The sequence below is a fragment of the Oncorhynchus tshawytscha genome, linkage group LG08 (genome assembly GCF_018296145.1).
Source record: "Oncorhynchus tshawytscha isolate Ot180627B linkage group LG08, Otsh_v2.0, whole genome shotgun sequence".
Lineage (NCBI taxonomy): Eukaryota > Metazoa > Chordata > Actinopteri > Salmoniformes > Salmonidae > Oncorhynchus > Oncorhynchus tshawytscha.
In genome coordinates this window covers 77,930,736-77,992,970 of record NC_056436.1, presented here as the reverse complement: position 1 = coordinate 77,992,970, position 62,235 = coordinate 77,930,736, and the positions used below count along the sequence as shown (strand labels likewise).

Here is a 62,235-nt window from a genome sequence, read left to right as displayed (position 1 = left end):
CTGCCAGACTCTCTTTTATGATAACAGCCATCGACTCCATCGCCCCCCACCCTCTCAACAGACATAAACGGATAGCTCCCAGCATGGGGGAGCTGTGCTCTGCATAACTTGTAACTGTAGGTAGGAGATTGACAAACACAGGAGTAGCACGATGTAGAAAGATGGGAGAGCTACATGGAATGATACAGTAGTTAGAATATCAAAAGTGGGAAGTAGTGCTTTTGATTTTCTGTTTGTGAATCTACACTGTTGAGTAGCTAGGCACATACACTTAAAAGGCAAAACAGGCTTTTCAACCCATTAACAGAGACACACCAGCTTTTTACACTTACAAAGGCAAAATGGCACCTTATTGCCGAGTGCATGGGGCTCTGGCCAGAAGTCGTGTAGGGAATAGGGTCCTCTCATTTCTGAGGAGACACCACCCCCTTGTGGCGATGAATAGCTATGGTTAAATATACTAAAATTGTTTATTTTCAAACAACGCAAACTGCTTACATAGATCACATCACTCATGTTGAGTTGGTTTACTTTTATTCAAAAAAAGTGACTGTCTCCAGGCAAGTAGAAATCTGAGAGGGAGTGGTAATAGGATAGGGAACAAACAGAGCGGAAGTGTGTGTGTGTTTGTATATTATATATATATATATGAGAAAATTCAACACATACATAAAATGGCCAAAAAGAAAAAACACAAATGAAAATAAAGCTTGATGTTTGTTTTATATACAGGAAGGCTCAAATAAAGGACTATACCAATGTAGTGGTAGTAAGTGACAAAACAAAAGCCACAGTCATTTTTACTCCAAAATATTTACTTACATATAATAATAATAATAATAATAATAATAATAATTAGGTAAAACACACAGGCTGCCTGTATCTACTTCATTGACATCACATCTGGACCATCTGTTTTCTGTCGTTATAACAACCCCAATAATCACCTTTCATGGCTACCTCTGACACGGAAGAGGATTAGTAAGAGAAAACGATTTAGGACCTGTCCAGAAACAACCCCTAGCACCCTAAACTCTAGTCTCACGAGGACATCCTTCTAAATGTCATCTACAGAAGATTTCCGAGGCTACCCCGTCCCTAACCCCTAGGCTTTCCGAGGCTAGCCCGGCCCTAACCCCTAGGATTTCCGAGGCTACCCCGTCCCTAACCCCTAGGCTTTCCGAGGCTAGCCCGGCCCTAACCCCTAGGCTTTCCGAGGCTACCCCAGCCCTAACCCCTAGGCTTTCCGAGGCTACCCCAGCCCTAACCCCTAGGCTTTCCAAGGCTACCCCAGCCCTAACCCCTAGGCTTTCCGAGGCTACCCCAGCCCTAACCCCTAGGCTTTCCGAGGCTACCCCAGCCCTAACCCCTAGGCTTTCCGAGGCTACCCCAGCCCTAACCCCTAGGCTTTCCGAGGCTACCCCAGCCCTAACCCCTAGGCTTTCCGAGGCTACCCCAGCCCTAACCCAAAGGTGCTAGTGTAAATCTGCAGTGATTTGATGGGTAGTAGTATCACCTTCTCCCCGATAAAACTAGTTGGGATGAAGCCAAATTGGATACACCTTACTTATCCATTCCTATCAGATATCCACAGGTGCCTAGGGGTAGAGGCATAGAATTACTAGAGTGGGGGATCTACACTTAAACCAGAGCAATTATATTCTAGCAATACTGTTTCTATGGGGCTAGGGGCAGTTTATTAGACAGGGCAGTTGATTTCCTTCCACTACTGCATGTTTAAGGCCCAGGCATGGAATGATTACCAAGTAGATAGATTTACCTCAGTAGACAAAACATTTCATTAAAACTTATGGATGACATAATAGTTCATGTCACATGTAAGCTTTGTCTAGCTGCCAGAGTGCTGCTGCTGTTGAGAACTGTCCCAAATGGCACCCTATTCCCTAAACAGTGCACTACTTTTGACCAGGTCCCATAGGGAATATTTGGCCTGGTGAGGGCACCAGGGTGCCATTTGGGATGAAAACAACAACCTTTCTATAGGAGTATAATGACTGGCTTTAAGTTCTCTATACAGTTTTATATGGTGGCGTTTCGTAACAGGACATTATTATTACTTATGTTGATGGTGAAAACCTTAAAGCTGATATTTCACAAGTCACATTTATTTCTTTCATAATGAGTCTTATCCAAACTAATTTACACGTAGGAAAAACAAGAGGTAAAAACCCCAAAACATTAAGACAAAGAAAAACAAAAATACAAATGTAAAAATCTTCCTCGCCGCATGACGACACATGCTTTCCATTTTAAAACAGTTTTACACATTTATGAAACCTTAACTTATGTTGAACATTTTAATTTAAAAAAGCACAGTTATAAAATCAGCACCGATTCATATATAACTTTATTTAAAATTTAGAGATAGCCATTTCAACACTAAATATGCTGGATTTTCTGTCTATTAACATGCTGCTTCCTTGTCTCTGAGTCAGCACAGTGGTGGTACTACCAGAGAGAAGATCACCTCGCTGTCCGTCGGGAGAGTAGTCTCTTCAGATAGGGAGAAGGATCCAAATCTTTGGGTAAGCTTCAGGACTTGTGCGGCAGCCTAGTTCCTTGTTAAATACTGGGTCTTTGTCCCAAATGGCACCCTATTCCCTATATAGTGCACTACTTTAGACCAGAGCCCTATTCCCTATATAGTGCACTACTTTAGACCAGAGCCCTATTCCCTATATAGTGCACTACTTTTGAGACACACCCTGGGCCTCTTCACAGCAACTACCGGGGTCCTCAGACTATTCAACCACCACGGAATAGAAACACTACCCACACACACATATGACGGACAGACCCTCTGGTCCAAACGTTGCAAGAAACTATACTGAAGGATGTACAACAGTGTGGCGTTATTTCTACTCCTTTCGCATAAAGGACTTGGAAAACGGTTGGATGTGTGTTGCTACATCCATGACTCTTACAGCTGATCTATTCAACAGGTCACCAACAACCACCAGCAGCCGTCGTCATCACAACCACAGAACCAACAGATTCTACTGACAGTCCAACATGGGGGAAAAAACTGAAACTAGCATAAAGACCATGTCCATCCACTTCTACCACAGCTAGCTACATTTCCTACTAACAATCTGTGTCTAAATGACTACACCGGGTTACTCACTATACTAGCATAGAGAGGGTTAGAGGACATCTTACAACTCATTCCATCTCCATTTGGAAGAAAAAAATAAAATGTTGTATTTATAGAATTATAGAACTTCCTTCAGACTGAAGCATCTGGAGGATTCTTCTAGGTTTGGAACTGGTTGGCCACTAACTGAAAGGTGAAAGCTTACCCAAGGATTATAAAAAGTATTTTGTTTTCATTCAGTCCCCTCTGAGCGAGCAACACTGTGCGTTAGACCATGGAGGATAAACCAGAGAAGACTTCTGATCTGCAGCTTAATGTCTCCATGAATACAGTACGCCTCTCCTCTTCGTGGACAAATAGCAGTTTAAAACATGGACACTCCAAGGACCTGCAGAGAGAAAAGGTGTCATTACACATCTGTAAAAGCACTTGGCAACAACATGTCTTAGGTTTTACTAGCGAGGCTGAACTGCCCTTCCAGATCTCACCTTGACTATTGGAAGTCTGGAGAACTTCAGTATAGGACTGTGTTTGAATGTAGCGCTAGGTGTTATGCTTGTATTTGATTTGATCCGAGTAGAAATTAAGCATTTGATTGGCTCTGGGGGAAATTGTTTACCCAAGAGAGGCATTTCCTTGATTTAGCTTTTTGTTTTCCTACCAGTAGCCTATGCCGCGTTAGTTTGTATCTTATGCATGCTGACTGCGTCACTAGACCCCACCCCCTTTCATCATCTTCCTGTGGAGAACTTCCCAGGCTTTCCAACTGAAAAAGGCGAAAGGAATGTATTCAACCGAATCAGTATTCCGCGTTTAACCCAACACCTCAAATCAGAGAGATGCTGCCTTAATTGACATCATTAGGCGCCTGGGGAGCAGTTAATGGGGGATATGCCTTACTCAAGAGAACGGCAGATTTAACCACATTTAGGGCAACAAATTACCACCAATCATGCAGTGTGGCTAGAGCAGCTTGCAATGGGGGCAAGCTGTAGCTCAGTGAGTTGTTTACGTGCGTGATGGAAAGATAACTGTCGGGTGCTAGATGCAACTGAAATTTTGAGGGTGAGGAGAGAGAGAGAGGGTGGAGGAAGAGGCTTGAAGTGTTGAGAATCTTGTCATGACCTGCATTATCTGAATTAGGCCCACAGAGAAGCGGATGAATGTCTTTGAAATTCTGAGAGTTGGCTTAACGTTGGACCAGAACTAGCTAGCTAGCTAACAAGCTTGGTTGCAAAAACATGTCTTACCTTACTGTCGTTAATAAATCCAATGTGAACCGTGATAAAGGCACTATAGTTAACTAGCACTGAAAAAATGATCCATTACTCTAATTAAAACATTTCTGAACCATGCTGGTAACTTCAGTAGCCAGTGCTTAGGAGGGGGGAGGGGCAGGTAGCCTAGCCTACGGAAGGGGGAGGGGCAGGTAGCCTAGCCTACGGAAGGGGGAGGGGGCAGGTAGCCTACGGAAGGGGGAGGGGGCAGGTAGCCTACGCCGGAAGGGGGCGGAAGGGGGGCAGGTAGCCTACGCTTCGGAAGGGGGGCAGGTAGTCCCTGGCATGCAGACACTGGAAGAAGTTTGAGTGACAGTGAGTTATCAACCGGTTCTCATGCTTTTAAAAATAGCGGTTCTGTTCCAGAACAGTATAGTTCACATTCGTTCCCGGTTCTGATTCTTGAAAATTTATTTTATTTTCCGTGGGGTTCTCTGTTCACTGAGTCAGTTCTAAACCCTGCTATAAAGTAGCGTGTTGTATGGCCAGGGCTGTAAAGTGCTACAAAATATTTAGCTGTGCAACCAGAATGTTTTCAATTGATACATCCACACTGTTCTGTTGTTTCTGAATGCCCCAGAGAAACAAGCGAGTGCAGATTCGTGGGCCGTTCTGAAACTATTTGTGCTCGTTATGTATTTGTTTACTCTTTGTTCAGTCATGTAACCTCATTAGTTAGCTAACCATCTGATAGGGCATCCCTACCGGCCAAGGGCATCCCTAACCCGGACGACGCTAGGCCAATTGTGCGTCGCCCCATGGACCTCCCGGTCGCGGCCGGTTACGACAGAGCCTGGGCGCGAACCCAGAGTCTCTGACGGCAGAGACAGCGCCCTTAACCACTGAGCCACCCGGGAGGCCCACCCCCATCTGGTAACTAACAGTATATCCAAACATTTTGGGTCACAGAAAGGAAAAGGGATGGCTTCTCAGGAGATCTATGATCATAGCAATGAATGACAGATCTCTTCTTGTATGTCGTCATCACTAACAGGACATTTTTAAAGAGACAGCGTACAATTATCAATAAGAAAATGGTGCTTTTACAAAATGTAGAAATCTAATATTCCACAAATGACTTTGTAATTTCAATGACAGATATTCGTGTCAACATTATAGCTTTTATGTCTTAACAATAATACATAGGTTTAGTGTTATTCAAAATATATTTTTTTAGCTTTGGGCATTCCCAGGCTGTCTCCCGTCCCAGTACTAACCAGAAATGTTCAGGGTGGTATGGCCACAAGAGTATATCTGTTCTGTGAATTAGGTCCCTTGACTCCTCAATGGGCCCAGGAGAGGCGAAGGTCATGCATCCTCCGAAACATGATTCGCCTGACCGCCTACTACTTATCACACTGCTCGCTACACCTGGAGGTCAGCCGTACCAATGAGTCGGAGGAAACCCTGTTCAACTGACGACCGGAGTCAGTAGAGTACGATGAGGAAACCCTGTTCAACTGACGACCGGAGTCAGTAGAGTACGATGAGGAAACCCTGTTCAACTGACGACCGGAGTCAGTAGAGTACGATGAGGAAACCCCGTTCAACTGACGACCGGAGTCAGTAGAGTACGATGAGGAAACCGTTCAACTGACGACCGGAGTCAGTAGAGTACGATGAGGAAACCCCGTTCAACTGACGACCGGAGTCAGTAGAGTACGATGAGGAAACCCCGTTCAACTGACGACCGGAGTCAGTAGAGTACGATGAGGAAACCCCGTTCAACTGACGACCGGAGTCAGTAGAGTACGATGAGGAAACCCCGTTCAAACCCGGAGTCAGTAGAGTCGATGAGGAAACCCCGTTCAACTGACGACCGGAGTCAGTAGAGTACGATGAGGAAACCCTGTTCAACTGAAACCGGAGTCAGTAGAGTCGATGAGGAAACCCTGTTCAACTGACGACCGGAGTCAGTAGAGTACGATGAGGAAACCCTGTTCAACTGACGACCGGAGTCAGTAGAGTACGATGAGGAAACCCTGTTCAACTGACGACCGGAGTCAGTAGAGTACGATGAGGAAACCCTGTTCAACTGACGACCGGAGTCAGTTTGCAGGTTTCCCAGCCCTGTCACAAGGAGTCAGTAGAGCACGATAAGGAAAACCCCAGCAACCAAACCCCTTAACCCGGACAACATCAATTGTGCGCCGACCTATGTGGCTCCCGGTCACGGCTGCTTGTGACACAGTCTAGGATTGAACATGCTGTAGTAGTGCCTCAGCACTGCGGGGCAGTGGTCTGACCGCTGCGCCACCCAGGTGCTCATTACATATTAGTTTCTAGGGCACAGTATGCGCTTTAGAAGTCATATAGGCTGTATCTCAATCAAGTTAAAAAAATAATCTTATTTTCTGGTGCTCCTAACTTTAAGTTGGGGGCACCAGTATTACCAATGAAAACATTTAATTTAGACCACTGTGTATGTATAAGGAAGAGTATTACTATAAAGTAATGGTTTATGAGTATAAGAGAAGAGAGTTACTTACAGACTCATCCATGATGGAACCAGGGTCAAAGTAGTCTGGTTTCAGCTCTGATCTCTCTCTCCTGTTCTTAGAGGGGGGCTGGAGAAAGGAGAGATAATGATAGACTGAACAAAAATATAAAACTCAACATGCAACCATTTTAAATATTTTACTGAGCTAGTTCATATAAGAAAATCTGTCAATTGAAATAAATTATTTTGCATGACTGAATAGATGCGTATCTGTTGGTCACAGATCCCATTAAAAACAGTTTGGGCGTGGATCAGAAAACCAGTCAGTATGTGGTGTGACCACCATTAGCCTCATGCAGCGAGACATCTTCACATTGAGTTGAACAGGCTGTTGATTGTGGAATGTTGTCCCACTCCTATTCAATGGCAATGCGAAGTTGATGGATATTGGCGGAAACTGGATCACACTGTCGTACATGTCAATGCAGTGGATCCCAAACATGCTCAATGGGTGACACGTCTGGTGAGTGTGCAGGCCATGGAAGAACTGGGTCATTGTCAGATTCCAGGAACTGTGTACAGATCCTTGCGACATGGGGCTGTGCATTATCATACTGAAACATGAGGTGGTGGTGGATGAATGGCACAACAATGGGCCTCAGGATCTCGTCACAGTATGTCGGTGCATTCAAATTGCCATTGATAAAACGCAAATTGTGTTTGTGGCCATAGCTTATGCCTGCCCACACCATTGCCCCATGGTGGCGGTGGGGTTCTCTGTTCATAACGTTGACATCAGGAAACTGCTCACCCACACGATGCCATATACGCTGTCTGCAATCTGCCCGGTACAGGTGAAACCGGGATTCGTGCGTGACGAACACACTTCAACATGCCAGTGGCCATCGAAGGTGAGCATTTGCCTACTGAAGTCAATTACGACTTCCAAAATCTCTAAAGCCAGGTGTACACTACACCATTTTGGCCTGTTTTAGCTGTTTCAGGCAAGTTTGTGATCAGAGAAAAAATCCCCATGAGGTTGCCTACACAGGTCACACGGCCATCACCGACACTCGTTAAATGTGAGCGGGTCAGAGACGCAATCTGAGGGCTACCGATCTGGTCTTTGAGCAAGTTGAGAACGATGATCAGCAATAGACAATGAGAGTGCGCCAGAGAAGAAGAAGAAACAGACAACAGCAATGTTTCGCGTCACCCAGAATGTGTCGACTCCTGAGAAGGAGCACCGAGTTCTACTAGTATGCGTTTGTAATTGCCTTTAATCTAAGCGTCAAATTGTTTCAGGTCTGAAGTTCACAAGCAACGTTAATCGATTCAAAAATGTTGGCAAGATAGTGTGTCAAGCCACAGCTCCTTGTAGCTACGTTAAATCTAACCACATTACATTGTTTTTGCGTGACAGTATGGTATCGACAATCCTCTCGTAATGTGTGACCCCAGTCGGTACCACATTGTTTAATGTGCGCACCACTAAGTTGGCGAGACCAAATACACAACAGGAAAGATGGTCCTTTAATGTGAGAGGTTTAGCAATGTTAAGATTGTGAAAGTCGTTTGTAGTGTACACCCGGCTTAAAAATGACATTGGAGGCGGCTTATGGTAGATAAATTAGCATTCAATTATCTGGCAACAGCTCTGGTGGACATTCCTGCAGTCAGCATGCCAATAGCACACTCCCTCAAAACCTGAGACATTGTGTTGACAAAACTGCACATTTTTTGATGGCCTTTTACTGGCCCCAGCACAAGGTGCATCTGTAATGATCACACCATTTAATCAGCTTCTTGAAATGCCACATCTGTCAGGTGGATGGATTATCTTGGCAAAGGAGAAATGTTCTCTAACAGGGATGTAAACCAAATTCTGCACAACTTTTAAGAGAAATACGCTTTCGGAGTATATGGAAAATATCTGGAATGTTTTATTTCAGCTCATGAAACATGGGACCAACACTTGACATGTGTTTATATTCAGTGTTTCTTGACAGAGATCTTAGTGGATCCCCACATAATTCTCTGGAAAAGTTTTTAAAAAAAAATGAAAGCCATATATGTAGTAGAAGGTCAAAGGTCTCACCAGGTCGATGTCCATGGTGTCAAAGTCCATGCCCTCGTTGAGGTCTTCCATACGACCCTCTGATGACATCATCACGTCCTCTACGATAGGCTCCTCATCCTCCTCCATCAGCCCTGTACCACGCCGACTACACACACACCATAATTAGCACAGTCAAACAACCATCAATATAGAGAACCCTAAATCCACAACTAGTTAGTCCACAAACAGATATGAAAAGGAAGTAGCTCTTACATGGCCTGTTGCAGGTTGGTCCTGGGTTCGGGGTTAGGGAGAGATGGGGGTGTGTGAGAGTGTGTGTGTGTGTCCTTACATGGCCTGTTGCAGGTTTGTCCTGAGCTTGGCGTAGTTCATGGCCCTCTCCTGCTGCTGACGAACCTCCTCCTGCTGCCTCTGAGCCAGCATCCACGTCACCTGGGTACTAAAAACCGTTCAGACAACCGGTCAGACAACCATACTGGTGGTTCAGGTAGGTACATCTCAAAATTGAGAGATGAAAAGAGTGAGACTTACTTGTAGTCGATGGGTGTCTGGTGGAGTTGAGGTGTTTGGGGGAGTGTGTGAGGGTGTGGCTGCTGCTGGGAGTCTGAAGGGAGGGCGTACACGCCTATGTAGCTGTCGTCTCTCCCCCGTTTGGCCTCCCCCCTCATGTCCCCTGGTCCTCTCATCATGGTAGAGGTGAGGTGGGGGGAGGGCATCATCACTGGAGTCTGCATGCTCTGGTGCTGCCACGACATATCTGTACTGCTGCTACTGCTCTCCTCCGCTAGAGAACACACACACAACTCTGAAAGGGTTGGATGACTTTAAGAGATGCAGTGAGCACGTCCCAACCAGGCTAGGTGATTTCAGCCATGGAGACTACACCATCTACCAACCAGGGGTAAGTGTTTACAGTAAGAGTTGACCTCAGTCCGGGACAGTCCTCTCTAACATGGCCATGTAGTGACCAGTCTGACTTCTAGACCCTGGTTCTGTAGCTACCTTCAGGAAGTCTCCTCTTGGCTGCAGCGACGGCAGTAGTGGGAGTAGCAGCCTTGGTCTTCTTGGATCTGACCGACGACCCTCTGGAGGAGTAGCCGGAGACAACAGACATGGTGTCATCGTCCCCGCCAGCTTGCAGGGAGTTCCTGTAGGAGATAAGCGGTAGCCAGCAGTCGTCTCTCTGGAGGGCCATCTGGAAGGTCATGAACCTCTCCAGATACATGTGACTACAGCGGAGAGAGGAGAGATGTCAAACTCAGTCATCTGGAAGGTCCTTAAGGTTATGTGTCTGGGAGGGGACACAGTCCTCTTGTCCTCCTTCATGATATCATACGACATAGACTAGTCATTACTTACACAGCCATCAGCTATGACACACACAGGGACATGTGTCTGATTAGGAGGCAGAGGTGTGTACTCACACAGTCCTCTTGTCCTGCCTCATTAGTTTGGAGGAAAACTCAGAGAGGATGTCTAGGAAGGCCAGGTGAAGAGGAGGGTTTCCTTCTCCCTGGGGACTGGGCTCCTTAAACGCGAACTCTATACCATCCCTGGAGAGGGACAAGAGGGAGAGAGGGGTGGGAGAGACCATTTTTGTTCAGAAAAATTAGGTATCTAGCAGCACATGTAGATGCATACATTAACTAGTACAGCTCACGTACAGCTCACATCCATCATATGCTAATCATGTTGAAAAGCTATGAGAAAGAGAGATCAGAAGAGGAGACTGACTTGTGCAGCATGGCGATAGCATCTCGTGTTTTCACCTGGTCCAGACCAAAGGTGAGAGAGAAACGTCTGGCCAGCTCCTTGATCCCACAGAACGCTGAGGACGAGCGGTCAAATCCTGTCCCCAACTCTGACATCATCTCATGGAACAACTGGAGGAGACGGGGGAGAGAGGGATGGGGGAATACATGTGTGGAATAAAGACATGGTTCTTTCATTGGGATTTGTTCCAGAAAGGCTGGAATGCGGAGATCTGAAAGTTAAAACCAAGATCTAGCTAGACAAAAACAGTGTGTGTGTGTGTGTGTGTGTGTGTGACTAACCTGCTGTAAACTGAGGATGAGGGTTGGTTGTGTGTGGTACCTGTTGTAGACTGAGGATGAGGGGTGTGTGTGTGTGTGTGTGTGGTACCTGTTGTAAACTGAGGATGAGGGTTGGTTGTGTGTGGTACCTGTTGTAGACTGAGGATGAGGGGTGTGTGTGTGTGTGTGTGGTACCTGTTGTAAACTGAGGATGAGGGTTGGTTTGTGTGTGGTACCTGTTGTAGACTGAGGATGAGGTGAGTGTGTGTGTGGTACCTGTTGTAGACTGAGGATGAGGGGTGTGTGTGTGTGTGGTACCTGTTGTAGACTGAGGATGAGGGGTGTGTGTGGTACCTGTTGTAGACTGAGGATGAGGGGTGTGTGTGGTACCTGTTGTAGACTGAGGATGAGTGTCTTGGCACATTGGATCTTGTCTATCTGTCTGGTCTTAGACATGGTCTCCTTGATGATGTCACCATAGTCATTATAATACTAGAGAGAGGAAGACAGTTCAGCCACAAGTCAGTCTCCTTCAGGAGAAAACAGGACTTCAGATACAGATGCAACCAAGCAGTACCTGGAATGACTCCGGTAATGATATGGTGTTGAGGTTAAATGAGTGTCACAGGCACGAAGAGGTGATAACCATAGAATCTATTCAACGGGCATCCCCGTTCCAGTCAGCGATGGGATAACGTGTGGACTGACAACCATTACGAGTGTACCCATGACTTTAGCAGTCAAATTACCAGGTTTAGAGATCAAGTATTTTCTATAGATTATATTTCTATGGTCATAACTGTGTAAAGACAGGTGACTGTTTATTCTTACCCTCATGTACTGTTTAAAGATGTCAGTGTAACAGACAGGTATTTACAGGTCATTCTTACCCTCATGTACTGTTTAAAGATGTCAGTGTAACAGACAGGTATTTACAGGTCATTCTTATCAGACTGCTTAAAGATGTCAGTGTAACAGCCAGGATTTACAGGTCATTCTTACCCTCATGTACTGCTTAAAGATGTCAGTGTAACAGACAGGTATTTACAGGTCATTCTTACCCTCATGTACTGCTTAAAGATGTCATCTGTAGGTATTTACAGGTCATTCTTACCCTCATGTACTGCTTAAAGATGTCAGTGTAACAGACAGGTATTTACAGGTCATTCTTACCCTCATGTACTGTTTAAAGATGTCAGTGTAACAGACAGGTATTTACAGGTCATTCTTACCCTCATGTACTGTTTAAAGATGTCAGTGTAACAGACAGGTATTTACAGGTCATTCTTACCCTCATGTACTGTTTAAAGATGTCAGTGTAACAGACAGGTATTTACAGGTCATTCTTACCCTCATGTACTGCTTAAAGATGTCAGTGTAACAGACAGGTATTTACAGGTCATTCTTACCCTCATGTACTGTTTAAAGATGTCAGTGTAACAGACAGGTATTTACAGGTCATTCTTACCCTCATGTACTGCTTAAAGATGTCAGTGTAACAGACAGGTATTTACAGGTCATTCTTACCCTCATGTACTGTTTAAAGATGTCAGTGTAACAGACAGGTATTTACAGGTCATTCTTACCCTCATGTACTGTTTAAAGATGTCAGTGTAACAGACAGGTATTTACAGGTCATTCTTACCCTCATGTACTGCTTAAAGATGTCAGCTCCAGTGTTCATCTCTACTACGTTATAGATGATAAGTTTACAGTAGGCAGCCAGGAGGTTACGTCTCTTGTGAAGAGCTTCTATCTTCGCTGCCTCGTCATCCTGCTGGCCATCTGTAGATACAACAGATCGTTAGTGGCTGTGTAACAGAGCTCTTATGGGGAGCATCTATCTTGCTGACCATTTAAATAGAGGTAGAACCAGGGACACAAAGCCCGCGACCACGCAGCCCGCGACCACGCAGCCCGCGACACGCAGCCAGCGACACGCAGCCCACGACACGCAGCATCGACACGCAGCCCACGACACGCAGCCCTTAACACGCAGTTGGTTACACGCAGCCCAAACACGCAGCCCACGACACGCAATAAGACACGCAGCCTACTGACAGAAGTTTGCACGCAGGTGTGTGGCAGCCCAGACACGCAGCCCACGACACGCAGCCCACGCAGCAGTCATCACACCTGGTCTATAAACACATGGACACACAGTATGACACACAGTAGTTCTGTCTGACACACAGCCCAGACATCAGCCCTGTACACACAGCCCACGACACACCCACGACACACAGCCCACGACACACAGCACGACACACTGCCACAGCCCCGACACACAGCCCATCACAGACTAAAGACAGCAACACATCACACAGGACACACAGCCCACGAGACACACAGCAGATGGAATTTGGTTAACAGGGTCTTGTCTGGTTCCTGATGACCAAACAAGCTAAAGTGCAAATAAGAAAAAGCAATCCTACTGGAGAAGTTTGGACTGTGTGGTTATCAGTGGTCTGCCTACCTGAGACCAGTTGTCATCATCCTGGTCTATAAACACACAGGATGGTATGAAGGACAGTAGTTCTGTCTGGAACGAGTCATCAGGACTGTAGACCAGCGGTTCCAGTGGTCTGCCTGCCTCCTGAGACCATATGATGACTAAAGACCAGCAACACATCACACAGGATGGTGAACGCCTGGTGGAGAGAGGAGATGGACTGTTGGTTATCAGTGGTCTGTCTCCTTGACCACGTCTTCCTCATCTCAATGGGGTTCCATGAGGATTCTGAGAATTTCATTTAAATCACTAGGATGTGATTAGCTGCTACAGGACAGTACCTGTTCCTTGACGGTTGTGTTGACGTTGGTGAGGTAACGTTGACACATCAGACAGAACATCCGCATCTGTTTCCTCAGGCTCACCATGTCCTCCTACAAAAACAATATTACATGATCAAAACACACACGCCCTCCCCTACAAAACAATATTACATGATCAAAACACACACGCCCTCCCCTACAAAACAATATTATATGATCAAAACACACACGCCCTCCCCTACAAAACAATATTATATGATCAAAACACACACGCCCTCCCCTACAAAACAATATTATATGATCAAAACACACACGCCCTCCCCTACTAAACAATATTATATGATCAAAACACACACACCCTCCTACAAAACAATATTACATGATCAAAACACACATCCTCCTAGATTACATACACATGAGTGAACCATCATAAGACTTGCTGTATAAACCATTGACTAACTCCCCAACCCTAATGCCATTTTCCTAGATAGTAAATAACAGTGAAATGAATGAGAAGGTTCTGAGCTGCCAGTCAGTTGAGAAGTGAGTTGCATACCTTTCTGTGGCTGCCCTCTGAGACCTTGGCCAAGTACCACAGGACAACGTAGTGGGTACACTGTAGAGCATGGACCACTATCTGCTCTGGCATGTCTCCGTTCTCAATGCCCGTGTTGAGCAACTTGAAGTTACTGCTGAACAGATCCCACTGGGACAGGTCATGGGCACTGGGGGAGAGAGAGGAGGGGAGGTTAGAGAGAGGAGGGGAGGTTAGAGAGAGGAGGGGAGGTTAGAGAGAGGAGGGGAGGTTAGAGAGAGGAGGGGAGGTTAGAGAGAGGAGGGGAGGTTAGAGAGAGGAGGGGGGAGAAACAAGAGGAAGAGAGAAAGAAGAGGGAGGGCCTTACTTGTGGAAGGCCGTGATTCTCTTGAGAGTAGACAGGACCTGGTAGGCATCATCATCATCAGGCTCTTCACCCTGAACACAGAGACAGATCAGTATCACCTACACACAAACTGGTCCACTCAGCCCAATAGATTAAACGTAGACTGGAGGTCCTCCCTCTGAGCTCTCTCCTCCCCCTCGCTCACCCGTTGTATGAAGTCCTTTAACAATCTGTTGAATTTGTCCACCAGTTCATTCTTGTTTTCCTCCCTCCCTCATCCCTTCCCCTCACCTCTTGTAAGAAGTCTTCCAGCAGTCTGTTGAATTTGTCCACCAGTTCATTCTCGTTTTCCTCCCTCCCTCATCCCTTCCCCTCACCTCTTGTAAGAAGTCTTCCAGCAGTCTGTTGAATTTGTCCACCAGTTCATCGAGCAGCTGTGACCTGGCGATGTCCACTCTGTTAAAGATGGTGAACTCCTCGTTGCAGAGAGCGTGGTAGGTCTTCGAGCACGCCTCCAGAACCTCTGTGTCCGTGTGTTTCTCCACGATCTCCCTGATCTGACGCAGCAATGCCTCCAAGTGCTAGAAGAAGAGGGAGGGAGTTGGGAAATATGTTTTAGAGATATCAAATGCATAACACTGCCAGACATGTCACAACATTTTGTCAAGTTGAACAGTGCTTTGAAATAGACTCCAGTGTAGGGTCAGGGGTTAGAGTTTGAATTAGACTAGTGTAGGGTCAGGGGTTAGAGTTTGAATTAGACTAGTGTAGGGTCAGGGGTTAGAGTTTGAATTAGACTAGTGTAGGGTCAGGGGTTAGAGTTTGAATTAGACTAGTGTAGGGTCAGGGGTTAGAGTTTGAATTAGACTAGTGTAGGGTCAGGGGTTAGAGTTTGAATTAGACCAGTGTAGGGTCGGGGTTAGAGTTTGAATTAGACCAGTGTAGGGTCGGGGGTTAGAGTTTGAATTAGACCAGTGTAGGGTCGGGGTTAGAGTTTGAATTAGACCAGTGTAGGGTCGGGGGTTAGAGTTTGAATTAGACCAGTGTAGGGTCGGGGTTAGAGTTTGAATTAGACCAGTCCCGGGGTTAGAGTTTGAATTAGACCAGTGTAGGGTCGGGGGTTAGAGTTTGAATTAGACTAGTGTAGGGTCAGGGGTTAGAGTTTGAATTAGACTAGTGTAGGGTCAGGGGTTAGAGTTTGAATTAGACTAGTGTAGGGTCAGGGGTTAGAGTTTGAATTAGACTAGTGTAGGGTCGGGGGTTAGAGTTTGAATTAGACTAGTGTAGGGTCGGGGGTTAGAGTTTGAATTAGACTAGTGTAGGGTCAGGGGTTAGAGTTTGAATTAGACTAGTGTAGGGTCGGGGTTAGAGTTTGAATTAGACTAGTGTAGGGTTGTTAGAGTTTGAATTAGACTAGTGTACCGGGGGTTAGAGTTTGAATTAGACTAGTGTAGGGTCGGGGGTTAGAGTTTGAATTAGACTAGTGTAGGGTCGGGGGTTAGAGTTTGAATTAGACTAGTGTAGGGTCGGGGTTAGAGTTTGAATTAGACTATAGTGTAGGGTCGGGGGTTAGAGTTTGAATTAGACTATAGTGTAGGGTCGGGGGTTAGAGTTTGAATTAGACTATAGTGTAGGGTCGGGGGTTAGAGTTTGAATTAGACTAGTGTAGGGTCGGGTTAGAGTTTGAATTAGACCAGTGTAGGGTCGGGGTTAGAGTTTGAATTAGACCAGTGTAGGGTCGGGGGTTAGAGTTTGAATTAGACCAGTGTAGGGTCGGGGTTAGAGTTTGAATTAGACCAGTGTAGGGTCGGGGTTAGAGTTTGAATTAGACCAGTGTAGGGTCGGGGTTAGAGTTTGAATTAGACCAGTGTAGGGTCAGAGTTTGAATTAGACCAGTGTAGGGTCGGGGTTAGAGTTTGAATTAGACCAGTGTAGGGTCGGGGGTTAGAGTTTGAATTAGACTAGTGTAGGGAGGGGTTAGAGTTTGAATTAGACTAGTGTAGGGTCGGGGTTAGAGTTTGAATTAGACTAGTGTAGGGTCGGGGTTAGAGTTTGAATTAGACTATAGTGTAGGGTCAGGGGTTAGAGTTTGAATTAGACTATAGTGTAGGGTCAGTTAGAGTTTGAATTAGACTAGTGTAGGGTCGGGGTTAGAGTTTGAATTAGACTAGTGTAGGGTCGGGGTTAGAGTTTGAATTAGACTAGTGTAGGGTCGGGGTTAGAGTTTGAATTAGACTAGTGTAGGGTCGGGGGTTAGAGTTTGAATTAGACTAGTGTAGGGTCGGGGGTTAGAGTTTGAATTAGACTATAGTGTAGGGTCGGGGGTTAGAGTTTGAATTAGACTATAGTGTAGGGTCGGGGTTAGAGTTTGAATTAGACTATAGTGTAGGGTCGGGGTTAGAGTTTGAATTAGACTAGTGTAGGGTCGGGGTTAGAGTTTGAATTAGACCAGTGTAGGGTCGGGGGTTAGAGTTTGAATTAGACCAGTGTAGGGTCGGGGGTTAGAGTTTGAATTAGACCAGTGTAGGGTCGGGGTTAGAGTTTGAATTAGACCAGTGTAGGGTCGGGGGTTAGAGTTTGAATTAGACCAGTGTAGGGTCGGGGGTTAGAGTTTGAATTAGACCAGTGTAGGGTCGGGGGTTAGAGTTTGAATTAGACCAGTGTAGGGTCGGGGGTTAGAGTTTGAATTAGACTAGTGTAGGGTCGGGGGTTAGAGTTTGAATTAGACTAGTGTAGGGTCGGGAGTTAGAGTTTGAATTAGACTAGTGTAGGGTCGGGGGTTAGAGTTTGAATTAGACTAGTGTAGGGTCGGGGGTTAGAGTTTGAATTAGACTAGTGTAGGGTCGGGGTTAGAGTTTGAATTAGACTAGTGTAGGGTCGGGGTTAGAGTTTGAATTAGACTAGTGTAGGGTCGGGGTTAGAGTTTGAATTAGACTAGTGTAGGGTCGGGGGTTAGAGTTTGAATTAGACTAGTGTAGGGTCAGGGGTTAGAGTTTGAATTAGACTAGTGTAGGGTCGGGGTTAGAGTTTGAATTAGACTAGTGTAGGGTCGGGGTTAGAGTTTGAATTAGACTAGTGTAGGGTCGGGGTTAGAGTTTGAATTAGACCAGTGTAGGGTCGGGGGTTAGAGTTTGAATTAGACTAGTGTAGGGTCGGGGGTTAGAGTTTGAATTAGACTAGTGTAGGGTCGGGGGTTAGACCTTCTCTAGTCGTCCTGTGGTGTAGATATCCAGGTCAAAGAACTGAGGGAGCTGCAGCAGGTTGGTCACCTTTTCTGAATCTATGGAGTACTGAAACAAAGAGAGGCAGCACACTCACACACAGTACTGCAGGCAGGGGAAACAGACTAGAACACAGGTTTATTACAGAGGGTAGTGGGGGTGAAGGTGTAGTGTCCTACTTTGGCCAGCAGAGGAGGCAATGTCACAGCAAACAGCTCTGTCATCCTGGTCCTGTCATCTAGCTGGGTCTTCTTCTCCTTCGCTGTCATCACCTGGGGGGTAGGGGGGAGAAATAGTTGCCGTTTCTCTTTTGCTAAGTGGAAGGCAAGAAAAATAAGAAGAGAATGTTGATGCCCAGTCTCAAGTCTCTCACCCTCTTCCCAGTTCCACGGCCTACAGGCGGGTGGCACTCTGCAGCCTGGCGCACCGTACACAGCATTATCTCTATGAGAGCCGTCTCCTGTCTGTCTGTCAGGGCTACACACACCAGATATATGAGAGACAAGGTATAGGGGTTATGGGTCAGAGGTCAAGAATAGAGGTCAGAGATCATACCTTCCTCCCCTGGCACGGGGTCATCCAGTAGCAGGCTGGTCATACACTCCCAGTCCTTCAACAGGTCTGCTCCACTCTCCCACAGAGAGTCCACCAGGTACGCAGCGTGCTCATGGAGCTGAAACATGCAGAGACGGGCAGAGTGTGGGTGGTTTTTCCCCCAGTGAGTGTTGTAAGTACGCTGCATGTTCATGGAGGGAGAGAATGTGTGTGACGCGGTGTGTGTTTGTACCTCGCTCTCCAGGAAGAAGAAAACAGTAGTTTTGATGAGGTTGGCGTTGGGGCTTTGTCTTCCTCTCCTCTTGGGGGCGCCCTCCTCTTCCGGTTCCCGCGTACTGAACAGTCTGGAGAGAAGTTACTGGTATTAGATATAGAAATATAAAACTATCAAAGTATATAAACCTCAGCTCGACATTTGCCCAGACTACATAAAACAGACAAGGAATATGTCTACGCCAGAAAAAACAGATCCCAGATCTACAAACCTCTCTCTCATTCTGCTGCTTCCTCAAGTTCTCATGCCTGTACTCTCCTCCACACACTCCCATTCTCCTCCTGCCTGCCCTGTGTCCTTCTCTTATCCTAACCTCTCTACCTTCCTGTCTTCAGCTCTCTGCACGCTCCATTACTGTTACAGGGTAGAAACCAGACATGATGGCAGGACAATGTCTTGAGATGCAACACATTGATCTGACTTCAGAGAAAAGACATGACAGAAGAACGTGTCACAATGGATTCAATAAAAATAAACCAAATCCTACTTCTTGAAGAGGAACTCCCCGGCTGCTATGGCGACCGGTCGGTGGGCGGAGTAGACCAGGTGATAGACGCTCTCACAGTCCTCCGGGCTCAGTACCTCATCTGTACTACTGTAACACACACACACACACACACACACACACACAGTACAGATTAAACACACACATTAAAACACACCTCCATATCCACTGTGATAGCTGAACTGTAGCAACTTACTGTAGTACCAGAGTGAGCAGTTTAATTGCTTGTACTGCGACATCGTACTCCTTGTCTAAAGTCATGGAGACGATGCGGTCCTGTGAAGAGGAAATTAATGACAAAGATTTCATATTTAGCTGAAATACTTCTCAAATTAACCAGGGCGCAGCAGTAGGTTAGTCAGAAAATACACTACATGGCCAAAATTATGTGGACACGAATTTGTTGAACATCTCATTCATGGGCATTAATATGGAGTTGGTCCCCTCCTTTGCTGCTATAACAGCCTCCACTCTTCTGGGAAGGCTTTCCAATAGGTGTTGGAATATTATGCTGGGACTTGCTTCCATTCAGCCACAAGAGCATTAGTTAGGTCGGGCACTGATTTTGGGCGATTAGGCCTGGCTCGCGTTCCAATGCATCCCAAAGGTGTTCGATGGGGTTGAAGTCAAGGGCTCTGTGCAGGCCAGTCAAGTTCATCCGCACCGATCTCAACAAACTTTCTGTTTGGACCTCGCTTTGTGCACGGGGGCAATATGCTGAAACAGGAAAGGACCTTCCCCAAACTGTTGCCACAAAGTTGGAAGCACAGAATCATCTAGAATGTCATTGTATGCTGTAGCATTAAGATTTCCCTTCAGTGGAACTAAGAACCATGAAAAACAGCCCCAGATCATTATTCCTCCTCTATCAAACTTCTAAGTTGGCACTATGCATTCGGGCAGGTCGTGTTCTAATGGCATTTGCCAAACCCAGATTCGTACGTCGGACTGCCAGAAGGTGAAGCATGCTTCGTCACTCCAGAAAAGGCATTTCCACTGCTCCAGAGTCCAGTGGAGGCGAGCTTTACACCACTCCAGCAGACGCTTGGCATTAAGCATTGGGGAGCTTAGGATTGTGTGCGGCTGCTCAGCCATAGAAACCCATTTCATGAAAACCGCGACAAACAGTCTTGTGCTGACGTTGATTCCAGCAGGGCAGAAATGTAACAAACCGAATTGCTGAAAAGGTGGCATCCTATGACGGTGCCACGTTGAAAGTCACTGAGCTCTTCAGTAAGACCATTCTACTGTCAATGTTTGTCTATGGAGATTGCATGGATGTGTGCTCGATTTTATACACCTGTCAGCAATAGTTGTGGTTGAAATAGCAGACTCTAGTAATTTGAAGGAGTGTCCACATACTTTTGGCAATGTAGTGTACCTACTCAAAATCAACAGGGCATTGTAGTGGATTAGCTGTAGTGCATCCAGTATGGTTGAGTGGTTGTCAGACATGGTCTTGTGTGGGGCTCAGTTGGTATAGCATGGTACTTGCAACATTTTGTTCCCACTGGGCAAACCCATATGAAACTGTAAGTCGCTTTGGATAAAGAGTCTGCTCAACGGCAAAGAAAGTTATGAAAGTTTAGCCTCAGGGTAACCAGTTGTAGTGTGTTGATGTGTCCACCAGGTGGCGCTCTGACCTTGAAGCGGCTGGTGAACAGCTCCAGTCTGGTGTTCAGTTCTCTGTTGTAGTAGAGACCCTGCAGCGCTGTCAAACATTTCAAACGCACCTCACCTTGCTACACACACACACACACACACACACACACACACACACACACACACACACACTGGAATTACACACACAAATATAAATATATATAAACTCATTAGTCGCACACACTCTTGACTCAAACACCTTGCTAACAACGCATGCATACACACTCGCTCCCCCCCCTCCTCACCTTGTCATGCATGGTCCAGCCTACGTATTTCAGGTAGCTGTCGTTGAGGAAGGCGTCACTGTAGAGCTTCATCCACATTCCTATCTCCTCTATAGTGATAGCTCTGATCTCAGCTATGGCATCACTGTAACAAGACATACACCTGTCATCATCATATCTTCTATACAGGGGGTGAATGTATCTATTATCATTTCTGTGATGGAACAATGGATAGGCCACGTACCGATATCTGTGTACAAACACACCCTTGAATATAGCATTCATCATGTTCTCAATTTCGTCCTGATTTTCTTGAAGCTGAAATTAGAACGAGGAATCAGTAAGAAAACATTTTGATCAGGGTTCACCAGGCTGGATGGATGTGATTATTCACCAAGAAGAGCAAGACAACCAAACACCACAGAAGAGACAGCTAGTATAGTTACCAAGACAACCAAACACCACAGAAGAGACAGCTAGTATAGTTACCAAGACAACCAAACACCACAGAAGAGACAGCTAGTATAGTTACCAAGACAACCAAACACCACAGAAGAGACAGCTAGTATAGTTACCAAGACAACCAAACACCACAGAAGAGACAGCTAGTATAGTTACCAAGACAACCAAACACCACAGAAGAGACAGCTAGTATAGTTACCAAGACAACCAAACACCACAGAAGAGACAGCGAGTATAGTTATAATTAGTGAAATGTTGTAGTAGTAGGAGCCGGCAGATGGAAGCCCAGTGGGACATAGTGTTATGTAAGCCAGGACACAGACATTGATGCCAGATCAGCCACAGGGCCTAGTATGTATGTATGTATGTATGTATGTATGCATGCATGCATGTATGTATGCATGTGTGCACGTGCCTGTCCGTTCCTCCCCCCGCGACCGCCCCTCCGAACTGACTACTTATGCTCCTCAGGCATGTCTTCACGTATCCTCATCTCTAAATTGGAACACCTCTTGTTAGGCTGCTGAAAGTGGGTAATGTGAGTGTTTTATGAAGCAGGTTCTCAGAAGCAACGATATTAGCCAACACTAAAGAAAATGTGAGCCAAACTAACCCTAAACCAAGGGCCCAAGAAGCCTTACACAGTTCCCCAACAAGGACCCCTAACCCTAACCCCCTAGCCGGAGGAGCCTAACCCTTACCACCAACCCAGGAGGAGCCTAACCCTTACCACCAACCCAGGAGGAGCCTAACCCTTACCACCAACCCAGGAGGAGCCTAACCCTTACCACCAACCCAGGAGGAGCCTAACCCTTACCACCAACCCAGGAGGAGCCTAACCCTTACCACCAACCCAGGAGGAGCCTAACCCTTACCACCAACCCAGGAGGAGCCTAACCCTTACCACCAACCCAGGAGGAGCCTAACCCTTACCACCAACCCAGGAGGAGCCTAACCCTTACCACCAACCCAGGAGGAGCCTAACCCTTACCACCAACCCAGGAGGAGCCTAACCCTTACCACCAACCCAGGAGGAGCCTAACCCTTACCACCAACCCAGGAGGAGCCTAACACTGACCACCAACCCAGGAGGAGCCTAACCCTTACCACCAACCCAGGAGGAGCCTAACACTGATCCCTAACCCAGGAGGAGCCTAACCCTTACCACCAACCCAGGAGGAGCCTAACCCTTACCACCAACCCAGGAGGAGCCTAACACTGATCCCTAACCCAGGAGGAGCCTAACCCTTACCACTAACCCAAGAGGAGCCTAACCCTTACCACCAACCCAGGAGGAGCCTAACCCTTACCACTAACCCAAGAAGAGCCTAACACTGATCCCTAACCCAGGAGGAGCCTAACCCTTACCACCAACCCAGGAGGAGCCTAACCCTTACCACTAACCCAAGAAGAGCCTAACACTGATCCCTAACCCTTACCACTAACCCAGGAGGAGCCTAACACTGATCCCTAACCCAGGAGGAGCCTAACCCTTACCACTAACCCAGGGTAGTCTAACACTGACCCCATCCCTCTCACCTCTTTGCGTTTCTGCAGCAGTAGCTCCAGCCGGTCGTTGGCTCTCTTAGCGACCATCTTGTTTCTCTCTGTCTCGTACTGCCGCTGTGTGTTGTCCATGTTGATGCTCAGGTTCAGAGCTACATTCACCAGGGCTGTCATCAGCTTCATAGCTACATACACACACAGTTAATCAGCGTACCCGTGTGCCCAGGGAAGATGGAAATAAACGACCAATACAGACAGACATATCCCCGACCACACCCATTCTCTCTCCCTTACCTGCCAGTGTGCTGGTGTGCCTGAAGGCTCGGACCTGTGAGTCCGACAGTCCGGTGAGGAGCGATATGACCGTGTCCATGAGGTACTCATCATAGATGATGCTGTACTGACACTGTCTCACCAAGACAGCAATGAACTCACAGAAACTACCCTTAAACTTCTTCCACAGCGGACCTGCCATGGTCAGAGGGTAGTCTCCGCTGTCCTATAGAGGGGGAGGAGGGTGGAGAGAGAGAGAGAAGGTTTATGGGAGTTATGGCTTCACTATTGCATGCAACTCAAAGAGAGGGTAATGACATTTAACTGAAACTGGTACATTTCAGGTGACAAGACTAAACTTCAACCCAGAGTGATGCACCTACCACATCTCACACACACACAAAACCTACCTCGTCAAACTCCTCTGTCATCCTCCTGATGATCTCAGAGTTCTGCATGTTTCGGAACATCTCTCCACTGACCACTCCTTTACAGCCAGAACACTGGATGAAGAAGTTGATCAGGTCTAGCAGAGCCATGTCCCTGTCGGTTTTATATGCCTCAATCCAGTCATCCACCACAGACTGGAGCCAGGACAAACAGCAGAGATAGACAATAAGTACAACTAAAACAGTCCCAGAGGTTCAACTCCAATAAATCTGATCTGGTCATTAGATAATCAAATAAACTATTGGCCTGTTAAAGGGCCTAGCCAGTTCTGTGTGTAGGCTCTCATTCATTGTTTATATATATATATATATATATATATACACACACTAACCTGCATGGCGCTCTTGCCCATCTTGACAACCTCAAACAGCATTAGGTTCTCCATGCCATTCTCATGGTAGTGGCCGTTCATCCTCCCTGCTCCTTTACCCTTCTCTCCTGTCACCTTCTTCCCCTTCTTACCCCCCTGGGATGGGAGGGAAATCAATAAAGGGTTAAACAGCATAATGCTTACTAATATGGCCAGAGACAGTAACTTGGGGAAGAGGTTCTAATGCTGTGCTGTAGAGCGTGGGGAAGAGGTTCTAATGCTGTGCTGTAGAGCGTGGGGACGGGGTTCTACTGCTGTGCTGTAGAGCGTGGGTAAGGGGTTCTACTGCTGTGCTGTAGAGCGTGGGTAAGGGGTTCTACTGCTGTGCTGTAGAGCGTGGGTAAGGGGTTCTACTGCTGTGCTGTAGAGCGTGGGTAAGGGGTTCTAATGCTGTGCTGTAGAGCGTGGGTAAGGGGTTCTAATGCAGTGCTGTAGAGCGTGGGTAATAGGTTCTAATACTATGCTGAGAGGGTGGGGAAGAGGGGTTCTAATGCTGTGCTGTAAGCGTGGGTAAGGGGTTCTAATGCTGTGCTGTAGAGCGTGGATAAGGGGTTCTAATGCTGTGCTGTAGAGCGTGGGTAAGAGGTTCTAATACTATGCTGAGAGGGTGGGGAAGAGGTTCTAATGCTGTGCTGTAGAGCGTGGGAAAGGGGTTCTAATGCTGTGCCGTAGAGCGTGGCGAAGGGGTTCTAATGCTGTGCTGTAGAGCGTGGGGAAGGGGTTCTAATGCTGTGCCGTAGAGCGTGGCGAAGGGGTTCTAATGCTGTGCCGTAGAGCGTGGCGAAGGGGTTCTAATGCTGTGCGTAGAGCGTGGCGAAGGGGTTCTAATGCTGTGCCGTAGAGCGTGGCGAAGGGGTTCTAATGCTGTGCCGTAGAGCGTGGGTAAGGGGTTCTAATGCTGTGCCGTAGAGCGTGGGTAAGGGGTTCTAATGCTGTGCCGTAGAGCGTGGGTAAGGGGTTCTAATGCTGTGCCGTGGGGAAGGGTTCTAAGCGTGGCGTAAGGGGTTCTAATGCTGTGCCGTAGAGCGTGGGTAAGGGGTTCTAATGCTGTGCCGTAGAGCGTGGGTAAGGGGTTCTAATGCTGTGCCGTAGAGCGTGGGTAAGGGGTTCTAATGCTGTGCCGTAGAGCGTGGGTAAGGGGTTCTAATGCTGTGCCGTAGAGCGTGGGTAAGGGGTTCTAATGCTGTGCTGTAGAGCGTGGTTAAGGGGTTCTAATGCTGTGCTGTAGAGCGTGGTTAAGGGGTTCTAATGCTGTGCTGTAGAGCGTGGGTAAGGGGTTCTAATACTATGCTGTAGAGCGTGGGTAAGAGGTTCTAATACTGTGTTGTAGAGCGTGGGAAGGGTTCTAATGCTGTGTTATAGAGCGTGGGGAAGGGTTCTAATACTGTGTTGTAGAGCGTGGGGAAGAGGTTCTAATACTATGCTGAGAGGGTGGGGAAGAGGTTGTAATACGTGCTGTAGAGCGTGGGGAAGAGGTTCTAATACTATGCTGTAGAGCGTGGGGAAGGGTTCTAATACTATGTTGTAGATCGTGGGGAAGAGGTTCTAATACTGTGTTGTAGAGCGTGGGGAAGAGGTTGTAATACTGTGTTATAGAGCGTGGGGAAGAGGTTGTAATACTATGCCGTAGAGCGTGGCGAAGGGGTTCTAATGCTGTGCCGTAGAGCGTGGCGAAGGGGTTCTAATGCTGTGCCGTAGAGCGTGGCGAAGGGGTTCTAATGCTGTGCCGTAGAGCGTGGGTAAGGGGTTCTAATGCTGTGCCGTAGAGCGTGGGTAAGGGGTTCTAATGCTGTGCCGTAGAGCGTGGGTAAGGGGTTCTAATGCTGTGCTGTAGAGCGTGGGTAAGGGGTTCTAATGCTGTGCCGTAGAGCGTGGGTAAGGGGTTCTAATGCTGTGCCGTAGAGCGTGGGTAAGGGGTTCTAATGCTGTGCCGTAGAGCGTGGGTAAGGGGTTCTAATGCTGTGCTGTAGAGCGTGGGAAGAGGTTCTAAATGCTGTGCTGTAGAGCGTGGGTAAGGGTTCTAATGCTGTGCTGTAGAGCGTGGTTGGGGGGTTCTAATGCTGTGCTGTAGAGCGTGGGTAAGGGTTCTAATACTGTGCTGTAGAGCGTGGGGAAGAGGTTCTAATACTATGCTGTAGAGCGTGGGTAAGAGGTTCTAATACTATGTTGTAGAGCGTGGGTAAGAGGTTCTAATACTATGTTATAGAGCGTGGGTAAGGGGTTCTAATGCAGTGCTGTAGAGCGTGGGTAATAGGTTCTAATACTATGCTGAGAGGGTGGGGAAGAGGTTGTAATACTATGCTGTAAGCGTGGGGAAGAGGTTCTAATACTATGCTGTAGAGCGTGAGAGCGTTGGGAAGAGGTTGTAATACTGTGTTGTAGAGCGTGGGGAAGAGGTTCTAATACTGTGTTGTAGAGCGTTGGGAAGAGGTTGTAATACTGTGTTATAGAGCGTGGGGAAGCGTAGAGCGGGGAAGGTTCTAAGGCTGTAGAGCGTGTAAGGGGTTCTAATGCTGTGCTGTAGAGCGTGGCGTAAGGGGTTCTAATGCTGTGCTGTAGAGCGTGGCGAAGGGGTTCTAATGCTGTGCTGTAGAGCGTGGGTAAGGGGTTCTAATGCTGTGCCGTAGAGCGTGGGTAAGGGGTTCTAATGCTGTGCTGTAGAGCGTGGGTAAGGGGTTCTAATGCTGTGCTGTAGAGCGTGGGTAAGGGGTTCTAATGCTGTGCTGTAGAGCGTGGGTAAGGGGTTCTAAATGCTGTGCCGTGGGTAAGGGGTTCTAATGCTGAGCGTGGGTAAGGGGTTCTAATGCTGTGCTGTAGAGCGTGGGTAAGGGGTTCTAATGCTGTGCTGTAGAGCGTGGGTAAGGGGTTCTAATGCTGTGCTGTAGAGCGTGGGTAAGGGGTTCTAATGCTGTGCTGTAATGCGTGTAAGGGGTTCTAATGCTGTAGAGCGTGGGTAAGGGGTTCTAATGCTGTGCTGTAGAGCGTGGTTAAGGGGTTCTAATGCTGTGCTGTAGAGCGTGGGTAAGGGGTTCTAATGCTGTGCCGTAGAGCGTGGGTAAGGGGTTCTAATGCTGTGCCGGAGAGCGTGGGTAAGAGGTTCTAATACTATGTTGTAGAGCGTGGGTAAGAGGTTCTAATACTATGTTATAGAGCGTGGGGAAGAGGTTCTAATACTGTGTTATAGAGCGTGGGGAAGAGGTTCTAATACTATGCTGAGAGCGTGGGGAAGAGGTTCTAATACTATGCTGTAGAGAGGTTGAAGAGGTTGTAATATGCTGTAGATACTGTGTTGTAGAGCATGGGGAAGAGGTTCTAATACTATGCTGTAAGCGTGGGGAAGAGGTTCTAATACTATGCTGTAGAGCGTGAGAGCGTTGGGAAGAGGTTGTAATACTGTGTTGTAGAGCGTGGGGAAGAGGTTCTAATACTGTGTTGTAGAGCGTTGGGAAGAGGTTGTAATACTGTGTTGTAGAGCGTGGGGAAGAGGTTCTAATACTGTGCTGTAGAGCGTGGCGAAGGGGTTCTAATCCTGTGCTGTAGAGCGTGGGTAAGGGGTTCTAATCCTGTGCTGTAGAGCGTGGCGGAGTTCTAATGCTGTGCTAGAGCGTAGTTAAGGTTCTAATACTATGCTGTAGAGCGTGGGGAAGAGGTTCTAATACTATGCTGTAGAGCGGAAGGGGGAAGAGGTTCTAATACTATGCTGTAGAGCGTGGGGAAGAGGTTCTAATACTGTGTTGTAGAGCGTGGGGAGAGGTTCTAATACTATGCTGTAGAGCGTGGGGAAGAGGTTCTAATACTATGCTGTAGAGCGTGGGGAAGAGGTTCTAATACTATGCTGTAGAGCGTGGGGAAGAGGTTCTAATACTATGCTGTAGAGCGTGGGGAAGAGGTTCTAATACTATGCTGTAGAGCGTGGGGAAGAGGTTCTAATACTATGTTGTAGAGCGTGGGGAAGAGGTTCTAATGCTGTGCTGTAGAGCGTGGGGAAGGGGTTCTAATGCTGTGCTGTAGAGCGTGGGGAAGGGTTTAATAATGCTGTGCTGTAGAGCGTGGGGAAGGGGTTCTAATGCTGTGCTGTAGAGCGTGGGGAAGGGGTTCTAATGCTGTGCTGTAGAGCGTGGGTAAGGGGTTCTAATGCTGTGCTGTAGAGCGTGGGAAGAGGTTCTAATGCTGTGCTGTAGAGCGTGGGGAAGAGGGGTTCTAATGCTGTGCTGTAGAGCGTGGGTAAGGGGTTCTAATGCTGTGCTGTAGAGCGTGGGAAGGGGTTCTAATGCTGTGCTGTAGAGCGTGGGGAAGGGGTTCTAATGCTGTGCTGTAGAGCGTGGGTAAGGGGTTCTAATGCTGTGCTGTAGAGCGTGGGTAAGGGGTTCTAATGCTGTGCTGTAGAGCGTGGGTAAGGGGTTCTAATGCTGTGCTGTAGAGCGTGGGGGTTCTAATGCTGTGCTGTAGAGCGTGGGTAAGGGGTTCTAATGCTGTGCTGTAGAGCGTGGGTAAGGGGTTCTAATGCTGTGCTGTAGAGCGTGGGTAAGGGGTTCTAATGCTGTGCTGTAGAGCGTGGGTTAGGGGTTCTAATGCTGTGCTGTAGAGCGTGGGTAAGGGGTTCTAATACTGTGCTGTAGAGCGTGGGGAAGGGGTTCTAATCCTGTGCTGTAGAGCGTGGGTAAGGGGTTCTAATGCTGTGCTGTAGAGCGTGGGTAAGGGGTTCTAATGCTGTGCTGTAGAGCGTGGGTAAGGGGTTCTAATGCTGTGCTGTAGAGCGTGGGTAAGGGGTTCTAATGCTGTGCTGTAGAGCGTGGGTAAGGGGTTCTAATGCTGTGCTGTAGAGCGTGGGTAAGGGGTTCTAATGCTGTGCTGTAGAGCGTGGGTAAGAGGTTCTAATGCTGTGCTGTAGAGCGTGGGTAAGAGGTTCTAATACTGTTGTAGAGCGTGGGTAAGAGGTTCTAATACTGTTGTAGAGCGTGGGTAAGAGGTTCTAATACTGTTGTAGAGCGTGGGGAAGAGGTTCTAATACTATGTTGTAGAGCGTGAGGAAGAGGTTCTAATACTATGTTGTAGAGCGTGAGGAAGAGGTTCTAATACTATGTTGTAGAGCGTGGGTAAGAGGTTCTAATACTATGTTGTAGAGCGTGGGTAAGAGGTTCTAATACTATGCAGTAGAGCGTGGGGAAGAGGTTGTAATACTGTGTTGTAGAGCGTGGGGAAGAGGTTGTAATACTGTGTTGTAGAGCGTGGGGAAGAGGTTCTAATACTATGCAGTAGAGCGTGGGGAAGAGGTTGTAATACTGTGTTGTAGAGCATGGGGAAGAGGTTGTAATACTGTGTTGTAGAGCATGGGGAAGAGGTTCTAATACTATGTTGTAGAGCGTGGGGAAGATGTTGTAATACTGTGTTGTAGAGCGTGGGGAAGAGGTTCTAATACTATGCTGAGAGGGTGGGGAAGAGGTTCTAATACTGTTGTAGATCGTGGGGAAGAGGTTCTACTACTATGCTGTAGAGCTTGTAATGAGGTGTGTATAACTTGGGTAAGAGTCATACTTTTCCTTTGGTTGGGTTGATACTGACATCAGGAGCCTCAGAGAAGTCTGTGTCTGAGGAGAAACGGGTGTCCGTATCCCTGGCAAAAACACACACACACATATATTAGAAACAGTTTGCTGCATGCTGGTTGACACATACACAATGAAAGTAGCCACTTACTGAGGATAGTGGAACTCCGACGGTAACTCTGGTGCCGCTATCATTTCTCTAACATGTCTGATCCAACTGAAATAAGAACAGACCTCAGATCCTCAGCGTCCACAAGGTAGCGTAGGACCTGGAGGAGAAAACAGAAGAGAATGCATGGGTATTGGGCTCACATTCAGAGAAGACGGGAGAGAGAGGAGTTATATGATAACCTGCAGATCAACTTCTACAAAATACACATTGCATCCTCTTGAACAGGCCTCAATATCTGCCTGTGGCTCATCAAGGAGAAAAAAAATAAACAAAAATATTGCTTTCACATGGTAACAGGGGGCGGGCTCTATCCCCTCTGTCATGCACAGCTGTGAGCTCATTGGCTCTCTCGCTCTTTGGTTTCCAGGAAACGTCACCCAGGGCTGGACATAGGAACTTCCCCCCCATGACCAAATAAAGGATTGTCAGATCCACCCTCCACTAGAGACACCAGTAGACATATAAAAGGCAAATAGCAGAGAGCAACAAGAGTGGTATACTCAACCATCATTAACAAAATTATAAAGATCAAATATGATCTTTTTATTTTAATTTTACGAATCAACAATATTGTCAATACTAGTATGTCATCAGGACAGGTGTGTTGAACTACAGGAGGCCAAAGTGAGCCTAGGAGCGACTCTATCCTGGGTGTGTCTTATTGACAGTCGGGGAATACTGTACTATGAAGGATTACAATAGAAGTGTGTCAATCAGAAAATTGAAAATTGTAACGACCAACGAGAAATGAATTGCACTTGACAGTACAATAAAACTGCTCGTGTCTGTACATACAACCAGTTTGTGCTTTTTTTGTGTGCCGGATTGCAGGCTGATTAAAGTTTTGCGGGGGAGAAGTGGGGCATCTACCCTCACTAACCAGTGAGAAGTATGGAATGAAAAGTAGGTGGATTCAGACTAAACTTTAAAACGCTAATGTATATAGCTAAGTACCTGAGAGAATATCCCATGGGCTCGAATGTGAACGCGTCAATTCCAATACACATTCGACTTATTTCATTGAATCTAAAAGCCATCCTTGCAGGCAAAATTCATACATAATACATACAGCTACAACTGTACTGCAACGCAATAACATAGCATTAGCAAGCAACATCCTGTGCATCTTATTGCATAAGCGGAGACACCCGTGAGACAGTACACTGACTGGCTGGCTGGTTGACAGACGCGAAGCCTTGATGATGGGGACTGAAAAAGTGGCGCCAAACCCGGGTCCCTGAGCAACACAAAGCGCGTAAATAACTACATTATTGATAGCTGCCAACGTCGAAATAACCAACAGAGAGCATCCTGAACTAGACTAGCTACAATTGTCTAGGTAGTGTGACAGCCGCTCTTGGGCTTGTTCGGTGACGGTCACTGTCATGATCAGACAGCGGTATCCCGGCGAGGGATTGCCCAGACTGGCTAGCTGAAGAAGCTAGCTAAACACCGGCTGTCATCAGAAAGTTACCCTTAACGTTAAGTACATTAAAATAACAACTTGCCTTCCGTGGATAACATTAAATTGTATCATTCAAGTAACGTCAGTTACTTTTCTGTAAGCTAAGCAGCTACAGTACATACAAGGCAAAAAACACTCGTGAAATTATCTCCATCTTAACTGGGTAGCTAACTGACGTTAGCATAGCATAGCTGCCATTCTCCATCTTGTTAAGTTAGCTAGCTAGTTTCCTGGCTAGTTAGCCAACTAGCCATGTTAGCGCCCCGTCCTGGACCGCTGGCTGCAATCGAACGGAGTTCGGATAGCCAGCCATCTTCTCAATAAAACAGTGGATATTTAGCTAGTTAGCTAATACCATGTGGCCCTCAAAGTTCGTGTAAAGAGCTAAATTAGCTTGTTTAATGCAACCCACTTGTTGTGGAACAACAATACAACCATATAGTTACATAAAAACACCTGGTCCTTACGTCCTCCATCTTGCCTCGGGAGTTTCGATACTGTAACGTTACCTAGCTAACGTTAACTCCCAAGTGGAAAAAAAACATTTAAATGGACGTAAACAAACACTTTATTGCATATTAGCCTTGCTAACTAGCTATCTACGTTTCAATGAAGTGAGTCTACTTCTCGGTATGCATAACACAGATTCACGATAAACTAGACACAAAAAGTAGCCTACAGTGGCTAGCTTACGACTTTCCATGGCTAGCAGTCTCCGTACTTCTAGCCTGTTAGCTAGCATGAGAAGCTAGCTACCAACAAAATTGCTACAAACCAACTAACTTCGAGATTCCACTCCGCCATTTTATAACTTACCCCGTTATTCAATTTATTTCCAAACGAGTCACTGCTTTGTTGAGTCGCTATCTGTTCCTGTTTTGATATAACCACGATTTCCGCAAATGAGTTTGAAACTGGCGGTCAGAGGCGGTTTTGGACGCTCTCTCAGTTTCACCCCGCCACTTGCTCCGTAGTAGGGTTTGTTGTTTCGACAACGAGGGGGGAGGAAAACTCCTGGTGTACAGCTGCCCTCTAGCGGCCAGAGGAAATACGTCCGTAGCCCCGTGACGATGGGGGATCTGACACCTAGCGGTTATTTACAACGTGTGCAGCTGCCAGCGACCAGCAAGTACGTGACAGATGGGGGTGGGGATGGCCCTACCACAGAGTTTCTGAACCCAGAGGCGCAACATCAAATAAAATAAAATTGTATTAGTCACATACATGGTTAGCAGATGTTATTGCGAGTGTAGCGAACAATTCCACAATAACTACTTAATACACACAAATCTAAGTAAAGAATGGAATAAGCAATGAGGATGAGCAATAACAGAGCGACATAGGCAAGATGCAATAGATGTTATAAAATACAGTATATACATATGAGATGAGTGATGCAAGATATGTAAACATTATTAAAGTGGCATTATTAAAGTGACTAGTGATCTATTTATTAAAGTGGCCAATGATTTCAAGTCTGTATGTAGGCAGCAGCCTCTTTATTTATGTATTTAGTTCACCTTTATTTAACCAGGTAGGCAAGTTGAGAACAAGTTCTCATATACAATTGCGACCTGGCCAAGATCAAGCAAAGTAGTTCAACACATACAACAACACAGAGTTACACATGGAGTAAAACAAACATACAGTCAATAATACAGTATAAACAAGTCTATATATGATGTGAGCAAATGAGGTGAGATAAGGGAGGTAATGGCAAAAAAAAGGCCATGGTGGCAAAGTAAATACAATATAGCAAGTAAAACATGACGAGGATTGGTAGGATGGTCAGTTTTACAAGGGTATGTTTGGCAGCATGAGTGAAGGATGCTTTGTTGCGAAATAGGAAGCCAATTCTAGATTTAACTTTGGATTGGAGATGTTTGATATTGGTCTGGAAGGAGAGTTTACAGTCTAACCAGACACCTAAGTATTTGTAGTTGTCCACGTATTCTAAGTCAGAGCCGTCCAGAGTAGTGATGTTGGACAGGCGGGCAGGTGCAGGTAGCGATCGGTTGAAGAGCATGCATTTAGTTTTACTTGTATTTAAGAGCAATTGGAGGCCACGGAAGGAGAGTTGTATGGCATTGAAGCTTGCCTGGAGGGTTGTTAACACAGTGTCCAAAGAAGGGCCAGAAGTATACAGAATGGTGTCGTCTGCGTAGAGACTCACCAGCAGCAAGAGCGACCTCATTGATGTATACAGAGAAGAGAGTCGGTCCAAGAATTGAACCCTGTGGCACCCCCATAGAGACTGCCAGAGGTCCGGACAGCAGACCCTCCGATTTGACATACTGAACTCTATCAGAGAAGTAGTTGGTGAACCAGGCGAGGCAATCATTTTAGAAACCAAGGCTGTCGAGTCTGCCGATGAGGATGTGGTGATTGACAGAGTTGAAAGCCTTGGCCAGATCAATGAATACGGCTGCACAGTAATGTTTCTTATCGATGGCGGTTAAGATACCGTTTAGGACCTTGAGCGTGGCTGAGGTGCACCCATGACCAGCTCTGAAACCAGATTGCATAGCAGAGAAGGTATGGTGAGATTCGAAATGGTCGGTAATCTGTTTGTTGACTTGGCCTTCGAAGACCTTAGAAAGGCATGGTAGGATAGATATAGGTCTGTAGCAGTTTGTGACAAGAGTGTCCCCCCCTTTGAAGAGGGGGATGACCGCAGTTGCTTTCCAATCTTTGGGAATCTCAGACGACACGAAAGAGAGGTTGAACAGGCTAGTAATAGGGGTGGTAACAATTTTGGCAGATAATTTTAGAAAGAAAGGGTCCAGATTGTCTAGCCCGGCTGATTTGTAGGGGTTCAGATTTTGCAGCTCTTTCAGAACATCAGCTGAACGGATTTGGGAGAAGGAGAAATGGGGAAGGCTTGGGCGAGTTGCTGTAGGTTAGTGATGGCTGTTTAGATGGCTGTTGAGATAGAAGCTGTTTTTCAGTGTGCAGAGGCTCCCTGGTTCGAGCCTAGGTAGGGGCGAGGAGAGGGATGGAAGCTATACTGTTACATACGCCAAGGAACTTAAAACTTTCCACCTGCTCCACTGCTGTCCCGTTGATCTGGATAGGGGGGTGCTCCCTCTGCTGTTTCCTAAAGTCCACAATCATCTCCTTTGTTTTGTTGACGTTGAGTGAGAGGTTGTTTTTCTGACACCATGCTCAGAGTGCCCTCACCTCCACCCTGTAGACTGTCTCGTCATTGTTGGTAATCAAGCCTACGACTGTTGTGTCGTCTGCAAACTTGATGATTGAGTTGGAGGTGTGCATGGCCATGCAGTAGTGGGTGAACAGAGAGTACGGGAGGGGGCTTAGCACACACCCTTGTTGGGCCCCAGTGTTGAGGATCAGCGAAGTGGTGATGTTGTTTCCTACCTTAACCGCCTGAGTGTGGCCCGTCAGGAAGTCCAGGGCATAATTGCACAGGGCAGGGTTGAGACCCAGGGCCTCTAGCTTAATGATGAGCTTGGAGGGTACAATGGTGTTGAATGCTGAGCAATAGTCAAAGAACAGCATTCTTACATAGGTATTCCTCTTGTCCAGATGGGTTATGGCAGTGTACAGTGTTATGGCGATTGCATCGTCTGTGGACCTATTGGGGCGGTAAGCAAATTGAAGTGGGTCTAGGGTGACAGGTAGGGTGGAGGTGATATGATCCTTGACTAGCCTCTCAAAGCACTTCATGATGACAGAAGTGAGTGCTGCGGGGCAATAGACATTTAGTTCAGTTACCTTTCTTTCTTGGGTACAGGAACAGTGGTGGCCTACTTGAAGCATGTAGGGACAGCAGACTTGGATAGGAAGAGAATGAATATGTCTGTAAACACACCAGCCAGCTGGTCTGCGCATGCTCTGAGGACGCGGCGAGGGTTAACACTTTTAAATGTCTTACTCGCGTCGGCCACAGAGAAGGAGAGCTCACAGTCCTTGGTGGCGGGCCGCGTCAGTGGCACTGTAATATCCTCAAAGCGGGAAAAGAAGGTGTTTAGTTTGTCTGGAAGCTAGACGTCGGTGTCCGTGGCGTGGTTGGTTTTCTTTTGAAGTCCGTGATTGTCTGTAGACCCTGCCAAATACGTCTTGTGTCTGAGCCGTTGAATTGCGAGGAACGCTTGCAAAACAGATCAAGCCGACCAAGCCAGGGTTTGAGAAGTCAATGAGAAAAGTGAACAATTCTTCTTTAGTCGTAAGTAGTTGATCGTGTTACAATTCCAACGTCATGAAAGTGACAAACTGACAAAAACAACTTTATATCGAAGGACCGTTAGACACGATGACACGTTGCTGCGCCTACAAGTGTGATCAGGGACTTCTATTGGAGAAGCAGTTTCTGCCTATCTTTATACTGTACATTCTTTGCCCCTGCAGTCAATGGTGTGGCCAAAGCTCAATACTTGTAGAATCTCAATTACATTTCCTTGACTCCTCTTTTCCTCTTTCCTCAAAATCCATTGGAGGAGAAAGTCAGAGGGGAGGGACATCTGGAGTCAATGAAATCCAATTGCGATTATCCCATTGTGGGAGGAAAAAGCTTCCCCCTCCTTCCTTGTCTCATTTCCTTTATTAGAACTGTTTCAGAACCTGAAGACATCATTTGTGTAAGAAGTTGCAGACACAGTTGAAGTCGGAAGTTTACATACACTTAGGTTGGAGCCAATTAAACTTGTTTTTCAACCACTCCACAAATTTCTTGTTAACAAACTATAGTTTTGGCAAGTCGGATACGGCATCTACTTTGTGCAAGACACAAGTCATTTTTCCAACAATTGTTTACATACAGATTATTTCACTTATAATTCACTGTATCACAATTCCAGTGGGTCAGACATTTACATACGCTAAATTGACTGTGAATTTAAACAGCTTGGAAAATTCCAAAAAATGTCATGGCTTTAGAAGCTTCTGATAGGCTAATTGACCTTATTTGAGTCAATTGGTGGTGTACCTGTGGATGTATTTCAAGGCCTACCTTCAAACTCAGTGCCTCTTTGCTTGACATCATGGAAAAATAAAACTAAATCAGCCAAGGCCTCAGAAGTAAAAGTAGACCTCCACAAGTCTGGTTCATCCTTGGGAGCAGTTTCCAAACACCTGAAGGTACCATGTTCATCTGTACAAACAATAGTACGCAAGTAAACACCACGGGGACCACGCAGCCGTCATACCGCTCAGGAAGGAGACACGTTCTGTCTCCTAGAGATGAACGTACTTTGGTGTGAAAAGTGCAAATCAATCCCAGAACAACAGCAAAGGACCTTGTGAAGATGCTGGAGGAAACAGGTCCAAAAGTATCTATATCCACAGTAAAACGAGTCCTATATTGACATAACCTGAAAGGCCTCTCAGCAAGGAAAAAGCCACTGCTCCAAAACTGCCATAAAAAAATCCAGATTACGGTTTGCAACTGCACATGGGGGCAAAGATTGTACCTTTTGGAGAAATGTCCTCTGGTCTAATGAAACAAAAATAGAACTGTTTGGCCATAATGACCATTGTTATGTTTAGAAGAAAAAGGGGGAGGCTTGCAAGCCAAAGAACACCATCCCAACCGTGAAGCACGGGGGTGGCAGCATCATGTTGTGGGGGTGCTTTGCTGCAGGAGGGACTGGTGCACTTCACAAAATAGGTGTTATCATGAGGAAGGAAAATTACGTGGATATATTTAAGCAACATCTGAAGACATCAGTCAGGAAATTAAAGCTTGGTCGCAAATGAGTCTTCCAGATGGACAATGACCCCAAGCATACTTCCAAAGTTGTGGCAAAATGGCTTAAGGACAACAAAGTCAAGGCATTAGAGTGGCCATCACAAAGCCCTGACCTCAATCCTATAGAAAATTTGTCTGCAGAACGGAAAAAGCGTGTGCGAGCAAGGAGGCCTACAAACCTGACTCAGTTACACCAGCTGTCAGGAGGAATGGACCAAAATTCACCCAATTTATTGTGGAAGGCTACTCGAAACGTTTGACCCAAGTTAAACAATTTAAAGGCAACGCTACCAAATACTAATTGAGTGTATGTAAACTTCTGACCCACTGGAAATGTGATGAAAGAAAAGCTGAAATAAATCACTCTACTATTATTTTGACATTTCACCTTCTTAAAATAAAGTGGTGATCCTAACTGACCTAAAACAGGGAATTTATACTAGGATTAAATGTCAGGAATTGTGAAAAACCGAGTTTAAATGTATTTGTTTAAGGTGTACGTAAACTTCCCACTTCAACTGTACCTGTTTTTCTTCCATTATAGAAGTGGGGATGAAGGAAAGCAGAAGGGGAGGAAGCTACTTTCAACTCCTGAGATGTACCCAAAGATGGTCTTCACTAGTTTAAATACCAATATCCCTACCTGGCCTTCAAGAAGAGAACACTGCGATAAAGAATAAAATAGTTAGTAGCATACATGAAAGTAAAGACAAGACACACTTCAATTTTTTTAAACATTTATTTTCCAGTCTTGGTCAAACGAGTTGCACTTGAAAAGATGAATTTCCAAACACAATTTAAAAAGGGGGAATAATATTTGGACGTGATCTCTAGAACTAAATCAAGTGGATGTCAGTTATGCCGTTATATATAAATAATGGAAATTGATCCAAGTCTACAATTCATCCATTTATTCACACAGCACACATAATGAATCATAAAAGAGTCCCACACTGAAAGCATACTAGTTGGCCCAAGGAACAGACAGTACGTTTGGGAACTCTCAGAACTTCTACTTCAGAAACATGTACTTTGCAAACTAACTAGAAACACATGACTTGCAAACCAATAACAAAAGCCCAGTCAACAACTTCATAATTTTAAGAGAAATATGAAGAAAACATGGAAATGATGTGATAGTCTGAATAAAGAAAACACACAGAAGTAAATGAGATTGTTTGAAAAGGCACTGTTGATAGCTGCAATGGTAGATCATGGTGCTGCACAGCGGACCTATAAATTAAAAGGTATGCACTCACTATTGTGGATAAGAGCATCTGCTAAATTACTGTAAGTATCTGCTAAATGTAAGTATCAGAACTGTGGGTAGATGGATACAGCCATGGACAAAAAGCTGCATGTTCAACTCACGTCAGGGACAACTGTAGCATTTTCATCTAACCCTAACCTTTACCTTCTCCTAACCTGCTGCGTAAAGTCATTTCTGTTCATAGCTGTACTCCATATAGTCTCAACCTTTGAATCTTCATACCAAGATGGGAAACTGAGGCCCATTGCCTCTTGGGTATTGTCAGGTGAACCTCAATGATATGTCACATAACAAGGAAGTGTCATCTATACAACAATCATTGAAAAATAAAATCCCCACACTTTCCATGATTCTCTTATTCATATTTACAGTGGTCCTCCTCAAATATAATATTTCTATATGTACATTCTGTAGTAGGAAAGCCTGTGTTTATAAAATCATTGAGGTGGTAAAGCAGCATTGCCATTTTAAAAGAGTTATCCTCCTGGGCCAGCATTCATTAAGCATCTCAGATTAAGACTGCTGATCTAGGCTCACTTTTGCCTTTTAAATCATAATGAGTAAGAGACGGGACCTGATCCTAGGTCAGTACTCCTACTCTGGAGATGACAATCCCTTACACCAGGTTGCATGTTAGGAGATGTATGTCTTGATCTTTTGTGTGATGGCTGCACAGCAGATGGGACACTTGTCGAGGGCCTCGGAACACTCCTTGCAGACGACCAGGTGCCCACAGGGGATGAAGACGATGCAGATGTCTCTGTCCATACACACTTTGCACTGTTTCTCCCTCTGCAGCTTCCGTAGCTTCTCAAAGGGATCCTCATCTGAAATAGGGGAGAAACATCAGTAGGTAACCAAGCACAATAAAGTAGGTAGAATACTGACCAACAGTTTGATTGTTACTTCTATAGCCAAGCATCACGTAGGCCTAGTGTCAATAGCATTGTGATGCTATTGTGATTGAGTGGAATATGCAGATAGGTAAACTAGATCAAATTGCAAAACCCTGTGGCTCTAATCAGGAATTTTTTGACATATCCTGTAAACCTCATTACCAGTTTTGATAGAACAATGCCCTGATAGAATGATACTAACAAGTAGACGTTGATCGATTATTCTTTTTCAATGCCGATACCGATTAAATCGGACGATTTATATATGTAATAATGACAATTACAACAATATTGAATGAACAATGAAGACTTATTTTAACTTAATATAATACATTATAAAAATCTATTTAGTCTCAAGTAAATAATGAAATATGTTCAATTTGGTTTAAATAATGCAAAAACAAAGTGTTGGAGAAGAAAGTAAAAGTGCAATATGTGCCATGTAAGAAAGCTAATGTTTAAATTCCTTGCTCAGAACATGAGAACATATGAAAGCTGGTGGTTCCTTTTAACATGAGTCTTCAATATTCCCAAGTAAGAAGTTTTAGGTTGTAGTTATATGACTATTTCTCTCTATACCATTTGTATTTCATATACCTTTGATTATTGGATGTTCTAATAGGTACTTTAGTATTGCCAGCCTAATCTCGGGAGTTGATAGGCTTGAAGTCATAAACAGCGCAATTCTTGAAGCATTGCAAAGAGCTGCTGGCAAACGTAGGAAAGTGCTGTTTGAATGAATGCTTACAAGCCTGCTGCTGCCTCCCACCCCTCAGTCGGACTGCTCTATCAAATCAGACTTAATTATAATATAATAACCCACAGAAATACGAGCCTTAGGTCATTAATAGTCAAATCCGGAACCTATCATTTCAAAATAAAATGTTTCTTTCAGTGAAATACGGAGCCGTTCTGTATTTTGTCTAACGGGTAACATCCATAAGTCTAAATATTGCTGTTACATTGTACAACCTTCAATGTTATGTCATAATTATGTAAAATTCTGGCAAATTAGTTCGCAACGATCTAGGTGGCCCAAACTGTTGCATATACCCTGACTGCGTGCAATGAACGCAAGAGAAGTGACACAATTTCCCTAGTTAAAATAAATTCATGTTAGCAGGCAATATTAACTAAATATGCAGGTTTAAAAATATATACACTTATGTATTGATTTTAAGAAAGGCGTTGATGTTTATGGTTAGGTACACATTGGTGAAATGACAGTGCTTTTTTTCGCGAATGCGCTTGTTAAATCACCGGTTTGGCGAAGTAGGCTGTGATTCAATGCTAAATTAACAGGCACCACATCGATTATATGAAACGCAGGACAAGCTAGATAAACTAGTAATATAAATCAACCATGTGTAGTTAACGAGTGATTATGTTAAGATGGATTGTTTTTATAAGATAAGTTTAATGCTAGCTAGCAATTTACCTTGGCTCCTTGCTGCACTCGCATAACAGGTAGTCAGCCTGCCATGCAGTCTCCTCGTGGAGTGCAATGTAATCAGCGTCCAAAATGGCCAATTACCGATTGTTATGAAGACTTGAAATCTGCCCTAATTAAAATCGGCAATTCCAGTTAAATCTGTCGACCTCTACTAACAAGCATTGCTAACTGTGACACATACCATGGTTCTCTGCGGTCTCTGCGTCGCTGTCAGGGCCTCTGTTAAAGCAGTCCTGCAGCAGAGTCTCCAGGGTGGAGTAGCCTGTCCCAGCCCTGCGTATCCTCTCCAGTATGGTCCTCTCTACCAGGGCAGGCTCCAGACCCATCTCTACCGCCCTCTGGGCCATGGCTGACCTCAGCACCTCTGCACAGAGAGATGAAGGACATTGAGCCCGTTCTAGTCTGTGTGGGAAATAGCACCCTACACGTAGAGGGCCTTCGGAAAGTATTCAGACTTTTGGTACATTAGGTTACAGCCTTATTCTAAAATGGATTCAATTGTCCCCTCCCTCAATCTACACACAAAACCACATAATGTCAAAGCAAAAAAGGGTTTAGAACTGTTTGCTAATTTATATTTTTTTAAATAAATTAAAAAAAATATATCAATTGACGGTCTCAAGTCAAAAGTTTGGACACCTACTCATTCAAGGGTTTCTTTATTTGTACTATTTCTACATTGTAGAATAATAGTGAAGACGTCAAAACTATGAAATAACACATGGAATTATGTAACCAAAAAGTGTTAAATCAAAATTTTATATTTGAGATTCTTCAAAATAGCCATCCTTTGCCTCGATGACAGCTTTGCACACTCTTGGCATTCTCTCAACCAGCATCACCTGGAATGCTTTTCCAACAGTCTTGACGGAGTTCCCACATATGCTGAGCACTCGTTGGCTGCTTTTCCTTGACTCTGCGGTCCAACTCATCCCAATTGGGTTGAGGTCAGGTTATTGTAGAGGCCAGGTCATCTTATGCAGCATTCCATCACACTCCTTCTTGGTCAAATAGCCCTTACACAGCCTGGAGGTGTTTTGGGTCATTGTCCTGTTGAAAAACAAATGATAGTCCAAACCAGATGGGGTGGTGTATCGCTGTATTGCATCTACTCTGAGTCTTAAAGACATGGAAGTTCGAACCAAAAATCTCACATTTTCCACCGGTCTTATCCCCATTGCTCGTGTTTCTGTGCCAAAGCAAGTCTCTTCTTCTTATTGGTGTCCTTTAGTAGTGGTTTCTTTGCAGCAATTTGACCATGAAGGCCTGATTCACACAGTCTCTTCTGACCAGTTGATGTTGAGATGTGACTATTACTTGAACTCTGAAGCATTGCAAATATTTGCACTGCAATTTCTGAGGCTGGTAACTCTAATAACGTATCCTCTGGAGCAGAGGTAACTCTGGGTCTTCCACTCCTTTGGCGGTCCTCCTGAGAGCCAGTTTCATCATAGGGCTTGATGGTTTTTGCGACTGCCTTGTCTGACCATGTCTTAAAGTATTCATGGACTGTTGTGTCTTTGCCTATTTGAGCCGTTCTTGCCATAATATGGATTTGGTCTTTTACCAAATAGGGCTATCTTGTGTATACCACCCCTACATTGTCACAACACAACTGATTGGCTCAAACATATTAAGGATAGAAATTCTACAAATTAACAAGGAACACCTCTTAATTGAAATGCAGTCCAGGTGACTACCTCATGAAGCTGGTTGAGAGAATACCAAGAGTGTGCAAAGCTGTTAAGGCAAAGGGTGGCTACTTTGAAAAAGATCAAATAATATATTTTGATTTGTTTAACACTTTTTTGGTTACTACATGAGTCCATGTGTTATTTCATAGTTTAAGTATTCACTATTATTCTACAATGTAGAAAACAGTAAAAATAAAGAAACTCTGGTGTGTGCAAAATTGACTGGTACTGTATATATTCAGACCATTTACTCAGTAGTTTGTTGAAGCAGATGTTCGATCAGGTTCAAGTCCAGGCTTTGGCTGGGCCACTCAAGGACATTCAGAGACTTGTCCCGAAGCCACTCCCGCCTTGTCTTGGCTGTGTGCTTAGGGTTATTGTCCTGTTGGAAGGTGAACCTTCGCACCAGACTGAGGTCCCGAGTGCTCTGGAGCAGGTTTTCATCAAGGATGTCTATGTATTTTTCTCCACTCATCTTTGCCTCAATCCTGACTAGTCTTCCTGCCACTGAAAAACATCCCCACAGCAAGATGCTGCCACCACCATGCTTCAACACAGGGATGGTGCCAGGTTTCCTCCAGATGTGACGCTTGGCATTCAGGCCAAAGAGTTCAAATTTGGTTTCATCAGACCAGAGAACCTTGTTTCTCATGGGTTGAGAGGCTTTAGGTGGCTTTTGTCAAACTCCAAGTGGGCTGTCATGTGCCTTTTACTGAGGAGTGGCTTCCGTCTGGTCACTACCATAAAGGCCTGATTGGTGGTGTGCTGCAGAGATGGTTGTTCTTCTGGAAGGTTCTCCCATCTCCACAGAGAAACTAGAGGTCTGTCCGAGTGACCATCGGGTTCTTGGTCAGCCGCCCTGACCAACCCCCCCAATCGCTCAGTTTGGCCAGCTGGCCAGCTCGAGGAAGAGTCTTGGTGGTTCCAAACTTCTTCCATTTAAGAATGATGTGTTCTAGGGGAATTTTTGGGGGGACTCTTCCCCAGATCTGTGCGTCAACAGAATCCTGTCTCGGAGCTCTACGGACAATTCCTTCAACCGCATGGCTTGGTTTTTGCTCTGACATGCACTGTCAACTGTGGGATCTTATATAGACAAATCATGTCCATCAATTGAATTTACCACAGGTGGACTCCAATCAAGGTTGTAGAAACATCTCAAGGATGATCAATGGTAACAGGATGTACCTGAGCTCAAATTCGAGTCTCAAAGCAAAGGGTCTGAATACTCATGTAAATTAGGTATCTTTATGTTTTAATACATTTGCAAAAATTTGTCATTATGGGGTAGTGTGCAGATCACTGAGGATTTTTTATTTATTTAATCCATTTTTAAATAAGGCTGTAATGTAACAAAATGTGGAAAAAGTCAAGGGGTCTGCATATTTTCCGAATGCACAGTATGTACACCCCCCCTTTTTGTCTCGTTCCAAAACGAATAAATAAAAAGTGAAAGGGGTACAACTTCATTTTTAAAAAATCATTTTTTTGTAAAAAAAAAAAAAATGTATACCTGTTCCGTGACTTGAACATCCATTCAGGTGACTTGAAGCCTGGAAAAATCAATAGAAAGAAGGAATTTGACAAGGATGGGTACAGTTTAATATGTTTGACCACAGGTTTAGGGGTTAGAGGTCAGGGTTAGGAGGATGAAGTCTTTGAGACTTACAGCATTGTTCCTGCCAGGACCTTGTAACTGAACACTGCTGACGAACTCCTGTCCTTTCTCTGTCAGCAGAAAATTACACCTGGATTAAAACATGACACTCAAAGTTAGTGACGTGCATATGGATGTTCTTTTTCTACTGAGTGTGAGTGACATGTTTGTTTTTACCCCGGATAGTGTTTGGCATGCTCCTCCCAGGGATTCTCGTCCGGCTGCCAGCCCTTCAGACCTCCACCACAGCAGAAACACACCACACGGTCTGGAGCTCCTGCACCCACACAGAAACACACACACTTAGGTTAAGATCAACCCAGACACACACACACACACACACACACACTGGTTAAGATCAACCCAGACACATACACACTGGTTAGGATATATGTCCCCGGTCCCCTCTATGTCCCCTCCTCTCAGGCCCTTTTACCATTGAGTAGCAGGTAACTGTAATAATACAATTTGAATTGTATTTGTTAAGTTACTTTTCTCACAGCCAAAGCTCTAGTCTACCCCACTCCCAGGTCTCACCTGTGTTGTAGAAGCCTGCTCTGGCCAGCCTCTCGTGGTCAATAGGGTGCTGGATTCCTGCAAAGCTGCCTAGCCTCTCCTCAAAGCTCTGCATGGGGACCCGAGGACCCGGGCGTGGCCTGGTCTCCCCTACCTCCTCCTCTCTCCCCGCCTGAGAGGGGAGGTTCCCCACATCATGCCCCAGTATGAAGAAGCAGTAGGGGAAGTGTTTGGAGTGCTCCCCCCACGCTGTGTCCCCAGGCTCCCAGCCCCCCAGCATCCCTCCACAGCAGAAGCACTGCACCCGGTCACTCTCCCCCAGATAGAAGAGCCCTGCCTGGGCCAGCTCTCTAGGCCGGACCGGGGATGTGGAGGGCCACGGGCCTAAGGTGTTGAACCGGGAGTCTTCGCTGACCATGTGCGGGACCATGGGGTAGGTGGACTCATCCACCACCTCTCCCGTTCTCAGGCGGAACTCCATGTCCTCAGCGTCTTCGTTGTAGTGGGGTTCGTTGGTCAGCATGGCACCTTGAAGAGAGTTGACCCTGGAACGATGGGTGCAGCTCAGGAACTTACAGTTAGGGGAGACCTGAAACATTACAACAGTAGTATCATCATTTGTTAGAAACAGGAAATAAAATTGTTTTGCACATGTGTCATCACCCTTCTCATGCTCACCTCCGCGTGCCTCTCCGCAGGTGTGTCCCCTCCACACCAGTTCTCTACAGTTTTGTGGCAGCTGAAGCAGCGCACCTTGTCAGCCTGTCCTGTGAAGTAAAACCCAGCACGGGCCAGCCTCTCCGCTGACACCTGCTGGGCCAGGGGGGAACCCCGGAACGAGTCCAGCCGCATGTCCATCATGGACCAGTCTACTGCGTGGTCCGACTCCAGATCACTGTCTCTCCCGGGGCCTGACATCACGACACAGGGACAGGGCTGCCTGAGATGGATGGACTGGGGGGGAACAAACAACAAAGTCATTTCCACCATGACACCATGTAAATGCATAAGTTTGACAATAGAGAGAGCCTTGCATTTCCTAAAGAGGCACTAGATGGCAATATGCACATTGCTATGGATATTGGGATGCTGTGCCTTTAAGACAGGAAAGTGTGTGTGGTCACATGGAGACTGTTGGCTGTTACATGTGAGGGGTGGGGAGGCAGGAACAGGCTCTTTAAGATATGCTCTCACACTACCGGGCCGCCCTGCTAACCGCAGGAATACAGAGAAAAACACAACGACCCACACAGCCGAATGTAATCAACACTTATTATCTTAAGTGAGCACTGGGCTCAGTTTTCCTTTCTTTCCTATTATCTGCTCTTTAAAACAAAGCTCAGCATTTCGTAGGAAAGGAGTTACGTAATGCCTACTTTGCGATGTGAATCAATCAGCCCTCTCCGAGTAGTGTGTTGCAACACGATCAGTACCCAGCCTTATCAATGTTACGGTACTAACACAGCACAAATCCCCAACAGGGAGGGTGAGGAACCGGTCACTTAGAACAATCAGCTATTCCACCTCCGGCTGTATTCACCAATCAAATATTATCCAATCCCATCACTATTCCTTCCGTCAACATTAATGCAATCAATTACATACAGTACCTCGTTGCCATGCCTTGTGTTAGGCTAGATAAATTGGCTATAGCAGCAACAGACAGGCACCCAGGCTACCAACCATAGAATTACCATTTATATGGAATATAATTACGCTACTGTCTATGCTAGCAAACAACCAACCAATAGTGGTTGTTTGTTGTAATATTTTGTATACCTGCCATCCCCATTGCAGCAAGCGAGGCTTGCTTCAGAATGAAAAATGCACGTAGACTGGAAGTTGTCATGGTTTCATAGGCAGCACTCTCACACTATAATGAAACTGTCCCTTGGCAGACTGCTGTGAAGAGACATGTAGATGACTAAATGGATGGGATGATGATGTCCAAGGAAAGTTTGCTGTATCCACTCGTCCCCATGCTCTCTCTGACGGCTCCAAAAGGCATCATGTGGATGCCGTCATCATCAACAGGGCCCTGAGTAATGGATGCCGTCATCATCAACAGGGCCCTGAGTAATGGATGCAGTCATCATCAACAGGGCCCTGAGTAATGGATGCAGTCATCATCAACAGGGCCCTGAGTAATGGATGCCGTCATCATCAACAGGGCCCTGAGTAATGGATGCCGTCATCATCAACAGGGCCCTGAGTAATGGATGCCATCATCATCATCATCATCAACAGGGCCCTGAGTAATGGATGCCATCATCATCATCATCATCAACAGGGCCCTGAGTAATGGATGCAGCCATCATCATCAACAGGGCCCTGAGTAATGGATGCAGTCATCATCAACAGGGCCCTGAGTATAACATATTCTTGACTCTGAACTGGCTGTGTGTCCATGATTGTATAACTCAGCCATGTTTTACACTGCAGCACTTGTCTTTGTGGCCGAGGCCCATCTGTTACTGACCAGAGCTGGGCCTTAATCCAAATGCACAGAAAGGACATGTGGATGTATAGATTGCACCACTTGGTCGAATGACAGCAATAGGCTGATCATACATGTATGCAAAGTGTATGTCAAGGGTTCTGGGAGACCTTTCCGGCACAGTAGCGCCGTGTCCGCGGTTCAAACTCCACTCTGACTAAATGTTCCCACTCAATGCAACAGTCATACGGACACGTGGGGGTGGGTGAGGTCTATTGGACGGCCACGTACATTCTGGAAAGTTCACAAGCTCTTGTTTGTGTCTATAGCAAGACAAAAGTCCCAAACATAAACATGGGTTAACGTGAATCGCAATGTGCTGCCGATTGACCTGTTTGAGAGTTGGCACAGTTGAGTACTCTGCTGGGCATGGATACGCACTCTCGGGGATTACATTCTTCCAATGTTAAGTACGACATAGTTAAATAAAACACAAGCAACGTTTCGCGTAATAACGAAAACTAACAAAGCAAACATTATTTGTCTATAGTGCACTGATCAGTCGACATTGAGCTGGTTCGCCATAGACAGTAACGTAGTACAACAGACGAGCCGTCAACCATAACAGTTGAAAATACATCGCAAAAACATAACCTATACGCATACCTTGGAAAAGCTTGGATGTCAACTTGTGTCTGTGAGGTCTTGGATGATGCCTGTCTCCTTTCCAAATAAGACAGATCACCAGTATTTTTGACCAGACTATTTGACCCTGGTTTCGGGAAGTAAGTTCAGCGTTGGTGTTGTTCTGCGCACCACTACAGGCGCAGCCCACCTGACCACCATACCGGAAATGTAAAGTTTATGACGTAGAAAAAAGGCAAGGTATAGTATGTGTGTGGCAAGGTTCTATGTATTCCATGGAGGCTTCCTGTTTATATGAGTTGTTATGTTTGGTGTATGGCATTAATAAGAACGGAATACTTAGTGCTTAACACTGCTCTGTGTTGGGGGAAATTAATGAATCTTCATCGGGCTTGGACGATATATCTTTATTTTGATATATTTATCCATGCAGTGCATCTACCAAAGTAACAAGCACAGCCAAACTGCATCCTATATATCTCATTATACTCTAATTGTACTTGTCTACCAAATACTGTAATACTCATTTGAGGATTGGACTTTTGTAGGTAGTGTAGCAGGAGGACAGTTACTTCTCATTCTCAACCCTCTGGGTATAATTCATTTGGTGTTGCCATCGTTGCCTGGAAATCAAGGCTAGGGTATAGTCCACTTTAAGTTCCTTCTTTCTCAGGTTTATATAGAGAAAGTGGCATGTTGGATTGTTAATTAGGTTGCTTGTTGGTTGATGTCAGACGGCTAATACACTTTAGTTGCATGCTCAACCAAAGTTGAAGGATCAAATGAAATGAGACGTTTGAATACACTTCAATATAAATTACACTCTAGTGTGTACCACTAAAACGTGATGGCGCCAATAGGGTTTTAGTATTCATACTCTTTTCCATTCCTATATCGTTCAGTAATGTATCCTTTTTCACTGGCTCAGCCATGTTTTACACAGCGATGCCTCACTTTTTTCAATCCAATCTTATCAATTCCTATTCAAATTAATCAAAGGTAAAGTAATATTGTAATGTGGATTAATATAATATACATACATGTCCTAATATTTTCTAGTAATTCAATATTTTGTATGGCTTTGTTTTTGCTAGAATTCTTTGAATTGGGAGATTATCATTATACTTGTATGTCGTTGGCAGAGTGATGTAACTAAGTCTATACACAACTTTGTAAAGAATTAACACTTCAAAAGACTGCCCAACCTTTTGATGAATGTAGCCTTGCATGAACATTTTCTATAAAGTTGATTTCTATCAATATGTCATTTGTGTTAAAATATCTATTTTATAATTACTCCCAAGTATATGAGGAAAACCTTTGAATTACCACGTTGGCATATGATTGTATACTGGACACTTTCCAAATGTTCTTTAACATAAATAAAAAATGAACTGAAAAATAATATAAAAGTATGTGTGACAAGGCCAAGATGGCGGCTTGACCTTGTGCTTTTTATTTATTTTTTACCGAGTTCCGCACCAAACTTCAGAAAGATTGTGGAAACAAAACTAGTTTACAGTCATTGCTATTTTTATTTGTTCAATATATAATTTTTTTTCCTGTGACTGGAATAATAATTTGTATGTATGTGTTATGCAACATAGCTGACTTGAAACATTGTTAACAGTTTCAAGGCCATGGGCCTTTCTCATGATGGAAAAATACAGAAGACAGGAACTGTTCAATGAGTTGGGGGGGGCACATTCAGAGCGGGGTGTTGCGAGAACAAGCGGTCTTTTGTTAGATAACAGGAGCCAGGTGCGAGATAACGGAATGAGCGCATGGATGTTCTTCACAGCAACAGTTACATCTATCAACAGAAGCGCCAAGAGGCGGGGACCCGCCTGAGCGCCTGCAATAGGCTGAGCAAGTTTAAACCACGCCCAGCCTCTACTGTGATAGGCCAACAGACGGGTTGGAACTGTCTATCACAGTATAAAGAATACTGTTTACATACATCTTGTCAGTTCTCTGTTTGCCCTGCGAGGTGGGACAGAGAGTCCGTATATACGAAAATTGCATTTACCACTTATTGCTTGGCGAATAAAAAATACATAGTATAAAATCGGTGACTAATTGTCATATTTATCCTGATACCAGATTCGAATTGACGCAAATCTAACAAGACTCCCTGCCATAACTACGCTTTCCCTATGGATAATATCATGCTGTTGAAGGTGACGAGTTCCCCTCTTTACCGGTTACTCCGTGCAAACCTCCACCCTGCAAAAAAACCAACATGGACTCTGAGATCGTGGCCACCCTCTCCTCACTCATCAACTCCAGGTCTGACGCCATTGAAGGAAATAGTAGGTGCGAAAACCATGGTAATCGAAGGCTTGAAACAGACTGTGGAGTTTGGATGTGGTGAAATCAAGGATGTGAAAATGAGTTGAAAAAGTGTTGAAAAGGTGGAACAGAATTCAATGTATACCACAGACGTCTCACTGATCTGGAGCAATACACAACCAGATGGAACCTGAGACTACGGCGTGCCAGAGGTGGAGAATGAAGATGTGCGACGAGAGGCTATCCGCATCTGCCAAGAAGTTATGTCTGCATGGAATAACAAACGTTGGTGATACTATCGACGTTGTGCATCGCCTCGGTAAGAAGCATCAGCAAAACGATTCAAGACCAAGGGGTATCATCATCCTCTTCACTGCCAGATTCTACAGGGATGCTGTCTGGAAAGCTGCTAGGAAGAACGCATTCCTTCAGAGCCATGGTCTGCGTTTCGCCGAGCATCTCAGCCCGGAGGACAAAGAAAGAAGGAACAAGTTGTGGCCAACGATCAAGAAAGCACGAAATGAGGGTAAGGTGAAGGCTTCGTCGGAGGACGAGGCTTCATCAACGGTTCGGAAATCAATATTCCTCCCTAGAATCTCACCAGAAGGAACAGATTGATGGTGTCAGGCATGGTATTCTCATTTTCCTTGTACTGATTTAACTTTTACCAAACAAGCCCCAGGTGACATTTTTTTCTGAATACTCAGGTACCTCAATAATTTATTAGCTTGTTCTTGTATGACCAGACCAGAAGAAGGCCTATTTTGTTTACAAAATCACGAAGAAGACTGAAAGTTTTTATGCATACCGTAAGGGGCCTACAGGTCTGCTCTGACTTCACATGGTTCTTGTTCTATTTAGTTATTAATACTTATTTCCATGTGAAAAAGGTCCTAGGAATGTGTATATGTAAAACACGTTTTATTCTTTATTGTTTAATGATCCGTTTTCATATACACTTAAAATAGTAGGTATCATTTTATTTTTTTAAATTATTGTTTTGTATTTCTCAGAATAGTACCTGATTACACTAAAGAGGGTTTTTAGTCTCTCTTACTACAGAGAACCCTTGGTTTGGTCTTGAACATAATTTTCAGTTGAATTCAATTTCAAAAGTCGAATAACAACTAGCTCAGAGTTTATGGTTTAAGCTATTTTCACTTTAAGTTGACTTAAATGGTGCAGATCTCGGTTCCTTATCGCTTATCGCTTATCACTGCTTCCACGTTATTGACTCATCCTACAGTTTTATACTTTCATATTATATTTGTTGTTTTGTCTTTGTCTATAGTTTCCCTTAATGCTAGGGGGTTACGAAACAATGTGAAGCGCAAGGCCGTCATTTTTATTTGCTAAACAATTTAGAAAAGATCTTTGTTCTCACTCAATTTCTGCTGACGTCAACTTCTGGAGGTCACAGTGGGGCAAAGATATTTGGCTCTCCCATGGATCTGAACGCTCCGCTGGTGTCACTACAATGGAAAATACCTTTGGTGGTAATATTCTACACTCTGTGACCCCTTTGGTCACTTTATTTGTCTTGTGATCAGTTACAATGACTCATTACTGTAAACTACTACAGGTACAACACCAAACATGAGAATGATGAGTTGCTTGAATCTATAGAGAAACATATACTTCATTGGTTATCTAAATTTCCCAATTCGTTATCATCGATAGGAAGGGACTTTAACATGACTATAGATAATTGAACTGATAGATGGCCCCCAGGTTGTCCAACCAGCCAGAATTTACTCATCAAAAAGAAAGGAGGACCAAGGCACTCTTCACATAATTGATTAAAATGCCTTTATTAGTATGGCATGTTCAATAGAATCAAAGGTTTTAAAAACAGACGCGTTTCGGCTGCATGGCCTTCGTCAGGGAGTACAAAAAAAAAGGAATACAATGTCCTCTTTTGAACAGCTTTTCCAATTAGCCCTAATTGGAAGAGGGAAATTGATTGGACCTTTGTGTACCTTAGTAGCGCTTCCCTTCCTCCTCTTTCTACCAGTCAGAATTTGGGTTTAATACTTTTTATGGAAAAGTTTGATCTTATATATATGGAGAGATAGGTTTCCGGCCGACAGATCGTTCACTTGGAGTAACAAAACAGGTTCCAGACAGTCCAGAATAGATTTTTACAAATATTGTTACTACTCCCCTCACAGACAATAGGGCCATTTACATTGATATCAAAATATTTACCCCTGATACTAACCTTGGTAGCGCATCCTACTTAAATAGCTCATTATTAAATAATGATATAGTTAAGTTTGAGGTTAAAGATCTGCTCTCACACTTTTGGGAAAGGGCTTGTGAAGAAAAATCTTATTGCAAGAACTGTGAGCTCTTTAAATTTGAGATGTCCAAATACCTTAGAAAATCTGGAAGTAATCTTGCTAAGACTAGAAGAGCTGAGGAGGAAAAGGTGATCATTAAGATAACTTCCCTTTCTCAGAGGTCCCCAGCCGGCCTCTCGGGGGAGGAGAAGATGGAACTGATTGAGTTACAAAATAGACTGGATAATACATGTAGATTAAATCAACTGGATAATATATGTAGATTAAATCAACTGGATAATATATATAGATTAAATCAACTGGATAATATATATAGATTAAATCAACTGGATAATATATATAGATTAAATCAACTGGATAATATATATAGATTAAATCAACTGGATAATATATATTTAGAATAAATCAACTGGATAATATATATTTAGAATAAATCAACTGGATAATATATATAGATTAAATCAACTGGATAATATATATAGATTAAATAAACTGGATAATATATTTAGATTAAATAAACTGGATAATATATATTTAGAATAAATCAACTGGATAATATATATAGATTAAATAAACTGGATAATATATATAGATTAAATAAACTGGATAATATATAGATTAAATCAACTGGATAATATATATAGATTAAATCAACTGGATAATATATATAGATTAAATAAACTGGATAATATATTTAGATTAAATAAACTGGATAATATATATTTAGAATAAATCAACTGGATAATATATATAGAATAAATAAACTGGATAATATATTTAGATTAAATAAACTGGATAATATATATTTAGAATAAATCAACTGGATAATATATATAGAATAAATCAACTGGATAAAATATATATAGATTAAATAAACTGGATAATATATATTTAGAATAAATCAACTGGATAATATATATAGATTAAATAAACTGGATAATATATATAGATTAAATAAACTGGATAATATATATTTAGAATAAATCAACTGGATAATATATATAGATTAAATAAACTGGATAATATATATAGATTAAATAAACTGGATAATATATATTTAGAATAAATCAACTGGATAATATATATAGATTAAATAAACTGGATAATATATATAGATTAAATAAACTGGATAATATATTAATTAAAGTTCAAACCCCCGAGCTGACAAGGTACAAATCTGTTGTCCCTGAACAGGCAGTTAACCCACTGTTCTGAGGCCGTCATTGAAAATAAGAATTTGTTCTTAACTGACTTGCCTAGTTAAATAAAGGTTAAATAAAGGTAAAATAAATAAAACCTAATGACTGTTATGTTTGGAAGAAAAAGGGGGAGGCTTGCAAGCCGAAGAACAACTGTGAAGTACGGGGCTGGCAGCATCATGGGGCTGCTTGACTGCAGGAGAGACTGGTGCACTTCACGAAATAGATGGCTTCATGAGGATGGAAAATTTTGTGGATATATTGAAGCAACATCTCAAGACATCAGTTAAATGGGTCTTCCCAAGCATACTTCCAAAATTGTGGCAAAATGGCTTAAGGACAACAAAGTCAAGGTATTGGAGTGACCATCACAAAGCCCTCACCTCAATCCTATAGAACATTTGTGAGCAGAACTGAAAAAGCATGTGCGAGCAAGGAGGCTTACAAACCTGACTCAGTTACATCAGCTCTGTCAGGAGGAATGGGCCAAAATTCACCCAACATATTGTGGGAAGCTTGTGGAAGGCTACCCAAAACTTTTGACCCAAGTTAAACAATTTAAAGGTACTGCTACAAAAAACGAATTGCGTGTATGTGAACTTCTGACCCACTGGGACTGTAATTGGTCCATTCAACAACAGAGCGATACAAACCTTGTATTCATGTAAGGGATCTGTGGCAAGACATCAGTAGATTTATATTTGTACACATTTATGAAGATTTTACACTATTATGGAGAGCTGTATGGCTTGGATTCTTTGCCTACGATAGAAATAAGTTGAAACAATTTTATTTCATTTAATTCTTTTGGCCAAATTTCATATTCACAAATGTAAATTTAAAAAAGAAAACACATTTTCTTACCTCACAAAAAGAATATGAACTATATTTTAAGACAAATACTCAAACAAAAAAGCTGTTACACTTATAATTTTTTGTATGTGTAATGTGATATTGTACCCCCTAACCCAATTGTCCTTTGTATATTCGTTATATATACTTGTGTTCCTCATGTACTTTTTTTGGGGGGGGGTTACGTTGGGGGTATTTGCCCTGTCATTGGCTAGAATAGTCCCACCTGATCTCGCCTCACTTCCTTCTTTGAGGACATGTATTTCCATTGTTAAAGCGGTCACTCAACCATTTTGTCAATCAAATAGATCATCTTTGGCCATACATTAACTTTCAATAAGGGACTTTAACCGGTCGCGGCTGCTTTATCTTTTTCTTCATCCTATCAAAAATAGTTTTCTCTATGCTCAAACCTATGCTCAAATCTATGGTCAAACCAGTTATCCATATTTTATGTCTCCCAAGGCTACACACACAGAACCAAGAGAGAGATTTTATCAACCCTGACCAAAACAGAAGTAATGTGGGAAGGATATGGACATTTCTGTGGTTTTAAAGGGGAAATGGCACAGATCCTTCTTTCCAAAACCACCCCAGACTTTCTGTGACGTTCACACGTTAGGCCTATGTGACATCCGAAATGTGATAGTCATTTAATTCCATATTTGAAGTTGTTCATTAATCTAAACATCCTCTTAACTCTAAATGTGTAACGTTTTTCTTTTGGTGAAGTAAAGGAGGACCAAAATGCGGCGTGTAGATTGCGATCCATGTTTAATAAACTGAAGCAACACGAATCTAAATACAAACACTACAAAACAATAAACGTAACGAAAACCGAAACAGCCTAATACTGGTGCACAGAACAAGGACATCAGGACACTAAGGAGAATCACCCACGAAACACTCAAAGAATATGGCTGCCTAAATATGGTTCCCAATCAGAGACAACGATAAACACCTGCCTCTGATTGAGAACCACTCCAGACAGCCATAGACTTAACTAGAACACCCCACTAAGCTACAATCCCAATACATACACACCACATACAAAAACCCATGCCACACCCTGGCCTGACCAAATAAATGAAGATAAACACAAAATACTTCGACCAGGGCGTGACAAAATGTAATTTTATGACCGATTCATTGAACTCAAATAGCCTATAATAATATATTACATTTTTATAGTGCTTTTCATAGACGTAAAGCATTTCAAGAGCAAAAAACAAACAAGCAGTATACTGTATCAGGTCAACCAATAGAGGCCAAGTCTTTCAGTGCTGCATCCTCTGCAGATGGAGAGGCTTGAGGGGCTTGAGCGGAGGGAGCTGGTCAGAGGATGGTAGATGATATTGATGGAGTCTTCTGATGATCTTGTAGAGGGCAAGTCTGGGAACCAGCCTGACTCTTACAGCCACCCTCTTCCACTCTGTGTAACACCACTTGGGTGATGTCTCAGCAGCTCTGGGTGCCAGAAAGCTCACCACACAAGGATCAGAATAGTAGCCAGTCGTCCTCACTGTGAGCCCTCTGCCTAAGCTCTGTCTCCCAGTCTCCTCACGCTTCAGGCAACTCCTCAAATGATGTTAGCAGAAGATCAGAAATTGGCAGCTAGGTGAAACAAAAAAAGATGGTACTCTGTCCAGATGCATTTTTTCAAAAAGAGTCATTAGCCAAAGAGTGTTAACCTATCAGTCAATCTGCAAATACTTGTCTCAAAAATACCAGATATAGGTAATAAAAACTCAAATGTTATCTAAAAACTAAAGCGCTGATTATAAATCAACAATTAAAATCACCTCAAAATAATTAAATATGTACACATTTACAGCTCTGTGCTCAGGCTGCAACCTGGTCTCAGAGCATTTGATATTATCCTGTACGTAAATCTGAAATACTCAATTTAATATGAAACTGTATGTTACGTTTAATATGGTATATATTCATTTTTGAATATCCATCACTCATTTCATATGATATGTTACAAATTACAATTGATATTATATGTTATGAATTTGCTAAATACACAATATGTTGTGAATTTTCAAAACGTTTGATATATTACGAATTCTAGCTAGGCTAGAGGTTAGTGTTAAGTGTAGGATTTATGATAAACGGTTATGGTTAAGGTCATGGGAAGGGTTAGCTAAAAGGGTTAAGATTAGGGGAAGGGTTAGCTAACATGTTGCGAAGTAGCAAATAAGCAGTAAGTTGTTAATTAGCTAAAACGCTGAAGTTGTCCATGATGACATTCAAACTCACAAACGTTGAGTTGCTAGACGTTACCATTACGCCCACCATTATGCCTTAAGAAACAATCTGTTTTATGTAACCATACCAAACATAACATATGATAATACTTTTAGTGTCCCGGATTTACGTATACTATGTTGCATCTAGTCTATGAGACCAGGCTGAGGCTGTTATTAGGGTGCCATGACAACTGTAGAACTCATATGCTTGAAATATGGAAATACATGGAACCTTGAATCATGATTATTTAATCTTCTGATTTAATCAAGCCTATTGTTTTCCTGTTCTATTTTGGAAAGAAGTTTAGGTGACAAGCTGATGGGACTATGGGCTATAGGTAACAAACTCTGCTCGAATGACGGCTATATTATGACGCACCTTAGAACTTGTAAATGTGCGCCAGAAGAGTACTCTGTCCTAGACCTATCCAAAAGGCCCGAGGATGCGCCTCAAGCTGCGGAACCTTCTACAGTTCATGTGGAACAGGAGGTCCAACAGCGGGCCCCAGTGTGTGCCATACATCCGCGACATCAGACAGCTGCAGAGCGAGGGGTTCTACCGAGTTTATCTCGGTGAAACCGAGTTTCCAGAGGGTCTGATCACTGGTGACATCTCCGCGGCAACGGACGCCTCTAGCAGCAGACACAGCTGGAGCGTCATCCACGCGGGAGGTCAGAGAGGATGGGTTCCATGGAATTACAAACTACTGTTCCACTGTAACGGTGTCTCCTCACTGCAGCCTTCAGGGGAAATATTTGAAGAGTTGTGTGGCAGTTTAAGGGAGAACTACGGGAAATGTGCAATAGTAGTGAACAATCATAGCTGGAGGTCACCAAGGAAAGTTGACGATTGTAACTTCGCAGGGTATGTTCATCACCTGCCCGAGGCCCCGGTGGATCTCATACCTATGAGCTGCTGCCCGACGTTGGCGCGCGCGTACGGACACGAGCTTATTCAAATCCCGTTCCAGTGCGCGCACCTGTGCCCTCTGAACAGCGCTTGGTCCACGGTGAAGTGGTTTGCGACCAACGACCATGGGAAGTATTCGGAGGCCATTTACGACCGTGACACTCTACATAAATACGTCTATTGGAATGAGCTGATGGAGGGAGCTCTGAAGAAGATGACCAAGAGGAAATGGGAGGAAGCATTGTCTCGAGTTAGGACGAATGAGAATCATTACTTAAATGACAAGCAGTGACAACGGGTTCATTCAGACTATATAAAAGAGATGCACATGACATTGGCTAAGGGACTTTTTGTTTGTTGGTAAAAGTATAGTTTTCATGTATTGTGAGGTTAGTGCTATGGTCTCTGCCAAAAGGTCTAAACCTTTATGGCACAGGATAATGTGCTCACCCGATACTGCAATGTTATTGATTCAAGCAAGGTTCCTGCTCCTTCTCAATCACAACTGTACATTACGAAATGCTATGACTCATTAAGAGTCACAACCAAAATAGAATTAAATAAAACTTGTTACAGATTATCAATGTATTTAGAATCAAAGGAATGCAATGAATTTACAACCAAATCACATGTTCAGACAGTGAAACATGTTTTAAATAGGCCTGGATATTAACATACACTACCGGTTAAATTTTTAGAACGCCTACTCATTCAAGGGTTTTCTTTAAAAAAAACTATTTTCTACATTGTAGAATAATAGTGAAGACATCAAAACTATGAAATAACACATATGTTATCACCCTTAACCTTGATGACAGCTTTGCACACTCTTGGCATTCTCTCAAACAGCTTCATGAGGTAGTCACCTGGAATGCATTTCAATTAACAGGTGTACCTTGCTGAAAGTTAATTTGTGGAATTTCTTTCCTTATTGCGTTTGAGCCAATCAGTTGTGTTGTGACAACGTAGGGGTGTATACAGTAGATACCCCTATTTGGTAAAAGACCAAGTCCATATAATGGCAAGAACATCTCAAATAAGCAAAGATTTAGAATTCAAGGCACACTTAACCAGCATGGCTACCACAACATTCTGCAGCGATCCACCATGCCATCTGGTTTTGGCTTAGTGGGACTATCATTTGTTTTTCAACAGGACAATGACCCAACACACCTCCAGGCTGGGTAAGGGCTATTTTGCAGATGGAGTGCTGCATCAGATGACCTGGCCTCCACAATCCCCCAACCTCAACCAAATTGAGATGGTTTGGGATGAGTCAGACCGCAGAGTGAAGGAAAAGCAGCCAACAAGTGCTCAGTATATGTGGGAACTCCTGCAAGACTGTTTGAAAAGCATTCCAGGTGAAGCTGGTTGAGAGAATCCCTAGAGTGTGCAAAGCTGTCATCAAGGCAAAGGGGGGCTTTTTGAAGAATCTCAAATATATTTTGATTTGTTTAACACTTTTTTGGTTACTACATGAGTCCATATGTTATTTCATCATTGATGTCTACATTATTATTCTATAATGAAGAAAATAGTAAAAATAAATCAAAACCCTTGAATGAGTAAGTGTTCTAAAACTTTTGACCGGTAGTGTATGTAGACGAGGTGATTCATTTAATCAAGGTTTTTTTAAGACACCAACTTATTACATCTTTAAAAAATAATAATGTTTAAGCTGCATTTCTTGAACAGTTTCAAATGTCATACAACACAGGTTGCTCTGGTAAGTACAGTGCCTTGCGAAAGTATTCGGCCCCCTTGAACTTTGCGACCTTTTGCCACATTTCAGGCTTCAAACATAAAGATATAAAACTGTATTTTTTTGTGAAGAATCAACAACAAGTGGGACACAATCATGAAGTGGAACGACATTTATTGGATATTTCAAACTTTTTTAACAAATCAAAAACTGAAAAATTGGGCGTGCAAAATTATTCAGCCCCTTTACTTTCAGTGCAGCAAACTCTCTCCAGAAGTTCAGTGAGGATCTCTGAATGATCCAATGTTGACCTAAATGACTAATGATGATAAATACAATCCACCTGTGTGTAATCAAGTCTCCGTATAAATGCACATGCACTGTGATAGTCTCAGAGGTCCGTTAAAAGCGCAGAGAGCATCATGAAGAACAAGGAACACACCAGGCAGGTCCGAGATACTGTTGTGAAGAAGTTTAAAGCCGGATTTGGATACAAAAAGATTTCCCAAGCTTTAAACATCCCAAGGAGCACTGTGCAAGCGATGGAGATCGCATGACAGTGTGCTCGATTTTATACACCTGTCAGCAACAGGTGTGGCTTAAATAGCCATATCCACTCATTTGAAGGCGTGTCCACATACTTTTGTATATATAGTGTAGCAGCTAACGTTAGCTGGTTATTCATTTCAAGTGATGATCATTTACCTGGTCCGTTTCGCAAGCGAGCGATTTATCCGTTAAAATGCATGTCTTTAATTTGTCAAATTCCCCAGTGAAGGCTAAATTACAGACTTCCACATTTGAGACAGTCTGCTCCATTACGAACGATAACTAGCTCAACTCACTATGCGGCAAATTGAACTGAAATAAACAGCAACATGCCTCAGGAAATTACCTAGTTCTATTTCCGGGTTAAGTGCGTTTAAATAATAAACGCCTCCAGCAGAATGGTGGGAATTTTGCTCCACGATTGGTGGAGGGACCGGAAAAGCTGCGCTTTGGAAAGTGTTTTAAAAAATGATGGGAATGACTGGAATTCTAGTGTTGGTGGAAGGAAACGTCACAGTTGTATCAAGTAAAGAAAAAGCAAATGTCCTACGTGGTGCGTTTGAAGCTGTTCATAGATGTGAGCACCTTGGTGATGAGAGTAAGAGGAGACGTGGGGAGAAGTTAAACGGGCATGGATATGTTTTAAAGAGAAAGGGGGAGTCAGGAGATGCTATGGATGCAAAGTTCTCTATGTTTGAGATGACAAGGGTGTTGGAGGGCTGCAGGTGGACTGCTCCTGAAGAAGATAGGGTGTTATGTGATGTTTAAGCATGCCATGGACAGTATGTTGGAAGCATTATTAGGGTTGTATAATAGGGTGTGGAAGACTGAGTTGATACCTGCTGGGTGGAAACATGCGGTGGTGTTGCCGTTTGTAAAACCAGGTAAAGATCCCTTGGGGCTGTCAGTTATAAGGCCTTTTGCACTGATGTCCAACATGTTAATTGATGGAAAAGTTGATAGTGAGTAGGATGATGTATCTCTTGGAAGTCAGGGGTTTGATGAGCGTAGCACAGAGTGGGTTCAGGAGAGGGAGGTCTGCCATGGATTCCCTGGTGACAGTTAGTGCAGAGATAGCCAAGGGCCTGACAATAAAAGAGGATGACTATTGTGTATTTTGACATGTGGAAGGAAGGGTTGTTGATCAAGTTGAGTGCATTGTGCTTTGGGGGACGTCTGTGTAACTGGATCATGGACTTCCTGTTCGATCGCGTCATGCGGGTGGGTTCAGAATTGTCAATGAGGTTTGAAGTGGACAATGGTACTCTTCAGGGAAGTGTGGTTTGTCTGGTGTTGTTCACCCTGATGATAGATTACATATTTAAGGAGGTGGGACAGGGAGTGGGTGTGGCCTTGCATGCCGATGATACATGCAAGAGAAATGGGAATGTGAAATATGTGATGAGGAAGATGCAAGAAGCTGTGGGAGTTGTGGAAGATTGGTCTTTAACATGGGGGTTTAGCATGTCTGTGGCCAAGTCCTGCTTTATGGTGTATTCTAGGAGGAAGGTTAAAGATGTTAGGCTACACATGTGGTCAGGACATGCACTACCGGTCAAAAGTTTGGACACACCTACTCATTCAAGGGTTTTTCTTTATTTGTACTATTTTCTACATTGTAGAATAATAGTGAAGACATCAACACTATGAAATAACACATATGGAATCATGAGGTAACCAAACAAGTGTTAAACAAATCAGAATGTATTTTATATTTGAGATTCTTCAAATAGCCACCCTTTGCTGTCATCAAGCTGTCATCAAGCTGTCATCAAGCTGTCATCAAGCTGTCATCAAGCTGTCATCAAGCTGTCATCAAGGCAAAGGGTGACTATATTTGAATTAGTTGAACACTTTTGTTGTTTACTACATCATTCCATATGTGTTATTTCACAATTATGATATCTTCACCATTATTCTACATTGTAGAAGCTAGTAAAAATAAAGAAAACCTTTGAATGAGTAGGTGTTCTAAAACTTTTGACCGGTAGTGTAGGTAGGGTGTGTTGGTAGTTTAAGTATTTAAATATGTGGTTTGATGAGAGGCTTACGTGGAGGAGACATGTTGAGCATATTGAAAGGATGTTTTGGAAGGTGTTGAACCTCACCTTTTTAGATCATTAGAAAAATGAGTTCTCATTTACAACTGCGACCTGGTTATGATCGGGGGTTGGATAGTTTCGTGCGAATGCTACCATCAATTCACAGTTTCTGGTTGGGGAATGTTTTAATAGTTGCTGTGGGTATGACATCGCCGATGCACTTGCTAATAAACTCGCTCACCGAATCAGCGTATTCGTCAATGTTGTTGTTTGACGCAATGTGGAACATATCCCAATCCACGTGATTGAAGCAATCTTGAAGCGTGGAATCAGATTGGTCGGACCAGCGTTGAACAGACCTGAGAGCGGGAGCTTCCTGTTTTAGTTTCTGTCTATAAGCTGGAAGCAACTAAATGGAGTCGTGGTCAGCTATTCCGAAAGGAGGGCGGGGGAGGGCCTTATATACGTTGCGGAAGTTAGAATAAAAATGATCCAGGGTTTTACCAGCCCTGGTAGCACAATCGATATGCTGATAGAATTTAGGGAGTCTTGTTTTCAGATTAGCCTTGT

The 62,235-nt window shown here is 44.1% G+C and overlaps 2 protein-coding genes and 1 pseudogene across 3 annotated transcripts; 1 reads left to right on the top strand and 2 right to left on the bottom strand.

Annotated features, from left to right (window-relative positions):
• Positions 1–2,105: 2,105 nt before the first annotated feature.
• LOC112257010 lies at positions 2,106–32,307 on the bottom strand (annotated as a pseudogene).
• A 5,582-nt stretch (positions 32,308–37,889) lies between these two features.
• LOC112255900 (E3 ubiquitin-protein ligase XIAP) lies at positions 37,890–47,753 on the bottom strand. Of its 2 annotated transcripts, XM_024428736.2 has the most exons (8): positions 47,583–47,750; positions 45,158–45,433; positions 44,501–45,068; positions 44,141–44,240; positions 43,976–44,054; positions 43,820–43,859; positions 40,794–40,976; positions 37,890–39,090 (listed from the first exon to the last, which is right to left on the bottom strand). In XM_024428736.2, the coding sequence occupies exons 2-8, from the start codon at positions 45,395–45,397 to the stop codon at positions 38,897–38,899; spliced, it is 1,404 nt and encodes a 467-aa protein (XP_024284504.1). In that variant the 5' UTR covers positions 45,398–45,433; positions 47,583–47,750; the 3' UTR covers positions 37,890–38,896. The 2 variants fall into 2 exon arrangements, with proteins under 2 accessions (XP_024284504.1, XP_024284505.1); XM_024428737.2 differs by lacking the exon at positions 37,890–39,090 and having other exon boundaries at positions 40,804–40,976; positions 43,976–44,034; positions 47,583–47,753.
• A 7,507-nt stretch (positions 47,754–55,260) lies between these two features.
• LOC112255901 (protein FAM243-like) lies at positions 55,261–58,134 on the top strand. Its single transcript, XM_024428739.2, has one exon. The coding sequence runs from the start codon at positions 56,906–56,908 to the stop codon at positions 57,662–57,664; it is 759 nt and encodes a 252-aa protein (XP_024284507.1). The 5' UTR covers positions 55,261–56,905; the 3' UTR covers positions 57,665–58,134.
• The last annotated feature ends 4,101 nt before the right edge of the window (positions 58,135–62,235 follow it).

Bases quoted from the DNA above. Each gene is read 5' to 3' on its own strand.
- LOC112255901 (XM_024428739.2), top strand. From the start codon at position 56,906: ATGCGCCTCAAGCTGCGGAACCTTCTACAGTTCATGTGGAACAGGAGG.
- LOC112255900 (XM_024428736.2), bottom strand. From the start codon at position 45,397: ATGTCAGGCCCCGGGAGAGACAGTGATCTGGAGTCGGACCACGCAGTA. The intron at 44,241-44,500 runs GTGAGACCTGGG...GTGTGGGTGCAG, and splicing joins AGCAGGCTTCTACAACACAG to GAGCTCCAGACCGTGTGGTG. The intron at 44,055-44,140 runs GTAAAAACAAAC...GTTTTAATCCAG, and splicing joins CATGCCAAACACTATCCGGG to GTGTAATTTTCTGCTGACAG.